The sequence below is a fragment of the Phyllostomus hastatus genome, unplaced genomic scaffold, assembly GCF_019186645.2.
Source record: "Phyllostomus hastatus isolate PE091 unplaced genomic scaffold, TTU_PhHast_1.1 phas_scaffold_93, whole genome shotgun sequence".
In the NCBI taxonomy this organism is placed as follows: Eukaryota; Metazoa; Chordata; class Mammalia; order Chiroptera; family Phyllostomidae; genus Phyllostomus; species Phyllostomus hastatus.
The window spans coordinates 5,540,105-5,612,193 of NW_025334042.1; the positions used below are offsets into that span (position 1 = coordinate 5,540,105).

The following is a 72,089-nucleotide window of genomic DNA, read 5'->3' on the forward strand; positions in this document are numbered from 1 at the left end:
GCTGGTTTCCAACACCTGCAATAGTGTGGGACCTACCAGACTCTCAAATGTGTGGGAATGAATGAGAAGGGATTCTGTTTCTAGTTCTACACACAAATTACAGAAGCTGAAAGGTCTTTATTTGTCTGCATATCAAAAACAGGAAACCTTGTTGTCTGTTGAGATGGTAATTGCACTGCCTTCCATGAAAATAAAAAATGAAGAACAATTTGCTAGCATAAAAGTTAAACACAAATACAAATTCATACTGCTTTGAATATTCTTTATTTTAAACATTGTGTCTTATTGGAAAAAACATTATTACCTAGGGAAAAACACAAAGAAAATCTTTAAAACAAAAGCTTCTGGAAAGAAGCAGACCTGTTTTAGACTCTTTGGAAACACAAAAGCACAGGGTTCAAGTGGTGATGACGGTGGTGGTGGTGTGTGCGTGCAGGTAGTTCCAATGTTCAGAAGGCAAATTCTGTGTTCAGTGTAGATGCTTCGTCATAGGCTGTGGTTTGTCCTAGAGCTGGGAGAGACCACAAGAACACCCGGTTCAGCCTTTACTGAGGCGGCCAGGGAGGAGTGGTGGTGGGCTCCACCTCCCAGTTTGGGGGGGAGCCACACTCAGAGAATGTAGCTTCCTAATCCAGGGTTCTCTCCATTAGGCCAGTTGTCTCCTCACCTCTGAACTGTTTGTAGTAATTTATCAAATGGTCTTTTTCTCCTTTTTAAAACTGATAATCTGGGCAATTAAAACATGAACCCAGATGAACCAGCACACTCACTGTTCCTTCTGCTTTGCCGTGCCATGCCTGCTGGCCCCTCCGTGGCCAGTCCCCTGCTCAGCCCTTTTCTCTCCGGCCACAGTAACTCAGGGCTCAGTGCTCTCCTTCTCTGACTCCGTGTCCCAAAAGCTCCCCTCTGATCTCCTCATGAACACCTCCCAAATGTATCTCCCAGTCTGATCTCATTATTGAATTTAGACTTGCAAATCCCATAGCTACCTAATTAACATCTCTACTCTGGTAGTTAATGGGCATCTCAAACAATGTGTCAAACACTGAATTTCCTTCTCTAGTCCACGCATATGAAGCTTGCCCCTAACCCAGATTCCCCATCTCAGTAAGCTGCAGTGATAGCTCAGGCCATAGGCCTAAGATCCAGACCCGATCTCTCTCCTTTCCTCTCCCCCAATTCCATGTGATAAACGGGTCCTGTTGTCACTTTTACTTTTGATCCACTGCTACATGTAATTGCACTAGTCATGATTCTTGGTTTATAACACACCACCAATGGTTTGTTCATGATTCTCTTATTTTGTTCATGTATTTACTTCTAATGACAAATGAACCCATCACCAAGGGATGAGAGAACATTAACTTGCTCATATATGTGTTCTGCCCAGTTCTGTCTCCTTACTCTTCCACACCCAGATCCTGAACTTCCTCAACTTTGCATTCACCTTGTTTTTCTAAAAAACAATTTTGCCTCACATATATATGTATGCCTAAACAATTGTTTTGTGCTTTATGAAAAAAGCATTGTCATATGTAGTCTTGAGTTTGCTTTTTCACTCATTCTGTTACTGTCCTTCATGTAGCCAATGTTCATTCATTTTGTCTGCCCTGTAACAGTCCATTGTTAGCGCTCAACACTCTACCCTCCCATTGAAGGGCTTTATAATAATGCGGGAACATTATTACATATGTGTTCTGGGGCACTTTGTGCAAGTACTTCTCTTGAGAGTCTATCTAAAAGTGGAGCTGCTGGACCACGGGTATATAAATGTTCAACTTTGAAATGAATGGTTTTTCAGAGTTTTGTTCCACATGCATTTCCAATTCTGTGGAGACCTGTTTTAGTCTTTTCCTCATTTTTTTGTTAGATTGTCTGTTTTCTTGCTTGTTGATTTCTAGAATTTCTGTATATGTTCTTGAAACTAATATGCTACTGGCCCTAGCTTTGCAAATATCTTCTCATAGTTTGTAGTTTGGCTTTAATATGTCTTTTGATGAACAAAACTTCTAAATTCACAACATACAATATAGCACAACTGTTATGATTAATGACCTTTTATGGTTTGTTTTGCTTCAAGTTTATTAAGTTATTCAAGTAAGCAGGATTAGAAAGATATTCACCTATATTTTTGAAATATAGTTCACCTACAATTTCAACTATAATTACTACATCAGAAATTCTAAAAGTTCAGGTCATTTAAACAGTTGTGTGTGTGTGTGTGTGTGTGTGTGTGTGAAAAGATCTTTGTATTTTCCCTTCCTTTGTCAGGCCCATTTAATAGATCAATCACTGATCTACCAGACCCACACATGCAGGTACATTTTGTGAAATTTACATGTACTTGTGGGTCATCTGCTTTGGGGCTATTCTGCTCCACTGGCCACTATGTCCATTGTCCACACTAATGTCACACACTCTTGAATATTTCAGCCTCATAAAAAGTCCTTCTGGTGGGGTAAGTTCTTCCCTTTTCTTCACAAGTGCCCTCGTCATTCTTCATCCTTGACTCTGTCACAAACATTTCAAATCAGCTTGTCAATTCCAGGAGAATGTTGGGATTTAGTTTGAAGATGCATTGAATCTATGTATCAGTTTGGGAGAAAACTGACATTTTTTGGATATTGTTTTTCTACGCAAACATAAAAACAACTTTAGTCCTCTTTAATGCCTTTTTGTCAAGTTTTACAGCTTTCTATGTACCAATCTGGCACATATTTGGTCAGATTTGTTGCTATGCATTTAAGAATTGTTTTTGCAATTGTTTGGTGTCTTTTAAAACATTCTGCTTTCTAACTGTGGCTGGTGTATATAGCTACAATTCACAATTATATAGTGATCCTATATTTAGCCACCTAACTCTGCAGTTGTGTCTAGTGTTTTGATGAAAGACTTCTTGGAGGTGGGGCAGTTTCCTGTGTAGACAATCACATTATCTGCAAATGAGTTTTACTTCCTCCTTCCCAATAATACCTTATTTTCCTCATCTTACTGCAATGACTAACATTTCTAGTACAATGTAGAATAAAAGTGAAAACAGCAATCATCCTTGTCTCACTTCTTTAAAGAGAATGCTTTTCATGTGTCCCCCATTAAAATGGTGTTTATTTCAGGATTTTTTAAGATAGCCTTTGCCAAGTTGAAAAGTACCCTTTCACTTACAAACAGCCAAAGGTTATCATTAATGGGTGTTTTTATTAAATTTTTTTTGCACCTACTGATCAATTGATTTTTCACTCTTATTCTGTAAATGTGTAAGATTTATAAATTTTCTAATATACCATCTTTGCCTTCCTCAGTTAAATACCACTTGGTCAGTGTAACTTGGTATGTTACATTGTTTACTTTGCATGCATAGTCATGACCATAATGGGCCTATAATTTTCCTTTCTTGATTGTCCATATGTGGTTTTACTACCATGTATATACTGGTTTTGTTGTATGAGACATATAATTTCTAGGAGAATATGTGAAACTAGAATAACCCATTCTGTTTGGTAAAACCATCTATCCCTAGAGTTTTCTTTATGGTTAGATTTCTATTTCCATACCTTTATATTAATACTATTTAACCCTGCTTACTTAGGCTTCTGATTTCTTATCAAAATATAACATTTTCTAGAAATTTCTCCATTCTGCCTAAACTTTAAAACCTATCAGCATGTTGTTCATAATATTTGCCTGTTTTAACACCTGCAGTTTATATAGTGCCTACCCTTTTCCCTGCCCGATGTGGGTTATTTGTGCAGTTTCTCTTTTCTCCATGATAAACCTGCCCCAAATTTTTGTGTACTTTGTTAATCTTTTCAAAGTTGTCTCACAGCTTCGTTGACCCTCTATTGCAATCATTTTCTCAGCTTCTGCTCATCTCCTTTATCTTGTTCTTTTATAACTTCTTCAACAGAACACTTAACTCATTTTTAAAATGTAAATAAAGATTTAAGACTATAAAGTTTCCCTTGAACCATTATTTACTCTGTACCCTATATTGTGATATTCACTATTAGTCAGCCCTTAGCATTTTAAAATTTATTTCTATTTCCAACATTTATTACTACTATCTTCTTAAGTCTCCTTGGTGAACTCACCATCTCTACCTCTAATAATACCTTTGTCTTGTGTACTTTGTCTGGTAATAGTATAACCACACAAGCTTTCTTTTGTTATTTTCCTGGTAACTAGTTTTTTCAATTACGGTATATATTCAACATATTTTAGTTCCAGGTGTATGGCATAGTGGGTACACATTTACATAATTTCGAAGCGATCCCCCAGAAGTCTAGTACCCACCTGACACACAGTTATCACAGTATTGTCAACGATATTCCCTGTGCTGCATTTTACTGTTTTGTCTCCCCGTGACTATTTTATAACTACCACTTTGTACTTCTTAATCCCTTCACCTTTTTATCCTCCTGATATTTTTCTATTCTTTTTAAACATTTTCATGTCATTATGCCTTGTCTATAAATATACCTTAACCCAATTTGACTATCTTCTCACTGGTGAGTTTATCTCACCATCTTAAAGTACTTTAAAAAATGTTTTTAAACAGCTCTGAGATATAATCCACATACCATAGAAATCCCCTTTTAAGGTGTACAATTCAGTGGTTAAATCATCTTTTTATTTCTGTGTCACACTATTTTTCTTTTCTGTCTTTTTCCTTCTGACAAGAACTTGATCTTCATGTTCTCTGGTCCCCTACTACTCCCATGTGTTGAAATTATAAAGTTATTGATATGCTTTACTTTCTTTAGTCCTACATTTATTCTTTTCAAAGTTATCAACAAACTTCCCCTAAGTATCTGATTACTCTTCTTCTCAAATCTCTTGTAGCATCTCCTGAATTCATTTATCTTTATATTTAAGTGCTTTCTCCAAAGGTGCTTTTAATTTCCACCTTTGTTGGAAAATCTTCTGAAGCTTTGAATGTCTGAGAACATTTTTATTGTGCCCTTCCATTAAAATAACTATTTACCAGGACATAAAATTCTAGGTTCAAAGTTCTTTTCGTGTTCAATTTCAGATTCTTGACCTGAGTATGGTAATCACTGTTTCTACCGTATCATTCTCAAATGTCCTTTTGTCAGTGGACTCCCATCCATCCTGGTAACCGAGTCTTGTATAGGTTAAGGCTGACTGAGCCTTTGAGACAGGACTGAACACAATGCCATCTTCAGAAAACCTGCTCTCTCATTCACTGCTGCTGTGAATATCAATTGGTTCATCTCTTCTGGAGGGCAACTGGGCAATAGAAATCAAAAGTTTTAAAATACACATACACCTTGTTTGACCCAACACTTTTACTGCTAGGCATCTACATGAAGGAAATAACCCAACAATGTTCAAAGTATATACATAAAGATACTCATCATCACAAAAGTATGATGTGAAAAAAAATTTAAACAACTTACTCTCCAAACAAAATTAAATTATATTAACATCCTGCCCTGCCTGGTGTGGCTCAGTTGGTTGGAGCACTGCCCTGTAAACCGAAAGGTCATGGGTCTGATTCACGGTCAGGACACAGGCCTAGGGTGCGCGTTTGGTCGTCAGTGGGGGCATATACAAGAGTCAAACAATTGATGTTTCCCTCTCAAATCCCTGCTTCTCTCCCTTTCTCCCTCCCTCACATCCCCTCTTTCTAGAATCAATAAGCATGTCATCAAGTGATAAAAAATTATCCCATAATCAAAACCTTAGAGTGATCAAGATGTGTAGAAAAATACTTAAATTTTTAAAGTAAGAAAGTCTGCTTTTAGTTTCAGAATTATGTATGAAACATCTGAAAGCTGAAAGGCTATTATTCTTTAAAAATATTAACAGTAGCTTTCTTCAGATGGAGACATTCATTTGTCATTTCTTCCTTGTCCTTTTCTATACTTAACAACATTTCTACCATGAAACACTTTGCTTTTATAACTAATTTTAATAAACAGTTTCTCCACATGATGTCAGTTTTACAATTTGGAACTTACGGATTGGTCCATATACCAATCTGTGGTCCATGTACGCTCTGCATGTACCATTCTTTCACCCACACTCCTTCGAAGCTCCTTGAGATACATCAAATTCCTTATTTATCTTTATATTCTTTCAATGCCTATTACAGTGCTCAACATATATAAAGTATGAATATATTACATCAGGATGTTCAAGAATGCATTTCTGGGATAAAATGTGACTATCCTCTATCTAACTAATTACCAAATAAAGGGATTCTTTAAATTATAAAGAACAGAATGATTAAAACAGTAACTTTCAGACTTTTAAACAGCAGAATTCTCCTTAAATAAAAGTTTTTTTTTAAATCCCAATATATAAAATGGACATTCTAGTGGAGAGACAGAGGCTGACCCTATCCACTCAGCTTTCTTCCTTGCCTCCCACAGGCTGCTGATGTAATACATTCAGCTGACCCCATGTGCTACGTCAGAGCTAGAAGAGAAAAGCAAAAACACATTCGATCTAATATTTATTTATTTAGCTTTTCTTTTTGCAACTATAAATTACAATCACTAGTACACCTGTAGTTTTTTCTAGTGTTCAACTAAAGAATAAGCAAAAACAGCATAGGTCAGTTTAAAAGAAATCACAGTACTTCTTGGTGTAAATTGCAAAAGAGGGAGGAAGTCTTGGGCCCAGACCTTGGAAATAAATATCAAGTAACCATAAAAATATTCAGCCATCTTCCAGGTTTTCAAGGAGGTTCGTGCATGGTCCCAGCCAGAGGGTCAGAGCTCCTCTTTGAAATATCCCAGCTTTGCCAGTGACATCTCTTTTCTCAGCTGCATAACTTCCCAAAACATGTGATCAACTGTACAAACAGGAAAGAGAGAAACATAAATTATAAAATACCATCTGAATTATTTTTACCATGTTTCAGTGATAATCTAAGATTACCTGGAAAGCCATTTGGCATTTCCTAATGACATACCCAAAGCCTAGACATTCTACTGCTATTTCACACACACTTTTTCATGTACTTGTGAGTATCCCAGTTTTAAATAAGCAGTAGTCACCATTCTGCCACAGTTATTTGTTAGATACATCAGTGACCACCACATTAGCCCAACAGAAGGGAGACGTTTCTGTGTCCTGAGTAAAGAGCAATGCTGCTGCCTTTGTAAGCAATTACACTCAACGCTCAATTATGCACAAGTTGTTATCTAGCTTCTACATCTTCTTGCTCTAGTTACTACATCTTGGCCATTGCACTTTTCATTAATAATTACAAAGAGTGAAAAGGAAAACAAGAGACAGTCCAGAGAACTCAGTAACATTTTTGTGCCTAATAGGGAAAGTTTTATATATAGTTCAAATTAGAAATAAAAACAAATGTAGAGGATGACCTGTAAATTTCCATTTCTCTACATTTGTAAGCCCCCTCTGTGAGTACAAAAGAGATGTCTCTACAGACTTCCAGTCAAGATGGCAGCGTAGGCAGACAAGGCATGCCTCTGCCCACAACCTCAACAAAATCACAACTAAAATATAGAACCACCATCACTCAGAGCCGTCAGAAATCAAGCTGAATGGGAGTCATCTGACAACTATGGAATTAAAGAAATCACATCCATCCAGACTAGTAGAAGAACTGCAGATGCAGAATAGGCCAGTCCCACATCCACGTGCGGCTGATAAAAATTCAGGAAGGATATCTCAGGAGAGAGGAGTCCCTACCCCATACCAGGACCCCCAGACCAGGGTTCCAGCACTAGGAAGATAAATCCCCACAACTTCTGGCTGCAAAAACCAGTGGGGATTGCGTCGGTAGAGGAAACTTCTGGAGCCCCAAGCAGTGCTTCTTAAAGAACCTACACACAGACTCACCTACTCAGACTTACTCCCTCTGGACTTCAGCACCAGGGTAGCAGCTTGAAAGGCACCAGTGGCATATAGGGAAGAACTGAAGTGTCTGGCATCAAGGCAAGGAGAGGCCATTGTCCCTTCTCTAAACCCTCCCCGCACAGAGACACAGAGCCTGTAGGATGGTGCCATATCTGGGTCTCCATCAACCTGGCTAACACTGTTTGACCCACCCTGGAGATCTCTAGAGACTCTGTCTCACCCAACTTATAGGCCCATCCAAGGTGATTTTCCATACCAACGGCTGGTCTTGGCTCATGCTGCACAACTTCTGAAATCCTATCAAACAAGCAACAGCTGGACTCAGTGAGCTCCAGGCCTGGCACTAGTGGCAGCCAGCCTAGATTCACAGCTTGCCTTTGCCTGGGCATCTCCAAACCCAGCACAAGCAGCAGCCATCTCAGACTGCTTTACGGCTCAGGCAGGGTGGCCCCGAAAAAACACAGGTCATGGCTGACCATAGTCTGCACCACCCGGTAAACCCCAGGGCCAGCATACCCAGTGGACTGTTACAGACCACATCAGAGCACCACCACCCTACTCCTGCACAGGTGATATTCCATGTAGGGTGGAGGCTGGTGGTCAGTAATCACAGCCAGTCCTTGCAGCTCACTGGCCTGGGTAAATCCCTCCCGTTGATCTGCCAACAGCAACCAAGGCTCAACTACAGGAGGAGGGTGTACTCAGCCCACACGAAGAGGACACCTTGAGTACACAGCTTAGGTGACAGGGGAGGCTGTGCCATTGGACCCTACAGGACACCTACTACATTAGGCCACACTACCAAGACATGGACTCAAAGCAGCTCTACCTAATACATAGAAACAAACATAGGCAGGCTGTCAAAACAAGAAGACAAAGAAACGTGGCTCAAATGAAATAGCAGGTCAAAACCCCATAAAAGAGCTAAGAAATGGAGATAAGCAATCTGTCAGATGCAGAGTTCAAAACACTGGTTACAGGGATGCTCAAGGAACTTAGTGAGGACCTCAACAGCATAAAAAAGACCCAGTGAGAAATGAACAATACACTAATTGAAATAAAGAACAATTTACAGGGAAGCAATGGTAGAGTGGGTGAAGCCAAGAATCAAATCAATGATTTGGAACATAAGGAACAAAAAACCAAACAAACAAAAACAAAAAAAACAACCAATCAGAATAGGAAGAAAAAGGAATCCCCCCCGCAAAAATGAAGATAATGTAAGCAGCCTGGTGGGACAACTTTAAGCACTCTAACATTCACTTCATAGGGGTGCCAGAAGAAGAAGAGAAAGAGCAAGAAATTGGAAATCTATTTCAGAAAATAATGAAAGAAAAATTCCCTAAATTGGTGAAGGACATAGACATGCAAGTCCAGGAAGCTCAGAGAGTCCCAAACGAGGTGGATGGAAAGAGGCCCACACCAAGACACATCATAATTAAAATGCCAAAGGTTAAAGATAAAGAGAGAAGCTTGAAAGCAGCGAGAGAAAAGGAGTTAGTTACTTAGAGGGGAGTTCTTATAAGACTGTCAGCTGATTTCTCAAAAGAAACTTTGCAGGCTAGCAGGGATTGGCAAGAAATATTCAAAGTGATGAAAAGCAGGGACCTACAGCCAAAACTGCTCACCCACCAAAGCTATAATTTAGAATCGAAGGGCAGATAAAGAGCTTCCCAGACAAGAAAAATCTAAAGGCCTTCATTATCACCAAGCCATTATTATATGAAATGTTGAAGGGATTTATTTAAGAAAATGAAGATGATCAAAACTATGAACAATAATGTGGCAAAAATACATTTGGAAAACCAAATGAATCTGAAAAACAAAATAAGCAAACAAGAACTGAGACAGAATCATGGATACAGAGAGCATCTTGATGGCTGCCAGATGTGAGAGGAATGTGTAGAATTGGGTGAGGGGATTAAGAAGTAGAAATAGGTAGTTACAGAATAGCCATGGGGATGTAAAGTACAGTACAGGAAATGAAGTAGTCAAATAACTTATAGGCATGACCCATGGACATGAACAACGGTGGGGAGATTGCCTGAGTGAAGGGTGGTAAAGGCGGGGGGAATCAGGACAACTCTAATAGCATAATCAGTAAAATATAATTTAAAACATTACAAAAAGAGATGGCTCTATATTTCAGACAATAAAATGTCTTCATCTGACATAGGATCAGATTTAGTTCTTGACCAGGAGAGATTTTGTCCAGGGGCTCACTGGAAATTTCTGGAGACATTTTTCATCCCTGGGATCTAGTGAGTGACGCCCAGGGATACTGTTAAACATCCTACAATGTAAAAGACAGTCCCCCACAAGAAGGTATATCCAGCTTAAAATGTTAAACAGTACAAAGGTTGAGAAACCTTGCTTTCAGTTTAGCTGCCCTGAATTCTTTTGGGCACAAGCACAGAGAATAAACAGAAAAAGTCACAGAGATTTTCTTATAAATAATATTTATTTACTACAAACCCACACAGTATATGATGTGCATCTAATACTGTCAAGTGAAAGAGTGATGGAAACCAGAGAACAAATTACTTTTATCATCAACACCTGACCATCAGTCATGACTCTTTCTATTTACATAAAGTAAATTATCTCTCAGCCTTCTTTCCCTACAAAAACATCATTCTAATAAGGAGAAAAAAATATGCGTGTCACTTTAACATAACAAAAATCATCTGTCCTCCAGCTTAAATCATATTATCCACCAACAGGATTCAAAAAGACTTCAATTTTATTAGAGTCATAGAAAGCATTGTGCAGTTTAAAGAAAGACTATGTTTATGCTACACAACTTCTGAAATTCAACATTAATTAGCAACAGGTTTCACCTTCATTCTTCTACCTGTGTTCACTCTACCGGAGCCCGAGAAATGTTAAACTAAGTTTTTATGGGCATGACTAACTTTTCCACAGAATTAAGATTCACTGCTTTATCTGACTGAAAGACACAAGGCTTCTATTAGTTTTTAAGTATAAGAATAAAAAAAAAGAACATTTTCAGTGTCTCAAAAAATGTATGAACAGGAAAACTCCCCACAACTTCAAACACAAAACCGGCACGGACCTGCCCCTGCCCAGCGTCTGTCACTTCTGTTCCGAAACAGCCACCTGCGCTCCAGCAGCACTGCCCTGGTGCACGCAGCCACACCTGCTTTGTGCCCGGGACCGAGACACTCGGCTACGGCAACACCCGCGTGAGGGTGGTTCTCCTGCACATGCCACCTGCGTGTGTCTGCTGATTTACAACACAGCAACCTTCACTCCACGCAGGATTATACCATGTCACGGCTGCTCACTGACTCTCACGTGAAGGTAGAAAATACAGAAAAGCATTGTTAGCTCCTGTGGTTTTCACCAAGTGGAATAAATCCGACCGTGTCTACAGCTTACTCATTTTTATCTCCTCAGGAGTAAATTCAACGAGCTCTGTTCTCACTGCACACTTATCATCTGGTTTATCGTATACCTCTTAAGAGTTAAAGCTGATTCTGCTTAAAACTCAGAATCACAGTAAAATGAGGCAAGTATGAAGATTAAACACAATGTTTTAAAAGAGATATTTGCTTCCAAATTCTGCACACATTTTATTAGAACTATAAAAGGGACTCGATATAACTAGACCAACAATAAAGTTTATTTAAGCATCACTGAACTTTTACGCAGATGTGTTATGAGGCACTGAGAACACTCACCATCCTGCTGTTTCACAAGTCCCTGCTGAATGTAGCGAATGTACGTAAAAAAGTTACACACAGATGTGATCTAGGGCGGAAGGAGAAAATGTCATCAGTAATTACATGTCTTATGTAACAATAAACTTTATTAAAATCCGTGATTAAGTTACTTACCCTGTATCTACAAAAAGGAGAAATATAATAATAATTGCTTGAGTCTCCTAATTTAATTCTGTGTTTACAGGACTTACTCTGGCCAGTGAGAGCACATTTTCTGCAAAATAATGATAAATTTCAGTTTTTTTAAATTAAAGGCATTTTTCTCTACCTTCTGTACAAGCTGAAGACAACCAGTATTTGAGACCCTGCTCTGTGCCAGGCCGCTGCTCTAGATGCTGGGCTACCATGATGGAAAAGACAGAGTCCCTCCCTTTTTGGGGTTACCAGTCTAACGTGAGCTTAACAGCATAACCTTAAATGTGGTTCTAGAAATAGAAACTAAGTGTTTTAAATACACATCCTGTCCTGGAGCAAATACACCCATGAGTGATCTGGTACAGGAAAGCTCCTCGGCTTTCCAGGACTTCGACTCCTTCCTGGGTCGGAGAAAGCCTAATGGTGATTATCGAGTCTCAAAACATGTTACCAACAGCTTTCAGGCTAGTAGTTTCCAGATAAGGTACTTTTTTGGTGTGGTCGGTTGGTTTACACGCATTTAATGTGGTACCTAGGCCTGAGAAATACAAAGGAATAAGCCACCTTACAAAAATACCAAATCTTAACAGTTATAGAAAGGGTAGACTACATTTCAATATACCATCCTTTCTATTTACATACTATAAAAATCTAAAATTTGGTATAAGGGCCTTCTGGTTGGAATTAGGCTATAAGCCTCTTGAGAACAGGGACTGGGCTGTATTCACCTTAAATGTCTGGCACCAAGCGTGTTCCTGGTTGTCGGTGCACAGAGACTACCTGTCACTCACTCTACCGCTCAGGACGAAGCTGGCTTGTGTACCAGGCTGGGCTTGCAGCAGCCCAGCTGCTACCCGGGGCAGTCAGGAGCCTGGCTGAATACAACTACCACTCCTGATCAATGCAAAATTACTGCAATTCTAAGTAAAATAAAGTGGCCAATAGCGTTTTATATGACATCACAAATTAAATAATTTAAAAAATTAAATGAACATTAAATTCCCACTAACAAGAAATGACACAATTATGCCTCCATATTAAGAAAACACAGAAAATGTGTATTTAACACAGGATAATTTTGGAGATGGCCATTCTAATCACAAAATAATTTTTGTCTTTTCAAAGAAATTTTGCTTCATTGTTTCTTTATTAGCGAATTCCTTTAATGATCTATAACAGTATTTTTCAAACACACTAAACTACTAGCTCAGGAAAGATAGATCAAGAAATTTAGAGAACAAGTGTTGGAAGTCTTTAGAATTTCCAAAAGTATAATTTTATACAAGAAAAAAATAGGACCATCAAACTGATAAAAATCCATTTATACACTATCCTTCTAGAAACAGATCATACCTGTTTGTCTACTATTTTGCCTAATTTTGAAAGGATCTGCTAAAGTGATTTTAAGTATCAATTTTTTAAATAAAAAGTATTGAAGTTCTCTCATTTTTAAAGCCATCTGAAAACTGTCACCACCAACGTATTTCAGGTGAGCTAGGAGCTGATGCTGAGTCCTCTGACCTCCGATCCCACTGTTCTGTCTGCACTCCACACCACCTCCGAGTCTGCCGTCAGCTCCAGCACTGGTACCGAGCTTTCAAACCCTTGCTTGCCATTTTTACTTGGGACGTCAAAATGTATAAATCCAGACCTATCATCTTCCCAAAAGCAGAGCCCCTCCCATTAATTTCCAAATGCCACATCATTCTCCTATTCAGTCATCATTAACTTCTTTGTCTATGACCAGGCCTCCACTCAAACCTAATGGTCCCCTAAGTTTTCTTCAGATCCGTCCCATCTTCCCTCCACACACACTTGCCACCCTCTGAACGCACCGCGCTTCCTTGTTTCTAGGCTTTTGGTCATATCTGCTCTTTTTCTATCCAAACCCCACCCATGCTTCAAAACCCCAGGTCAAATTTGGTCCCCACCACTGGACTATCATCCTCAAAATTCCTGTAGCACTCCGCCATTCCTTAGAGATTATCTTCCTAACCTAGTCCACGGCAGCCTTGCCAGAGCCATGCTTCATTCCACATTTCGAAAAAGAGGACGACATCATCCTAAAGTGTATTTTCCACACAATATGCACTTAAAACAAAAACTGGGTTTCTGGCCCTCTTCCCACAAACACAATATCCTTAAACTATGTAAACTGTTCCCTGACCCTAGTCTATATAATTATTTTACTAAGATACTATACAAATCCACTTTAACTGATACTCATTTGTCGTCATATATTTGCACATGTCTATGTGATACATTATGCAAGCACGAATTTAAAATTTTACGATTAAAAACTACTATATGCTATATTTAAAATAAGGTATAACACAAATCTTAAAAGCATGAACACTGCTGGCATTAATGATCAGGATAAAAATACATGCATGTCTGTGGAGTAGAATGTAAGAATGTGAACACCTTGCCCAACCTCAGAGGCCACTGTGCTACAGGTGCTTCACTAGAGTGTAGACAGGACACAACTCTAGGTGGGGTATGTGGCCCACACAGCACACATGTGACTAGGCCCCTCCACAAATGATTACCCAAATAACAACACTATCTGATCCTACTGAGAACATAATTTGCATTAGCAGGGAAGGGGAAAGGTCAGACAACTCCCACAACAGGCTTTATAACATAGACCTTTAGTGACTCTCACTCAGCCTTTTCCTCTTCTGTCTTCAAACTGACCCAGACAAGAGTCACTTGCTGCCCTCTACGAGCTATCTTGGGCTTTCCAGCCCCCTATATTAATCTAGTTCTAAACCACCAAGTAAGCAGCTTCCTCAACATCTTTCCTAGTCCCTTTTTAACCAGCTGTGCCAAAGGCTTTAGGTACTCTTGATTTCAATCTTTCTTCCTCCTAGATCTGGATGGGAAAGAGCCTGCCCCGCTACGAGAATGCGGAAGTCTTACCTCTGAAGTTCACAACTGCCAAACATCTCTCACACACGAAGACAGAACCGATCATTTCCCCAAGTGAGAATCCTTTATTATGACAGTATGAAAGGAGAAGGCTACTTAAGTCTTTCACTACCTAAGTTTTTTTGGTACCTGTCTTCATGCTTGATAAGACTTGGTCTAAATCACTGTCTTCCCAACTAATTTTGCTGGTGACCCCTGGGAACAGACATTTTACACAGAAACTGAGGACGCACAATTATACATATATGTGTAACAAACAAAAATTCTGCTTAGGACCCACTGAAGTGACTATGACCAACCAATGGGTCACCACACGTGGTTCAAAGGAAGAGTCTCTAACTCCTGGACTGCCTGGATCCCTAACATGCACGGACGTTTCTGTAATTAAAAGGGCTCCCTTTTGACTCTAATTTGAAACACTACGTCCCACACTGTCTGGAGATTTGTGCCTGAGTGGCCTAGGCTCCATACAGAAAACCAACAGAAATTTAATGACATTTAAAACTGGGAAAACTAATTACAACACATAAACATTTAAAAACTCAGTATCTTCCACAAGACGTGGTTCTGAAAACGTACTTGGGTCCTCCACATTCGACTGCAGAAGCTTTCACGAACCGAACAGGCTGCAATCCCACTGGCTCAATGCTTAGAGTATTGTTTTCCACAGCCTCCAAAACAGCTGAAGCCAACTTAAAAAAAAAGTATTAGACACTGTGCTGGTAGAAAAATACCAAATTTGTATTCTACAGTGAACCAATTTTTAACATTCTTTCCCCGAGCTCCACTGGCTTGGCCTTAGCCAATGGGGGAAAAAAGAAACCATGTAATCTTGATTTGAATTCTTTTACGATTCAAACATTGTTAAGAAAGGCAATTCAGTTACAGCTAAATAACTTTTCTCATTACCTGGAAGAGAATTAAAGGCATTAATTCCAATCTCAGTTCAAGCTTACCCACAATTAACATACACTGTTAGTGCAACTTCAAAATAAGTATTTTAATGCCTTATTTTGTTAAATATATGCAATATGTTTAATACTGGTCATTCATAACAACAATATATACTATTTATAGCTATGTATTTTCTGAACTTCCATTTATGTGTACAAAAGAATGAACAGAATTATTAAATATTAAATGCCCAGATGGAGATGGTAGTAACTAATAAACAACAGATGAAATGGGCAGACTACTTCGGTCTGGCAAAATTACTAATACTGAATGGCCTGCCGAAAATCAGGCACAGAGCTACAGTGAATAACATATTACGTATCAAAAGTGTTTTACTGCTCATCTTAACTTCTCCTTACAAGTAATGTTATCATTAAACCCTCTAAAGACTTAGCAAAAGACTTTTAGGCTTAACTATCTTAAACCCTGATTGACAGGATATTTACAGAAAAACCTTCCACATGTAAGAGCAAATGAAGATCATGACCTTTTTACGTATCTATTTAATTCACCTCCTTTAACAACCCTATGACATAGGCAAGGAAGACCTTTCCCCTCATTTTCAAGATGAGGAAACTAAATATAAGTTTTTATTACGTACAGATACACCCAACAACACCTTAGAGCGTAGTATGGCCCTTGCACGGCGCCCCGGACTGAGCATCAAGAACACACCCCGCCCTCAACACAGAGTGAAGCCTGCGCTCCAGCGCAGTGCGCACTGCTGTGTGATTGGCCCTGCGCTCACAAAAAAAAGATGTTCAGTCCCCGAATGCCAAGAAATGATGATCCTCGTATGGAACAGGGGAAATGGTAAACATGACATTTTACAATAACTTATTTATGTAAGAGATATTAAAATATATAACATGATTTAGTAAAAGGTATAGAAGCAACTCTAAAGCATTTTTATTAAAAAAGTTTTGTAGTTACCTCACTTTTTGAGAATGTTAAACATGGAAATATATCTTCCTGATAGATTTTGTCTAAGAAAGGACATGTTCTGTCCATTGTGGGATCATCCTTCCAAGATCTGAATTCATTATACAGAGATAAGTCAGCCTGACAAACCAAAACAAAACAAAAAAAAACACAAAAATAACTTTTTAAAAAGTATGAATATAAAATTATAAACATTACTGAAAAAGAAATACTCTTCATTTAAAATAATAAACTGAACCATTCTTAATTAGTTGTAATACCTGGTGACAATTTTTCTTTTAAAAAATTCAAACTTCCAAATGATTCATCAGCCCTGTTCAATGTACCCACCACGGTATCTAATGATGCAACCCTCATCCCTCCCCAAAGTTAACGTGGCGTGCCTCTTAAGACACATGTGCACACTGTTCTGAATATAAAAAATGATGACAAGTCTTTAGTGAAAGTAATAAAAAATTAATTTGGACCTAAGTTAAATAAAGTATTTGAAAAAACTGAGACTGACTAAATTGTAAAACCAAAAGTTTGGGGTAAAAATGACACTAATTGTTCTATTATTACCTGAAGGCATTTTCAAAGGAATTTCCAAAATGTTTATTGTATAAGCAGCAAAACTTGAAAGAAGCACACATATAAGCCTCCTAAATTGATTATCTTAAAATATAATACTGATTTAGATATCTTTTGGCACATGAACACCCAGTAACCACCAACTGAATTATCAACAGTAATCCAGGCTGGCACCAGCCTTCTTATTCGCTCTGCCAGTTGTCCCTCTCTTTCCCTCGTCCCTTTTAACTAATTTAAGTGTTCTTCCCTACAGATGTCCTAGCCGAGCTCAGTGCCACCTGTCAACATACAAGGCTGCACTGTACGTACACCCAGACACCCAGAGTAATGTCCCTCATCCGCCTTCAGCTCTGAGGCCCTCTTATTCAGAAGCCCTGGGTACATTCTCAATGAGGCATTGACCACAGCTACGGCCTCTAGGATAGCTTAATCAAGTGTGCAGGTATTCTACATGAAAGTAACAAAAGGCTGAGTGTATCCAACCTTTCCTACAGACTTGCTTACAGAGAGAAAGTAAGTTGTCCAAGGCTACAGAGCAAGAAGCTCGTCCAGTTCAAATGCACACCTAAGTGACTGGATCTCAAAGCCTTGCAGAAGACCCGTGGGTGTGCATGCACTCTCGCATGTTTTAAATGTTGCAAATGTTATGGCTGAATGCCTGCACCACATTTTCTACAGAAATACGAATGTGTTTCATTTTCTTTTGGGTTATTATATCTTTTATTAAAACACACGTCAAATTTATGTCTTTCTTTTGTCTAATAAAACTTTTTGACACATTTTCCACAAAATAGAATACAGTATATAGCTGCAAAGCTGAAAGTTATTAAAGTTAAGTGCTGCCTATTCATATTTTAGGGGATTTCATTAACTAAAAGTGAACCTTTAAAATGTTCCAGGAGAAAACATTACAACTTTGTTAGTGTAAACAATAGGAAAAAAGGTACATAATTACACACACTGAGAAACCATCATGAAAATACAAGCTGTATCAAGCCATTAAAAATGTTAAATTCAAAGAAATGAAAATGACTAAAAAAGTTTCTTAAATATTTAACAGAACCAATGTAAATTTTGTATTTTGTCACATTCAGATCTGACCAAGTATTGAACTTCTCTCTTGCAGCATCTTTTATGGTAACTAAACAAGATGTAATTCAATTAAAACAGTAATGACCTTGGTTATTCAGTTTACTAAAGTCCTGGCCTCCATGTAAAAATTTAACTGAATGAGCACAGATGGCCTCTTAAAGATTAATGGACTTGACTTCGGCAATGTAAAATAGAGCTTTTAAGAAAAAACAAGGGAGGGCTGCTCCACAAATTACTGATTAATCCCCTTGGAAATGCATTCTCATCACATGCAATGATTAAGTAAAAAATATTTTACAATTATATAATTTTTACTCAAAATAGCTCTATATTATCTGTTATCATTGTAGTTTTTAAAATAATAAGTCTTCCATTAATTCTATTTTTTGTTGCTTAATTATCTAAATTAGCTCTAAGACTCCCTGTACGCTGACTCCTTTAACTCTCCTCCTCCCAGAATTTAAGCAACACACTGTTCTTCAAGGAATCACCTTATGTTCACACATTTGCTACACTCCCACTTTGTCAGAGCACCCGAGCAGTAATGTTAACTAGCAGGATCAGTAAAGCCACCCGCTCTCCTTTACACAAAACACGACAATTTGCTCCCTAAATGAAATAGCGAGATCAAGAAACTTACCAAGTTTCCAGGAGATACTCCAGGGTCAGTCAGGTAGAGAACGGAACTGAAGAATCCCTGAAAGCAGCCAGCTCTAGATTAAGCCTCCCCCATCTTAATATTGCTAAAAATTTTGCTGGCAAAAATCATAACTGACACCTCAGTGATGAGAATAAATAAGTATCAACAGAGTCAGAGGGGACAGTCCTTGAGGAGTTACCTCTTTGCAGTCTTTTACAATTGGCTGCATCACATTGAGCTCCTGATGACTGCCACTCATAGCACTGCTTGTACTTTTATTTCTGGTATGCCCCTTTCTAAAAGGGGTCTTTCCTCCTGGCAGAGGCTCTTGCGTAGGTGAGGTTGGAGAGCTGGACAATACAAGCGTCTTCAGTGCAGCTACTTCAGCCTGAAGTACATCAATCTTGAGAAGCAATCAACACCGTCACATATACTATATACAGTACTGACCAATGCAGCTAAAGGTGAGCAATTTTGTCAAAACACTTTCAAAGATAAAATATAAGTCTGATTTGTATTTTCTGTGGACTAATAAAAGCAAAGTAAAACTAACTTTTCTGATATTTCCACACAGTGGATTCAGCTGCTATTCACAATGTCTAGTGAAATTTAAAAATTATCAAACTGACTAACATTTTATTTATGTGAATTTTCAAAATCTCCCCAATATAAGAGATGATCATTAGATATAGTTTATTTCTAATATAGTAAACTCTAACATTTCAGTAGCTTTTTTAGTGAAGAGAATAAATATTAACTTTAAAATGTGATTATACAATCCTTTTGATAATACATGTGATTCACATGCCTTCAAATCATCTGGTTCTAATGTAAATGGACACCATATGTTCACTATTAATTTTATCTACATAGTAGCTATTTTCTCCTTTATAGTTTCCAAATCTTCTAAAGTAAGCACCATGTGTGCAATCAGAACAAAACCCACTGTTATGGTATCTTTAAGACAGTAATCACTGGGCAACAGGAAGAAGGTCAACCTGGCAGCCGCCACGGCGGGGCTCCTGGCAGTCCGATGGCTGCAAAGGGCAGCCCGGCCTGTGGTGCTGCTGAGTGACTGACCGCCTCCCACTTTACCAGGACGTGATCCAGGGTCCTATCCCAAATGCCAGAAGAGTGAGCTGCCGCAGCCAGGGAGCACAATATGTGGGTGGGAGTCTACGAGCAGCACGTGCATGATGGATGGCATAGGGTAAGGTGACTACCCAGCTCTGCGACCACTCACAGCACCAGAGGGATCCACGGGATGACTGGGACCACCCAGACCTCAGGGTTGAGCTGGGGTGGACCGATTCACTGGGACCTAGATGGACATCAGGAACAGCGTAGACACATCCACCACACCTGTTTCTTGGAATCTCATGTGTAAGCACCTCCTCAGCTTTGCAGCCTTCATGCTATTCATGTCATAGGTTGGGGAGACAACCCCTCCTATGTGCCTGTGGGGCTGAGGCAGTATGCTCACAGTAATCTGCACCTGGGAGGAGGCGGCGATCCCACCCAAGAACCTGCACAGGTGCTTCACTAGGAAATCTGGGGAGACCTCATGGGCTTTGTGCCCCATAACTGGCTTCCTCATTCTCAGAGATATAACCTTAATCTAACCCCTGATAAAACTTAGTGCTGTGGTTAAAAAATATATAGTATTCACTAATTTCTTACTTTGTAAGAAAACAAAGTAATTGTTTGTATACAATTAAAAACCGTAAAAACTTACTTTTCCTTGTGCTTCTTTCAGCTGCTTTTCTGCTGTCGCCTGCTTGACATTCGCTTCTCGCACCATCTTATGAGCTTCCTAGAAAAGTTAACATCTCAAAGTTTGGAAACAAAATATTTAGCACTTATTTTCAAAAATCTCTTAATAAGTGACTAAAGCAAAGATATACTACCAAAATTTAGCCTGAAAATAAGTATTCAGTGTCAACTACTGAAACTCCTGTCAGCAGGGAGATGACCTATCAGAAATTAGGAGCAGGCACTTTTTAGCACCGACAACCACTGAGGAGCCTCACAGGTGCCGTCGCTCCGACCGCGGTTGCAGGGAGGACTGCAAATGTGATGGAGGAAAATGCATGCTGCGTATGTTAAACCCAGCTTCTGTGTGATTAGGTTTTTATAATTTGATCACTATATAGACGTGTATATATGTCCACTATATATACATATAAACACACTCGTCTTAGTCACAGCACAGACATACAGACAGGACAAGTAACAGTGAAACGTCACAGTACTGCAGTTTACAGAAATGACAGCTGAGAAATCTTGGCTTTCAATTTTTTAAAAAAGAAGAGTCACAAATGATATGAAGTAATGATTTTCTACAGAGTAATCTAAAAAGATAAATCAGTTTACCTTTCAACAGAGTCTTAATTTTTTAGTACCACAAATATGAAACTCCAGGTATTAATTCTCTTTTATTCATATGATATTTATTCATCAAACATTTATTTGCACCATCCCTGCGAGGTGCTGTGCCAGGTGCTCACAATATATTAGGAAAAAAGACAAGGTCCCTGCTCTTAAGGAGCATATATCCTGACTACATTCCAGTTATTAAAATATCTGAGCAAGAATTCTGGATTTTATTCTAAGTGCAGTATGAAGTCTTACAGTTTTCTAAGAAAGAGAGGGATATGACTGAACTTGTATTTTAATTTTTATTTACTGATTTTAGAGAGAGAAAGAGAGAAGGGGAGGGGGAGACAGAAAGGGGGGCAGGAGCGAGACACAGAGAGAGAGAAGCATTGATTTGTTGTTCCACTTATTTATGCATTCATTGGTTGATTCTTGTATGTGCCCTGACCAGGGATCAGATGATACTCTAACCAACTGAGCTACCCAGCCAGGGCTGAACTTGTATTTTTGAAAAATTGCTCTGCTGTACATAACAGCCCCTATAAAAGGATTAAAGATAGACTGGAACAGTACATAGGGTGCTCGAGGTAATCCCCTGGGATGTAATAATATATACTTGGGAACTTCAATTTGCAGTTTATGAGAAAGAAGAAAGGGAGGAAGCAGGGAAGGAAGGAAGGAAACTAGCTTCAGAGATATCTAATAAATATCTTGACAGTGCCACCCTCACTAGGTCTGTCAACTGTTCAGTGGCAAAGCGGGAGAGTGGAAGTCCTGCACCTCCGAGTTAGACCGCGGCACTCCCATTTGTTCACTTGCTTTTACGGTACTGCAGGGAGCTGCAGTTTATATTGGGTTGGCCAGAAAGTCCATCACATTTTTTCCTTAGTGGCTCTAATAGAGCTTAGTTGTCTTTAACTTCATTCAAACCAATTTTGTTAGATTGTATTGTGAGAGCTGTCACATCAGTGTGCATGCATTTAAAAAAAAAAAAAAATTGAGCAACCATTTTAATACTGAAGATGGAAGACAATAACACAACATTTTTGGCGTATTACGCCTCGTTATTTCACCAAAGATAAAACTGCAATTGAAATGCAAAAAAAGATTTGTGCAGTGTATGGAGATGGTACTGTGGCTGATCAAACATATCATAAGTGATTTGTGAAGTTTCTTGGTACTATTAACATTTTGGCTGAATAATTCTTTGCTGTGGGGTTGTCTTATGCACTGGAAGATGTTTAGCAGCACCTCTGGCCTCTACCCACTGGAAGTCAATAAATTGCAGGAGAGAGCTGACACACTCGAAAGATCCAAATCAATAAAGTTGCTGGTAAAAATGAAAATTGTGTTTCTTATTTTATGGAAAAAGGGTAATGGACATTTTGGCCAACTCAGTATGTGCCCATGAATGTGAATGTACAGATTATGTTAGTTTAAATAAAAGAAGCTTTACTAGCAGTGGTTTATGATGAGAGGAGATGCACTGTGAAAATCTTCCATGAACAATTATGCTGGTTATTTTGTACCAAAGCCCATAGGACTATCAAATTTAATAATGAAGTAAGAGTTTTTCCTGTGAAAATAACAAATGTTTCAGATTTGTTGAATTTTTCTAAAATAATAAATAGCTGTTGATAGAACTATTTGGCAGATATTTTCAAAATAATAAACATATCTAATCTGACTCTTCGAGATAAGTGACATTTTAACTATAAGTGCACAGTAATTCAAGCTATGGAGAGAATAATTGTTTAAATGTTTAGAAATAGACTCTGCTTTCATTAATAGTGAACTATGCAACTTGGACCAAACCTCTCATGGGGAACAATGAAAAGAGCTGGACAATTTTTTTTAAATGTTTGAGGGCATTAGAGAGCAAATGAAATAGTGAAGGACTGGGGAACCACATCCAACAGAAGATGTAAACTCAGAAGAGTGAGCTGGGATTTGGGGAGATTTCTCCCTTTGAAGGACACAGTGAAAAGATACAACACACATGTGACTGGAGTCCCGGAAGGAAAGAAAAGAGAGCTAGAAGGAGGGAAAAGCAGTCTCTAAATAGAGTACAGGATTTTACACAATGACAAAACACATCAAAAGTAGGTACAAAAAACTAAAATTTTTCTATCAATCTATCATTCTAAAATGGGAAATGACAAAAGAATCATTCATATCAGGAGTCAGCAAACTTTTCCTCTAAGAGCCAGATAGTAAGTAGTTTTGCTTGGGAGCCATCCTCTGTTGCCGCTACTCAACTGCGCTGCTGCAGTGTGAAAGCAGACAATAATAAACGAATGAGTGTGGCCATTTCCATACAAATGTATGGGCACTAAAATCTGAATTTCATATAGTTTTCATATGTCACAAAATATTCTTCCAATTCCCCCCAATTATTTTAAAATGTAGAAACCAATCAGCTCAAGGCTGTACAAAAGTAGGTACAGACTAGCTTTACCCTGAAGGAAGTAGTCACACGTTTATACTGACAAACTCTGAAAACAGAATTTTAACCTAATTCTGCCAAAAGCACGAGTTATTCCTAATCTTCTGATTAATTTGCACAATTTCTTGGTATTACAGAAGACAGAAATTCAATACAAAATTTTCTGAAAAAAACCTTCACATAACTGACAACACAGCTGAAAATTTAATATAATGGTTTAAAACAAGGGAAGACACACTTCTCCTATCTGGATCCATATACTTGTGAGGTATCAGCAGCATTAAATCTAACCGAGAAAAACAACACTTAGACCAGACCTTCATCAAGATAAATTGTTAAAACAAGATTTTCAAAAACAAGGTAACATAGTCAATCAAACTCTTCTCATTGAATATAGGGGGGTGCAAAAGTAAGTTTACGTTGTATGCAAAACTGAGTTGATTCTTGTATTATTATTTATGATTGTGTTACTTTCCACACGAACAACTGTAAACCCACTTTGCCCACCCCTATAAGTTAATGTGCACACACACAACATGTTTTAGTGAGAAAATATTGTATACAAGTAAATTTTAATTATTTTTATTATTCTCATTCTTTATAAAATTATTGCTTTACAATTTAAGTAACATTGTTATGAATGTTAGCATATGCGTATAATTTATAAGTAAGTATATAAGCTCTTAGAACAGTGCCTAGCCCATAAGGAATCCTCAATAAATATAAGGTACCTTCATCATAACTAAGGTACACGCTCAAATTCTTCTTTTACTGATCAGGTACATGAACAAAATGTTTGGCATATACTGATCTAGGTAAGAAATGATGGTGGCGTGAAAGATGGTGTTAGCAACATCAAAATGGAAAGGTGGATGGATTGCTTTACGTGCTTGAGGTACGACCGTTCTGAGACCAAATGTGTGATGGAGAGAGGCCTCGATGACGACTCTCTTCAACGATGGCTTGAGTGGACGGAATCGCCACTTACGACTTTCACAGTACTCAAGGCAAGAGCTGAGGTCACGAATTTGCATCCCAGCAGCACTCCTTGGCCTACTATGCCTCGTTTTCTTCACACATAAAATAATAATAATTTACACTCTATGCCTCATAGCATTATGGAGAGAAAACCACACATATCATAAAAATTTACTAAAACTGGCTGACAATTTTTAAAAATCTTAGGATCACCTATCTTTTTCCCCATGTTAAATGTAGACTACTTTGTAAAGCACTCTTTCAACTGACTTAATTTTATAGTATTATCTCAAAATCTAAGATACTAGGAGAAAATATATATATATATATATAACTTTAGAGTTCTTCCATTTGACACTTTAAGAATCAACTTTGCTATATACAAAGTATAATTATATTCAAGATTATTCATCATACATAAAACTGCTAATTTAAATTTACATGTTAAATATACCAAAACTGTGCAAATTGAGTTTATTTAGAATAAGCTTTAATTCTTAAACCTACACATGTATATACATACATATAAAATACAAGCAGAAAATCTTTTCAAAAGACAATGGTAAACTGAGATCATGAAGCCACAATTAAGACCAGAGAAAAACTTTTAGCACTTTTTCTCAAAATTCATAAATAATTGGTTTGAATACAACTTTCTTCATTACTAAAATCATGTTAAATCAATGTAATTTCTTTCCCAGAAAGTCCATGTCAATTCTATCATCCATTGTTAGCTTAGGGATAGCTAAGGGACGCCAAAGCTATATTTTCTAGATATATTTTCCATAATTACAGAAACTGCATTTCTGGTACTTCACATCCCACTATAGAGAGGGAAAGGGTTCTTTCTGTTTGTTTTCCTTCAATTTCATGGAACAGAATATACATGTAAGTACAGAAGGGTGGAGTTAAGCAGGGCTAAAATTAAGGGCATGCAGGTAAGAAATCAAAAATAGCATAAGCAGTATAACAAATCTATCTACTTTCTTATCGAATACCAACACACCATTCAGAATTTTCTTCTAGCCAGACAACACTGGAAGAAAGTCTTATGTTTCTGTGTGCCCCGTGTACATATAAAAACACAACAAGACACACAGTCAGCCCTGTTCCAGACCTTTGATTTCCCCATCTCCTCCACCTTAAATTTCTCTTCCTCTCATTTCTGATGGCTAACTAAACAAAATATAAATTAGTTTTAAAATGTTCATGAAAGAAAATGACCCCCAAAAGGACAGGGAGACGGCAAGGTGTGGAGCAGAAGGTGCACAGAAAGCTCACGTCTGTAGAGTTCCATGCAATGCTACTCATAATTATAAAAACTGTAGAACATGCATTTCATAGATTATTCTATCATTACACTGACTATGCAGTAACATAGAAAGAGGTTTATTTGGAAAAAACCCATAAAATACAGTAGGATTACAACTATGTGAGCAAATATGCATACCCAACACTAAAATACATAGATGCTGCATAAATACAAAAAAAGGGTAAGGAATTTCCCCCCTAAAATCTTGCATTACATCAAAAGTGTTAAGAACAAATTTCTAAGAAAAAAAATACTGGTGAGTGATAATAACATTAGTCATTCTAGTAACACACGGATGTTTTTGATAAGGAACATTTCTGGGGGCTAACCTAAAGGAGGTACTCCGTGGCAGCAATTCTTAACAGCAAGGAAGTACTATCCTCTACCCATCCCTCATGAATATTTATAAGTTGTCAAAATGATCAGGGAGTATTTTTAGCACTGGGGGGGCGGGGCAAAGCCAAGTGTAACAGTTAATTTTGTGTCAACCTGACTGTGTCTGGATATTTGGTCAAACATTACCCTGGGTGTTTCTGGATGAGATGGACATTTACATCAGCAGGCTGAGTACTGCAGACTGCCCTCCAGGACATGAGTGGACCTCATCCAGTCAGCTGAGGGCCTGAACAGGACAAAAGGCTGACACACACAGAGTTGAGAGAATTCTTTCTACCTTCAGACTCAAACTGAAACATCAGCTCTTCCTGGCTCTTGAGCCTGTCAGCCTTAGAATTAGGATCACACCATCAGCTCCCCTAGTTCTCAAATCTCTGGACTTGGACTGGAACTATACAGTCAGTTCTTCTGGGTCTCACCCTGTAAAACTTGGGACTTACCAGTCTCTGTACTCATATAAGCCAATTCCTTATATGTCTTTTTTTGTATACATGTGTCAATGTATATACACACATCCTATTACTTCTTTTTCTTGGAGAACCCTGACTAATACACCAAGCACACGAAATATCCTACAACATCAACAGTACTCCTACTGAGGAACACTGTTTGAGTTGGGCAAAAATGTTGGCCCCAGTGGGAGGCCGCAGCTTAAAAAGGGTACCTTCCAGTAAGAAGATGTACCTTCTTAACCTCCTCACATCATCCCATACCAGATAGACACCAAGGGTTTGACATCTTTATTGTAGAAGTTGCATAAAGTTACTCTAAAGCAGTCCCTGAATACTCTGTAAAAACCAAGATTAAAATCTACCTCCTTTCTTTCCATATATGCATTTTAAATAACCTGATACCAGTTGCCCAGTCTTCTTTCCTTTTCACAACATTTTAAGTTGCAGACTCTACACTTCTTAAGGATTTTATTTTTTTCTTAGAGGACTTATAAATATGCATAAATCTAGGCATATTTTTCTCCAGGTTCCCTCAAAAAACAATTCTATCAATATATAAAAATCAAGACTTTGATTTTTTAAGATGTAAATAGACCAACCTCAAATAGACTAGCTGTGAGTTCCTCCAGTTCCTGTCCAAGTTGATCCCGCACTTTGGAAAGCCTCTCACACTCTTCATCTTTTAACTTTAGTTCCTGTAAGAAATCGATCATTTTACTCTGGGTTTCCATAGTTTGAAGTTAGATTCAGCAGAGTATATAATATTTACTAATAAAATTACAAAATATTAATACTGTTCCCTTCTACAATAGTCACAATGAAATGTTTATTTAGCACTGGCTATGTGGAAGACAATTGGGCAAAACTAAAATTACAAATAATTCTAACTCACATATTAAATTTTCATGTTTCTTTCATAAAACATCCAAAGATTAAGCATGATTATATATTACAAGTAAAAATAAACAATTAAATAATTTCATTATTTTCTGCCTTAACTGAGGATATTTATTTCCATCAAGCAAGCAATTTCTTCAATTATGTTTATTCGTTACAATTCATATTCAGTTCAACAGGTTGTTTCCCATGTTTACTTACAAATTTTTTTACTTATAGATAATTTTATGTACCATATCTCAATTAGTTTAAAATTCCCATTAGGCTGCATCATTTTAACACCACAACCAGAGGCAAATGGTGCATATTTAAAACCTAGAAGAATGTTAACAAAAATCACATCTTACATTTATACATGACTCCCAACAGAACACAAAAAGATGTTTAAAAAAACTCCTATATTAAGATGTTATAGTGTCAGATGAGTAGGAGATTTAGTGGGATGATTACTTAGTAAATTATGTAATGTCTAATCACTAGGGTGTACACCAAAACTAGTATTTGTATTTCAACTCTAATTGAAAAATAAAAAATGATTTAAATTAAATTTTTTTACTTTTTTTATTGTTCAATTACAGTTGATCACATTTTTTCCCCATTGCTCTCCCTTGCCCTCCCTCCTCACACTCAATCCTCCCCGGCTCCCCACCCCCATTGTCTTTGTCCATGGGTCCTTTATACATGTTCCCTGACTTGACCCTTCCCCTTCTATCCCGTTATCTCCCTGCCACCTCTCCTCTGGTCACTATCTGCTCTTTATTTCCATGTCTCTGGTTCTATTTTGCTCACTTGTTTTGTTGATTAGGTTCCACTTACAGGTGAGATCATATGGTATTTGTCTTTCACTGCCTGGCTCATTTCACTTAGCATAGTGCTCTCCAGTTCTACCCACGCTGCCACAAAGAGTAGGAGTTCCTTCTTTCTTTCTGCTGCGGTACAGTATCCCACTGTATAAATGTACCACTTTTTTGATCCACTCATTTACTGGTGGACACTAAAAATATGGACCACTTCACAAATTTGTGTGTCACCCTTGCACAAGGGCCACACTCATCTTCTCTATATCATTCCAATTTTAGTAAATGTGCTGCTGAAGTGAGCACTAAATTTAAAATTTTTAAAAAAGATGTTACAAATGCAATTGTATATGTCACTCTAAATTAATCTTTCAAACTTAAAGATGAAGAAGTTCAAGCTCCTGATATATTGGTCATAATTACACTAATAATGGGTTAGTTGCTTTATAACTGGGGGCAGCATAGTTTTTTAATCTACCAAGGACAGCTCCTGAAAGCTAAATATACCAACTGTGGTATCAGAAGAACCCAATGACTACTACGTCTTCAATAAAAACAGGTACAAGAGAATCCCCTCAAATCTTAGACCATGAGAGAATGTGGCTCCACTACCAACACCACACAATCAGCAGGTGTGTGGAAGGGAAGCAACAGAAGTAATGGGACCACAGAAGTACCCTGCAAAATCTCACAACCCAAATAATCATTATAAATAACTCAAAAGAAGAGGATTCTACCATTGGTGGAAACCGCAAAAACAAAACTGAAAACAAATGAAAAAAGGGAAAGGTTTTCCTAGGCTCCACGTTGTAGGTTAAGTGGAAAAATCTGTCCCAAGGTGGTAAACAGTACCATAAAGCTCGAACCTTTCAGAAGGTTCTCAAAGCAAAGACACCCTTTCAGCACACAGCTCCATGCTAAGGAAAAAACTCTTATAATCTGAAACTATACTGAAGAACAGGATCAAGGGAGATAGAAGTTTCAGGTATTAAAGAAAAAAGGTGAGGGCAAAGTTCCTAAGGAAACAGATTACAGAAAATACTATAAAAAATAAGTAGCTTATGATGTAATGTCACAGAGCTCACAGAGACACTGGGCTAGAAGAGGAGAAAACCTTCTCGAATAAGGCTTAACTCTAAGAGACAGAAGCAGCTAAGCAGATACATTCACAACAATAGAAGAGAAAGCCGGTGAATATAAAACTAAGAAAGCTATCTTGGTTTACCTACTCCTCCACAAGACCCTCCTCCTAAGGAGGGAAATCCAATTTCACTGAAACATGGAAATCCAATTCACTGAAACATGGAAAACAAACAAAAATGTGTGAAGTTATCATAATAAAAAACTTAAACACAAAGCCAATCCACCCATAAGTGAAAGAAAATCAGACTGGTATTTTAACATCAACAGCAGTTAATGCTAGAAAACAATGCAGTAATGTTTTTAAGATACTCAAAGGAAAATAAAAGTGAGATGAGGATTTTAAATCCAGCCAAAGTGTCCTCCAAGTGTAAGGTCAGAGGCAAAGAGTTAGAAACCTATAAAACTTCAGAGAATCTCTTTCCCAGAGCATGCCTGAGTGATCGAGTAGAGAATGAGTTTCAGACAATCAAGAAAATACTGAAGAAGATTTAACATTAAAGACTGGGGATGAGAAATAAATGTATTTAATTACAGAACAACAGCTAAAAGATTCGGATATCAAGAGAATGAAAACACAAGCCACAGACTGGGAGGAAATACCTGCAAAAAAAATGCCTGATAAGGATGGTTATCCAAAAACATACAAAGAAGTCTTAAAACTCAAGAGTAAGAAAATGAACAATCTGATTGCAAAATGGGCACAAGACCTGAAGAGAGACCTTACCAAAAAAGATACACAGAGGGGAAATAAGCATATGAAGAGAGATGCCTCATGTCATCTGAAACCAGGGAAATGCAAATTGAAACAAGTACCACCATGTAATGGCCAAAAAACAGAACACAGACAACCCTAAATGTTGCCAAGGATGTGGAGCAATAGGGACTCCCATCAATTGCCGGCGGGAATGCAAAATGGTACAGCCACTTTGGAAGACAGTGCAGTTTTTTACAAAATTAAATGTATTCTTTATTTTTACTATATATTAAGACTATTTATTGCCACAGTGCTTAATATAGAAAAGGTTAGAATTAACCTAAATATCCATTAACAAGGGACTGGTTTAGTAAATTACCGTAACTCCATACAATGAAAAGGGCTCGATTTCAGGACTGGGGTTACGGTTCACGTGAATGCTGAGAGAGTAGTCAAGAAAGCTTAAGTAAAAAATTCAAGATGTGAATAGCACTTACGTATCTTTACATATTTTAATAGGTAATAATTAGTTTCATGCATACAGAAAGCCTTTATGGGCATACAAAAGAAACTCCCAACCATGGTTGTCTCTGGAAGGCAACTGGCTGGCTGACAGGCTGAAAGCAGTCCAACAAAAACTAAACATCTGTATTCTTGCCATACGATCCAGCTTCGCACTCCTTGATACCAAACCAAAGGAGCTGAAACTTATGTCTACAAAAAAATCTGCACCTGAATGTTTATATATTCATAATTGGCAAAACTGGGAAGCAAACAAAATGTAGATGAATGGCTAAAACATTCAGTAGGTGAATGAACGAACTGTGGTACATCCAGATAAAGGAATATTGCTCAGCACTAAAAGGAAATGAGCTAGCAAGCCATGAAAAAGCATGGGAAAAAATAAATCATAGGCCTATATAAAAAATCCAATCTGAAAATGTTACGTACTGGATGGTGCCTACTAATATGACAAACTGGAAAAGGTAAAACAATGGTTGACAGGGTTTAGAGGCTAGAGAGAATAAATAATTAGAGCACAGAGCATTTTTAGGGCAGTGAAACTATTCTGGATGATACTATAATGGTACGTACATGTCATCATACACTGGCTAAAACTCAGAGATATACATGCGACCCCAAGGGTGAACCCCAATGTAAACTCAGGGCTTTGGGGGATGATGACTGTGTGGATGCAGGTTCATCAACTGTAAACAAACATGCCACTGTGGTGCGGAGTGTCGACCGTGGAGGAGGCGGTGCATGTGTTGAGACAGGGCTTTTCTGGGGACTGTGTACTTCTCCCTCAATTTGTCTGAGAACCTAAAATGGCTCTAAAAAATAAATTTTATTTTTTTAAGTGAGGATAAAGATGACAGAATAGTTATATAAAATGTTACAGGCTTAGAGAATGTAAAAGTAACACACACAAAAATAGGAGAAAGATGAAACTAAATTCACGAATATCTTAAATAATAACTGTAAGTAAAGGGAAGCAAATCACTTTGAGGCTCACAAATCAATTAGTACAAACCTAAACATATTCAACACCATAGGGATTAACATTAAGATATTTAAACTACAATCTGATTATACAAGAAAAAGAAAAAAACTGTAACTAGGTAATTTTAGCATTGCTCATTGTAGGGAACAAAGACAGTAGCTAAAGAAGGGCTAAGAGATGCTTCTATCTTCAACTAAAGGTAACAGAATGGAAATTAAACCTTCCAAAATACCAAAAAGGAAAGGAGGAGGTCACAAAAAAACAGAGCACATGGTGAAAAGACAACAAGTATTTGAAAGTCATGTAACAGAAACAAGCCCAAATGTAACACATTTATCAATAAATGCAAGTGGGCATAACTCACCTATTAAAACAAAATTATTTTCAGATTGGCTAAAAAAGCGAAATCCATCTTTATGCTCTACACAAGAGACATACCTAAAACAACGTGATTCAGAAAGATTAAAAATAAAAGGAATATGCAGAAAAGTATACTAAAAATATATAGTACAAATAAAAATAAAATAGGGCTCTCTGTCAATCTTGATAGTAGGCAGACCAGGCAGAATACGGAGCATAATTATTAAAGACAAGAAAACTTCATAATGCAAAATAAAAAATTTAAGATATTCCCAAATATAAAAAACAACCTAAACAAATAGGAAGAATGATCTCTCATATTCTTGGATAGAAAGACATCATTAAAGATGCCAATTTTCCCAAATTAATTTATAAATCTATAAATGCATACATTTAATACCAGATTCTTTGGAACTCTAAAGTTTCACTAATTTGTAAATATATATGAAAACTAAGTCAATTCATTCAACATTTCCGGCTAGGCAGGCACTATGGTAATCCTTCAGGATACAAAACCAAGTAAGATACTACCCCTTGATAAGCTTCCATCTATTACATTAATACATGTCATTCATGAAGGTAAAATTCTTGAACTGCTCCCTACAGTCTACCAAAGTGGCCTAAACCTCACCCTAATACTAAAGAAGTTTTACATGTGCTAAATTTTCCTTTTCAGAGTTATTTCCTTTAATACATACAGTAAAACTAGAGTTAATTTGGTCTGATTCATTCTTGTGTCATTCCCCTAACTGATCCTAGCCAGCTGGGCTAACCCTTTTCCCATAAATGTCAGACTACCTTCTCTTTATGCTTCAAGTTCCAACTCAATGTACCTATACGAAGTCAAATTTGTAGCTCGTGGAAGTATTTTTTGGAGTTCAGTTTGTACTTTTATTATAATACAGTTTTCAAAATTCATTCCTTCAATGAACATTAATTTTGTGTTCACTGGATGTTAATTTTTCTGTTAGCATCAGGCATTTATCTAAGTGGTGGAGACTCACCAAAAAAGTGAGGCCCAGTCCATGATTCTCAGGAAGTCACAGCCGATTAAGGGTAGCAAATCTTTAAACAGATTCACAAGGCAATTTGGTAAGGACTATAGTAGTAACATGTACATACTAGGAAATGTACAGGATTGTGAAGAAAAGAATAAAACAGTATAGTTTTATAGTAGCTAAAGGTGGGGAGGAGTGGATGCCGTAAGAAGATAATGCCAGAGAGTTAGGGTTATGGCCAGCCCTGAAAAGTCATGGCTAAGAAATTGAGACTTGAAAGACAAGGAGAATTTATCTCAAAGGCAATGGGGAGTCACTAACAGATTTTAAGTAGAACAGTGACAATCAGATTTGCAATTCAAATGATAACTTGGAAGGTGTGTCTAGGTTAAAAAAGAAAAGACTGGAGACAAGGCAAACTGTTGATCAGTGAGATATTTTAGGCAAGAGATACAGCTTTAGAGTGGGAATACCAGAGGAAAGAAATTTGAGAGATATTTAAAGCACAGAGAGTCAGGACTCTTGATCAAGTGTATTTCATCAAATTTAACACATAATTTTTAAGATAAGCATTTCGTACATCAAGAAATAAAACTGTTGTCAATGAAACTATGATAAAATGCTTCTTTTTCATTTAGAATTTTCATTTTACACTTATAGGAAGACCTCTTTTAAACTGATGAAGACACAGACTTTTATCACATCATTCTTCTCTTTTGTACCTTTCTTTTCGTCATAGTAACATCATTTTGAAGACATTTAACCAAGTAATTAAGTCCAACAAATACAGCGCCCAACTCACATACCTCGACTGAATTAATCACACATGAACAGCTACAACCAAGTTCATGAGCAAGTACGCAGTGACGACTGTCATGACTGCTGCCCAGCTGAGAGCAATTTTACAACTCATACTGATTTCAGAGAACTTAAAATAGGAAAAAACGTACAACTCAGAGTCAGTGAAACATTACTACGTATACATGTCTTTTCTCTCCACCTACAGACACCTTAAGGACAGGGTCAAAAAAAATTTTATTTTTTCCCTCTCAGGGCCTCACATAGTGCCCTAAGTACTTTGGTTACTCAAGTAATATTTGTTTATAGCAAACACAGTAAATGTTTATACACATCCTTAGCCACAGTTAGTACAACTGTGCTCAAAGTGAATTTGGTACAGGTATGTGTTTTTGAGTGACTTTCTCTGGCTGCAAGCTATCCTGCTGGAGGTTATTATCCAAGTTATTTTATTCTCTTTTAGGAAAAAATAATTAAAAGATGAAAAGTAACTCTCTGTACCAGTAGGTCTCACACTTTAGGAAATACAAGAATCAACAGGAGAGTTTAGTGAAAATGCATATTCTCAAACCTCAACACAGTAATTTTGTTTCAGCAGAATTTGAGAAACTACATTTTAATAAAGATATACTAAAGGCAAACTTCTGGCTCAGAATTCCAACAAAAACTGTTCTGCAGCAATGACCTATGGAAGGCTACAGGTGAAAGACTACATCATCACCTCTGACACCCCCGTACCTGAAAGTTAATGGTCATGTGGGTGCTCCACCTGCACACAGTACGGATTTGTTGCTGGAAAGTGGCGGCCCAGCCAGGGACTTAGCCCACCACACATCTAAGTAGCAGCAAGTAACTGTTCACACCAAAGCAATGTGATTGACGGTTATGTGTATCACTTCTGAGTCAAGGCTTTTTAAAGACAGGCATGCCTTCTCCAAGTTTTCTTTTCCCTTCATTCCATTGGTTAAGTACAGATAAAAATAAAACTCTAAAAGACCGCAAAGATCCAAGACAGAAGAAACACAGACATGTAAATTATTTCATCCTCAAAGAACTCTCTATCAACCAGGAGCATCTGCTTTGGGGTGTTAAAAGAATAAAAATAAACTTCTATTAGGTTAAGTACTAAAATTTAGGTTGCTTACAAGCAGCTAGTATGTTTGTAACATATTATGCATGTGTCTATTTATACAACAATGTAACTACATATACATGTATATATTCATTTAATCAATAAAATGTATTCATTACGTAGTCAAGATATAATCATGAGCAAAAACACACGCAGTCCTTATCCTTATGAAACTCAAAATTAATGAAGGGTGTGTGTGTGTGCGTGTGTCTCTGTGCTGGGGTAGAATAAAGAAACAAACTTTCACTCCCAGTCAATACAGAAGAACAGGGATCACATTTACCACCACCCCACCTGACACAATGAAAAGCCTGGAAAAATATATGAAGCAAACATGTTTAAGGCAATGGATGTCAAGCAACAAAACAGCAATCTTCCAGATATGGCAGAAAATAAAAGGACCTCTGTGACTGGTCAAGGATTAAAATAGTTATTTAACTAAATTTCATATGTTTAAGAAGCCAGAGGGAAGACTACATGTTAAATACAGCCAAGAAGGATTAGCAGAGTAGATATTGCAAAAGAAAAACAGTGGCATAGCCATAGAAACTCTCCATAATGAAAGAAAAAAAAAATTTAAAAGAATGCATAGTTTCAGTTAGCTGTGAGACAACTTTAAGCAGTCCAATGTTCATGTAAAAGGAGTCTTGAAGGAGAGAAGTGAGAGCTTTTGAGGAAATAATAGCCAAAAGTTTCCAAATTCTATGAAAATTAACCTATGGATTCAAAAAGCCCAAGTCCCAAGCACAAGAAACCAAAGTAAATCATAATCAAATTGCTTACAGCCAGTGATAGAGAGGAATCTTACATTGCCTGCAGAGGAACAAAGGTAACAGCTGATTTTTGTGAGAAACAACGCAAGCTGGAAGATATCAGAGCAATATCTTTAAAGTACTAAAAGAAAAGACTATCGATCTAAAATTCCTTATAGAGTGAAAATACCTTTCTAAAAAGAGATGAAAAAAAGACCTATTCGGATATACAACAGCTAAATATAATTTATCACCTGCAAACACACAGAACAAAACTGTTAAAGGTTGCCCTTCAAGCAGGAACAAAATGATGTAAGATGGAAATCTAGCTCTACATGAAGGAGTGAAGAGCACTGGAAACCACAGCTACATGGGAAGACAAAAACAGGTTAGAAGTGAAAGGATGGAAAAATGGTAACTATCCAGCCTCTGGAGAATGGCTGTTGACTTAATTTTGATTCACAAATTGCCATAATTCAGGAGAGTAAGTATTAACATTGCACTACCTTGTACTCTTCATAATAAAATCTACCATTCATATGTGTTCACATGTCACTATTATTTCAATTACCTCAACAATACCCCTAAATACAGCAAATTAAAGATTTCAAAAGAAATCACCAACTTCAGGTAAGAAATTAGCAATCTGTTCCAATCAGTAAGTAACTACAATGTGTTTTCAAAGATGACTATATATGATCAACAGTCTATCTCTGTATAAACTGTGATCTCACTGGACTCCGTGTATTCAGACAGCAGAGTCTGAGCCAGACGTCAGAAGACAAATACAAGCACATCTCAGCACACCCCTTCTCTTGGGGAAAAGACATAAAAGGCTATTAATATTTCTTTCTGATAAGATACATTTAACTAAAATGTTTTAACATATCTGCATGGGTGTTTAACCATAAGCCATTCATTACAGCATTTACAAAGAAACATATTTCACTGCACCATATTATACCAGGTGCTGGGGATACAAAAATCAGTATTATGCTTTTGATAGACAAGCAGAGTAGGGATGGGGTGGAAATACATGTTTCTGAAATGTCATAATATGCTGGAAATTACACTTACAAATGTCTGTCCTACCTTCTGAAGTACTAAATGTAAATTTGTCCATTTCATCTAAGTTGTCAAATTCACACAGAATTGTTCTTATTTTTCCTGTACTGCATTTTTGACATGTGCAGGGTCTATACTGATATTCCATTTTATTCCTGCTATTGAATATAATCTTATGTCTTCTGTCACTTTTTGGACAATCTTGCTAGAGGTTTGTCAATTTCACTGATCTTTTTAAAAAACAAGCATTTTGTTTCATTCATTTTGTCTAGTTTTTTTATTGTCAATTTCACTGATTTTTTTTTTTTTGCTTTTTATTATTTCCTTCCTTCTGCTTACTCTGGTTTTGCTATTTTTCTCATTCTTAAAGTGAGAACTTAGATTGTTGATTGGAGACTTTTCCTTTTTTCTAATTATGAATATTTAATGCTATAAATTTCCCTCTGAAATTTAATTAGTCTCAGAAAAAGAATAATATATGGCTGCAAGTTTGAGAATACATAGCAGAAACTTCGAAGACAACCAAGTGGAAAGTAAGACAAATTACCAGAAAAAGAAAATTCTCCAAGGTAAGGCACAGAAAATATTCAAACCCAGCTACAAGGCAAAGGTTATATTACTAAAATAATTCCTTAAGACAAAATGACTCAGACTGAATGACTTCGAGTGAATGACCTTAAAGCCAATCACACATAAGAAGGGAAAAACTGATACATGGAACAAAACCCACCAACTGTGCATCCAGATAACATAAGGCAGGGAGCAGGCTGTGTAGGGGAGAGAAAAAGAGTTTCAGAATCTGATTTTCCAGTTAGGACTCTGAGATGAACTTCTCTATTTCTTCACCAGTTTCACAGACTCTTAAATGCTGCCCAACAGAAGCTGAAGCCGGCACATGTGCAGGGTAAGTGCAGAACCATAATGATTTCATTCGGGTTAACTCACTCCATGGAATAACATTAATTTCAAATATAATGTATGGAAGAATAAAATATCTTTTTGCTTACCCTCTGGGCTTTTGCAAGTTCTTCTTTTAATCTTTCATAGCCCTTTTCTCTGACTTCCAAAACAGACGGGCTTCGTAAACGGGACAGACTATCGGTACTCAACCCGAAAATATCATCACTGCTATCACAAGCATCTGTCACAGTAGCACCCTGCAGAAACTCCCTCTCGGCACTACAGTTGTCCTTTCTCGTAGTTAGTTTGGTTAACCCTGCTATTACTCCAGAGGTAGAACTAGGTGCTGGATCTGTAACATGGATGCTGTAAGGAGAGTTCAGCAAACATCAGCAAATGCTCAAATATAACTGGCATAAACACAGCTCTAGAAACACTCAGGTCATAAACACACAAGTCTATGCAATTTGACAGCCGCTATATTTAATGAATAGCACGTCTTCAGTCAAAGCTAACATGTTTTAAGTCCTTAATAGCCACAGGTGGCTAAAGGCTATCATATTAGCACAGAAATAGAACACGTCCATCATTACAGAAAGTTCTACTGCATAGTGCTGCTCTAGAAGAGGAGTCGGCAAACCCAACAGGCTAAGTCCAGCCTGCTGCCTATTTTTATAAGGCGCATAAGCCAAGAATTATTTATACATTTCCAAATGGTTGAGAAAAATCAAAATAATATTTTGTGGCATGAGAAAAATTTCATTTTTTATATGAAATTTAAAACTCAGTATCCACATATAAAGTATATTGAAGCTTATTCCTTTAGCACTGTGTATGACTGCTTCTGCACTTTAACAGCAGAGCTAAATAGTTGCAATAGAAACTGTACAGACCACGAAGACTAAAATATTTACTATCTGGCCCTTTATATAAAAAGTTTGCTGACCCCTGCTGTCGAGCATTAACATGTATTGTTGCTCATGGACAAGCCTACATAATTTAAATCTTCTAAAACATTAAAATTTAAAATAAGGTAACCGAACAAACTGTCCACTTGTTGAAAACAACAGCACACTGATGATCTCCTACCTGATACCAGATATTTCCGTACAATTTAAACGTCTGGGGGATGAATATACAGGTTGTGTAGGAAGGTCGGAGACATCTAAGGCATTAGCCTGGAGAGGGGCAGAGCACAAAGACGAAGGGAGAGGCCGGTAGATGACACCTGGTGAGGTGGTCTGCTCGTGGGCTACAGATGCATACACGCCAAGAAGGTCCGGAGAAGTAGGTGAAGCAAGGTTTACTTCATGGAAGCCTTCCAAGGGGTCATTAGCCATAGCAACAGCCTCATCATAAGATAACCTATCGTTAAAACAAAACGCAGGTAATTATTTTGAGACAGTGCCATTTAAAGTTAAATTATAATGTGGAACTATAAAACGTATTTAACAGTCTTTTATAAAGTATAAGCTTACAATAAGAGGTAGCAATGAGAAAAAATTACATTTAAGTGACCTCAGAGTATACATACAAGAGGCAAACAGTCAGATTTGGAATTAACTTGAGGGTGATACTAATACTGTTCAAGTGAGTCACAAATAACAATGAGGAATAAATGCAAGTTTGCTTGATACTTTTAATTCTGCTCTCATGTGGCACTGGTTAGATTTAGAAGAGGCAGTAGAATATATGTATTTAGGAGATAGACTCTACCTATCTGTTTTGTTCTGCTTCACGCCGATTATGTTTCTTTGGATGAGTCAGTGTTTTTTCTTTTGTTTTGTATTTTTGAAATAATTTCAAATTTGCATAAGAGCTACAGAGCTCTTACAAACCTTTCACAAAGATTATGAAACTATTAACATTTTGGAACCATTTAAGAATAGGTTTGAGACATATTGCCCAGTATCCCTTAATATCTCAGTGTACATATCCTAAGTACAAGGGCAATCTCTTCACAACCACAAAACCATCATCAAAATCAGGAAGTTAATGTTGATCAATATTACCACTTAAACAATGGGCTCCAATCAAATTTCACTGACTGTCCCAAAAATGTCCTTTATAGGCCTAGGACCCAAACCATGATAATGTATTACCCTCCTCTAAGCCTTAAATCTCTCCTCTGATGAGATGAGAACGGGGATAACAATACTTCCTTCCTTCTCCAAGTTGCTATAAGGATTAAGGGAGGCAAGCCACATAAGACACTTGGCAGTGTGCTATTTATCTGGCACGTAGTATGGCCTCAACAAACATTTGTTTTCATAGTCAGCCACTAATGATAACACGTATGCTTCAGTTTCTCCATTAGCAAAAAATATTCCCCATGACTACACAGTTATATCACAGAGTTCTCATGAAAACTAAAAATGTACCACTTCAATTTTCCACTTCAAGAATCTAAAAGAAGTCTTATAAATCCTTTATTGATTTCCCACTGTCTACAGAATAAGGTCCAAACTTATTAGCTTGAAAATGAAGGTCTTCGATTATCTGAAGCTAACCTCTTTCCAATTTTTTCCTTCCTGCAATAGTACCTGGATAATCATAATACCTTCTGAAAGCTTCCCCAAATTACCAACACAAGCACCAATGATGGCCTATGTCTCTTCATTAAATATTACAAAAACTCACTAAGCTGCAAATTTTTACTATCATACCCTCAATAAAAAGTGTTAAGAATAAGCCAAGTCCTGACCAGTGTGGCTCAGTCAGACATCATCCTGCAAACCAAAAGGTAGCTGGTTCGATTCTCGGTCAGAGCACATGCCTGGGTTGCAAGGTTCAGCCCCAGGTCAGGGCAAGTACAAGAGGCAACCAATGGATGTTTCTTTCTCACACTGATGTTTCTCTCCCTCTCTTTCTCCCTCCCTTCTCCTCACCCTAAAAAAAAAAAAGAAGAAATAATAAGCCAAGTAAAGAATAACAAACGCTGCTATAAAGTTGGAAAAAAGAGTTGACTAAATATTTACATATTATCTCAAAATTACAGATTACATGTGATAGACTTTCAAGAATATATACAGAGGCAATCAAAACTATAACTACTACATCTACAAATGCCAAATTTCAAATCTAATTATTGTTCTTTTCATTGTATCAAATAGTAATTTCAGTCCTCAAGAAAAAACTAGTCCTTATATTTTAATCCAAAATATTCACTATGCCAAATGAAAAATCATATTAACAAGTAGTTTATAGTGTTAAATACTCAATTATAATTTATTATTTTTTATCAGAGAGTATTTTTCATTCCTTACTCATAATACACACACACACAAACATATACCAAGCAGGCATCTATACTATACCCATTTACACTTGGGTATAGTTTACTAGTGAATTCACTTTAAGATAATAAATAAGGATTTTATTAAATTTTGAGGAATAAACTTAACCAAAGAGGTAAAATATCTGCATTCAGAAAACTACAGAACACTGAAGAAAGAAATTAGGGAAGATACAAATAAGTGGAAGCATGTACCATGTTCATGGACTGGAAGAATTAACATCATTAAAATGTCCATACTACCCAAAGCAATGTACAGATTCAACGTAATCTCTATTAAAATATCAATGATATACTTCACAGATTGAGAACAAATATTTCAAAAATTTATATGGAACCAAAAATGACCCCAAATAGCCTCAGCAATCTTGAGAAAAAAGAACAAGGTAGAGGAATCACAATGCTGATATCAAACTATATTACAAGGCCACTGTAATCAAAAGTCTGGTGCTGGCATAACAACAGACACACAGATCAATGGAACAGAATAGGGAGCCCAGAAATACTGTATTTTGCTGTATATAATGCACACCCATAACTGTGCATACATTATACACAGGATTATTATACCCATTATTATACCCATGGTATGTGATCATTATACCCACATATAATGTGAATCCTCATTTTTCCTTCAAAAATTTGAACAAAAAAGTACACATTATACATGGCAAAATACAGTAAACTCATGTCTTTTCAGTCAATTAGTATTTGACAAAGGGGGCAAGAATATAAAGTGAGGTAAAAATAGCCTCTTCAACAAATGGTGTTGGGAGATCTGGAGAGCTACATGCAAAAACAATGAAACTAGGACCACCAACTTACACTATACACCAAAATTAATTCAAAATGGATAAAAGAATTAAACATAAGCCATGACACCATGTAAGTCCTAGAGGAAAACATAGGCAGTAAAATTTCAGACATCCCACGCATCGATATTTTCACCAATATATCCTCTAGGGCAAGGGAAAAAAAGGAAAGTCTAAACAAATGGGACCTCATCAAATTAAAAAGCTTCTGCATAGCTAAAGAAAACATCATCAAAATGAAAAGTGAACCAACCATATGGAAAAACATATTTGCCACTTATACCTCAGAAAAGGGTTTGATCTCTAAAATATATAAAGAACTCATACAACTCAAAGACAAACAATCCAATTTTTAAAAAGGGGGAAAGGACCTGAACAGGCACTTCTCCAAGGGGGACACACAGAGGCCCACAGACACATGAAAGATGCTCAACATCACTAGTCATCAGAAAGATGCAAATTAAAACCACAATGAGATATCACCTCACACTGGTCAGAATGGCAGTCATAACCAAATCAACAAACAAGTGCTGGAGAGGATGTGGAGAAAAGGGAACCCTAGTGCACTATTGGTGGGAATGCAGACTGGTGCAGCCACTGTGGAAAACGGTATGGAATTTCCTCAGAAAACTAAAACTAGAACTGCCTTTTGACCCAGGGACTATATACCCTAAGAATTCTGAAACACCAAATCAAAAGAATCTATGCACCCAAATGTTCATAGCAGCGTTATTTACAACAGCCAAGTGCTTGAACAGCCTAAGTGTCCATCAGTAAATGAGCAGATCAAAGAACTATGGTACATTTACACAATGGAATACTATGCAGCAGAAAGAAAGGAGGAGCCCTTACCCTTCACGACAGCATAGATGGGACTGGAGAGGATTAGGCTAAGTGAAATAAACCAGGCAGTGAAAGACAAATACAATATAATCTCACCTATACGAGGAGCCCAATGAACAAAACAAATAAGCAAAATAGAACCAGAGGCATGGAAACAAGGAACAGACTGACAGCACCAGTGGGGGCAGGGATGGATAAGAGGGGATAGAAAGGAAGGTTCTAATCAACAAACAGGTATAAATGACCCATGGACATGGACAACAGGGTGGGGATTGACTGTGGGAGTGTGGTGGGGGGATAAGAGGGGTGGGGGGGGCAGGGGAGAGCAAAGAGGAAAAACTGGGACGACTGTAATGGAATAATAAAAAAAACTTTTGACATTTTATCGGCAACTATACTTTCTTCCTTCCCACATACTTCCAATTTATCTCTATACTTTGAAGGGTCCCTGAATCACAGAATGTGAAATCATTTCCATTTATGAAAATGTAAAATGGTACAAATCCTATGGAGGAAAATTTACTACCTAGCAATATGACATATTCATTAAATCTATGATCCAGCATGCCCACTTTCAGGGCTTTATCCCAAAGATAAACTGGCAAAATAGAAAAGATACATGCATAAAGCTAGCAGAACTAGCAAAAGGCTGATTGCAGTCTTATAACAGGAAGACTAATTGAATGAACTAATGTACATCCTTATAATGAAGCACTATGCATCTGTAAGAGTCAATTATCTACATACTGCTATGAAGTGATCTTGAGGACATACTGACAAAGTTAAAAAACAAAATAACTGTGAATACTAAGCTACCTTTTATCCAGGAAAGTAAAAAATATAAATTCACTTATTTATGTATCATACATATATATTTATATGCATACCGAGGTCTGTCCAGAAAAAGTCTAGTCACCGTTAATACACTGAGAACGGTTTGAACAACATCAATGTAACCTGGCAGCCAAGGAGAATGGACTGGAATGCACATACGTGAACAACGGTGACTTCACTGTATTAGTCACTGGACGTGGTAGACAACATTGAGTGAGCTTGTGTACTGTGTGGCTGTCACATTCAAAATGACTGAGCAAGTAGAGCAATGGATCTGCATCAAATTTTGCATTAAGCTTGAAACTATTCAGATGATTCAGAAGGCTGCAGCTATGGGCAACTGGTTATTGGCAGCTTCATCAGGACAATGTACCCACTTGTGCATCATGTCTTGTGCAGAGATTTTTGGCGAAACATCAAATCACCCAAATGACTTACCCCCAGAGCCAAGATTTGGTGCTCTGAGACTTTAGGCTTTTTCCAAAAGTAAAATCACCTTTGAAAAGGAAGAGATTTCAGATCATCAGTGAGATTCAGAAAAATACAATGGGGCAGCTGATGGTGATTGGGAGAACTGTGTGAGGTCCCATGGTACCTACTTTGAAGGGGATTGAGGCATCATTGTCCTATGTACAATGTTTCCTGTATCTTCTTCAGTAAATATCTCTATTTTTCATATTACACAGCTGGATACTTTCTGAACAGACCATTAGAAATGGAAAGACAAAAACTAATAAAAATCACTACTTACAGGAAGATGTAGAAAACAGGAAAAGGGGACAGGCATGAAAGCTTGACTTTTCCAAACTGACCTTGCCTTGTAGATTTAAATTGGAATTTAGAACCATGTAAATAATAAAATAAAATTAAATCTTAAAAGAGTATCCCTAAAAATAAAACTATTGAATCTAGCTGTGTATTGAAATGGTAGCCACACACAAAAAAAAGCTATAGCAAATAACTTCAAAACAGTAGTAAAACTGTAAATCTCTAATGCAATATACTCTAGGGACAAAAGGAAAAAAACTGTAAACTACTTTCAGTAATCCTATTATTTGTAATGATGATGTTGCTGTACTGAAACTATTACATATAATAAACAAATAAGTTATTATGTTAATGTAACTCAAAACTAAGACTTTCAGTTTATGAGAGGACACAAAAATCAAAGTTGTTAAAACTCTGAAATCCTAAATTGTAATCAGAAGTATCAGAAAAAAATTATATAAAAAACTGAATCCTAACTTTATTCACTAAAAAAGTATAGCAATAATAACCAGCTCAAGCGTAACTGTCCCTAGAATAATACCATTTCCTGGAAAGGAAAAAAAAAAAAAAAACACAACAAAGACTCCTTGGAGAAACGCCGGGGTCCAGGCCCAGGGCAGGAACGTACAGAAGGACCCGGGACAGCTTGTTGTACAAGGAAACAAGGAGGGAGGAAAGCTGTCAGAGACTGCTGAAGTGGTGCCACCAAGACTCCCACGGACCAATCATGGGGCAGTCTGAACATAAAAAGGGTAATATCTGTAAAGAACTGAAACAAAACATCTTTAAGTGTACGAGTTCATGATGATACTAAAAATAAAAACAAAACAAAATATCACTGGTCCCCTTTGATCAGAGCTGTGGAACCAATTTGTTATTTTGAAAACTGGTAAAATAAAAGAATCAAATATTTATTATCTCGACTTTCCTGTACATTATGGAACTAAACAGCTTATGAGACAGTTCTTTTGAAAAGAATTCCACTTAACAAATAAAACTTTACAAGCCCAATGAATAATGGTTCTAGGTAATAATTATCAAGAGCTACTAAAACCCTAAGGTAAAAATCTATCTGGGAAACTTTATAACTAATGGATCAGAATGACAGGAACTGAATGACACCTTTATCACAAAAAGGAAGAAAAGCAAACATTAGGAAGATCAGGTAGTGAAGAGGAAATGAGCACCTGCACTATCCACGAAGCACTGTTGCCCCATAAGGAATTAAAAAGGACCCCAGTCCAAACAGGCATCTGAGTCTTCATCAGTTATTAGGAAATACAGAAGAGAGGGGAACATATTAAATAAATCATAGGAATGAAAACAGCAAAATCTAGACTTTGGGAGACTCTGCTTGACAAACCACCTGGTTTTTTCAATAAATAAACTGGAAAAAAAGAAGTGAAGAGAATTTTAGATTTAAAAAAAGACTGAAGGGACATAACTAAATACAATGTGCAGACCATTTTTGAATTATCTGAATAAACTAAATGTAAAAACAAACACTGTAAGACAATCAAGGGAACCAAAACAGTGGATATTACTAATATTATAAATTACTGTTAATTTGAAGGATAAGGGTATTAGAGTTACATAAAAACTCCTTATCTTTTAGAGATACACACTGAAGTATTTATAGATGAAATAGGATTACTTGTGTTTGTTTCAAAATAATCCAGGGGGAGAGGAAGGAAATGTGGAGCTGAGCCACCCAACTACAAGTGCCAATCACACAGGACTACAGGGCTGCTTCTCCCAGAAAAGCAGCTAGTATCTACTGAGCACTTTAAATGTCAGTATAGTCCAGTACATTACAGCTGAGGAAACCACAGCTTAAGGTAGTCAGGATTAAAACCTATGTATGTAGGACTCCAGAATCCAACCTCCTTAACCACCATGGTATACTACCACCACTAGACTTGCTTTGACATTCATTCCATTGTTAGACTGTTGGAGGAAAAATGTTTCTCCTTATATGATGAATTCAAATCCATCCTCCCTGCAACATCCACCCTATTTCCCCTCTACATAACATAATATTTAGCTATTCTTTCAACAAGTGTCTACTGAGGGCCTACTACCTGCCAGGCTCTGGGGAAAGATGAGAAATATCTCTGCTTCCAAAAAATATCAATATAGTAGGAGGGACTGACAAGTAGAGAAAAGGATACATTGTGATTTAAGTCTTAGAAGATGCAAAGGTAGAAGAGACTACACAGGAAGGGTAAATACATCAGACAGAAAGGACTTCCAGAAAAACTAAAGCAGAAGACAAGACCCAAAGTACAGGTAGGTAATAATAATGAAGACAAAGCCCTTTCCAAACACACCTAAGATGTGAAAGCAAAGCATTTACAGAAAGCACAAACATGCCCGATGAAAAAGAGGCAGGTTTGAATCCTGCCTCTGACAAAGTACTGGGACAGTTTGGACCTAGGCTGGCTCATCTGGAAATCTGTGCCTCGGTTTTCTACCACGAGGGATACGAATGACAGCAAATCACACAGACAGCGCCTGGGGCAGCACCTCTAAGCAGTGCCTCTGCCCACCGTGTTTCATTTGAGGAGGGTGCATTTAAACACCAAATCACTTCTGAAAAAGAGACTATCTTAAGATTAAATTTAGCATTTTTTTTCCAAGTGTGAAATTTTCATAAAATGTAATTTAGCTGGTAAAGAGATAATAATCTCACTGGTCTGAAAATCTTTTACTCTTTAAAATACATGGAAGCTTTAAGATTTTACATTCAAAGTTCTTATATGAGTAAGATAAACTTATTTTTAAGCAGTACTCTTTGCATTAGTAAGTAATTCAAAAAAATCTACTTTCAATTGTAGATTAGCCCAATTCATAAACTAAACTTGTTAAGAATCACTACTAACATGTGACAAAGTTGATTCTATTAAATCTTACGGGTGAATTACTAATACAGCTTGGCTGGCTGGTTTATTATTCAGTTTCAAGAAATAAAACCGATTTCCAATCATAAAGGAAATCTGCTTAAAACAATTATTTCTGATTCCCAACATGCATTTCCTATTATATCTTCTTTCTATAAGTTGGTAATATCATAGAAAAAGCAGCAGCCAATATCTACCAAAAGTTAACTATGTGCCATATACTTTTGCTAAGAATTTCACATGTATTAACTCATTCAGTACCTACAAAAATCCTAATAACTTTTCATAAAAGTTATTTTTTTCTAATAAAAATTAGTTTTCTAATTATAAACACAAGGTATCCGTAGAACAACTCAAGAAATTAAGATGAACTACTGGTACAGTATTTTCAATTAAACATCTCAAGGACATGGGTAAAATAAATACATATAATAAATGAAATCAAGAAACTCAACTTAGTATGTCAGTAGCCCCCCAAATAAATAAAATCTTTTTTACCACAAAAACCACATCCCCTTAGAGTTTACTTGCAGGATAAAAAAAAATATGTTAAAGCTGTGATTTTAGTCTTTTATCAACTTAACATGTGAAAATTAAATAATTTTAATTCAGTATTTACTAAAACTCCTCAAAGCACTATACTTTGGGAAGTAAGGAATCTCCAACACAGAAGGTTATATCGCATCATAGCAGAGCAGAAATGACAGTACCTGAAAAAGGAAGAGAAGGTTCTAGTTTTGACCAAGCTCTAAGTTACATATGCAAGTTTAGGCAGGTCACTAAACTTCTCTGAGCCCAAATATTTTAGTGACATTACAGTAAGTATGCACTTTGTAGAATGTGGATACAATCGTCACTTCAGGATTAATTCCAAGCAACATTTTCCATTTTAAATGAAGCTTTTAATAATCTGTCACGTGTGCTTCTCCAGCCTGATTTTCTGTCTTTTCTTTCTGTTAGTTTTTTTAGTGCCAAAACCTCGTCCCCTGACTGTCCTACTTGACTCCATCTATTTAGCTAGAATTGGACCCAATGATCCTAATTGTGAAGTGTGAGTATACTTGTCTGTGGAAGGCAGCCTGGGTGGGGTGTGACTTCTCAATGGGAAAAATTAATCAGTATTTGCTACCTCACCAAAAGTCTTGTACTCTGGAATCAGGCTCAAATCCTATCTGAGCTAGTCACTAATAATGTGATACTAAAGCCTTAAGTCTAAATTTGTCACCTGAAAAATATGGTAAAACCCTGCACCTATCTCATAAGGTTGCCATGAGAATTAAGTCAGACAATACAGACAAAGGGCTTAGCACCATTATCTGCCACTTACCAACTTAAATTAGTTATTACTAATTATACTGTCTCAAGGTATTTTCTAAATCATACCTCCCAAATATTTTTGTCACTCTGTATCAGCGCAATCATCATCATCAAGGAGAACAAAAAGCAAGAGCTGTTTTGTTGGTTTAAATGTATTACTAAAAATTAAAAGTTTATCGCCCTGGCCGGGTGGCACAGCTAAATAGAGAGTCATGCAGCACAGGAAAAGGCTGTGGGTTCAGTCCTGCATCAGGGCACGCATGGGGCAACCAAGTAATGTGCCCCCGAGCCCTCCCCGCTTCCTCTCTCTCTACCATCAATAAAAACATATCCTCAGGTGAAGATTTAAAGAAATCAAACTCATAGTTTTTAATGTTCTTCCTCAACAAAGTGAGCATATACATTATACTGTCAAAAGAAATAAGTTTAAGGATTATATAATGTATTGTCTTCCTCTTTCAATTTACTGACAGACTGTTGGAGAATGGAGGGAAGGAAGTCCAGATGCTTCTTTTAATTCCCAAGTGACTTCTTAATTTAGCATAAATTATGAAAGAAAACAGCTTCTGTCATTAAAAATTAGATTGCTACTTCAATAGCATGTATAATGAATTAAAGTGTTACAACAAATTCCATCAATTAATTCATTTCCATAAAAACCTTCACCAACATTTAAAATATATATTTACCATATTTTGCATATTTTTTCATGTATAATTTTGCCCAAATTTTTTAGGTAAAATAAGGATGAGCATTATACATGGGTAGTACTAATTCCATATCTATGTTTTTAATTCCTTTATTTATGCTTATGCATTAAAGTATAACTCTAGAAAGCAATAACAATATCTGTATGCAAAATAATACCCTTGAATATGATCATTGATTTTGTTTCTAAATATAAATAAAGAAAAATGGAATTAAAAAGCCAAACCAGACCTGGCTGGTGTAGCTCAGTGGATTGAGCGCAGGCTGTGAACCAAAGCGTTGCAGGTTCGATTCCCTGTCAGGGTACATGCCTGGGTTGCAGGCCACAGCCCCCAGCAACCACACATTGATGTTTCTTTCTCTCTCTCTCTCTCTCTCTCTCTCTCTCTCTCTCTCTCTCTCTCTCTCTCTCTCTCTCTCTCCCCCCCTTCCCTCTCTAAAAATAAATAAATAAAATCTTAAAAAAAAAAAGCTAAACTGAAAGTTTTTTTTTCCCTGAAAGTTTGGGCCAAAAATGTGGGTGTGCATTACACACAGCAAAATATGGAATATATTAAGCACACTTATACATATTATATTAAGCACAGCAAAATATGGAATATATTAAGCACACTCATACATATTATAAGTGTATTTAATACATTTTATCAATTATATTTATTCTAACTGGAATGGAAGGATGATTGCCAGCTTCAACTCCTCAAGGCAAATCCTCAGTACTAAGTTCTAAGAACACAGGTCTGAAAACGGACTAAAGAGGTGGCAGTCTGCCTCTAAGTGACAACCCTGAGGGTTGTGGGGAAAAGAGGAGGGAGAAGAGAATGTTTCAAGGAAAAGCAAAATATAAGTTAGATTTTAAGTGCTAATAGAAGTCCAATAGATGAGCAAGGCAAGGAAATAGGATAGGACAGTCAGGAAATGAGAGTTTGACACTAACAAAGGAAGACAGAAAATCAGGCTGGAGAAGTACACATGTGACAGACCACTAAAAGCTTCATTTAACATGGAAAATGTTGCTTGGAATTTATCCTGAAGCGATGATCAGATCCACATTTTAGACGGTGCATATGTACTGTAATGTTACTAGAAAAATGACTCCCAAGGCAATAAGAACTTTAGAGAAGAGACTTTTATGCAATTGTTTAAGAGATTAGTTACTGAAACAGGGTAGACAAGCGATTATGAAGATCTGATCTAATGCCATGGTCATGCATTGCAAATAGATAAAATGGAGACATATACAGATGAAAAGCATTCTAACAGCTTGATTCACATATACATACACATGACATTACACACATATGCATTACATTACTATATGCTATATGTGTGACACACATACATATTATTCTAGTTACTCCTCACAGCATCCCCTTGAAATTGTCCTTATCTTTATTTTACAGATACAGAAACTGAGGCTCAAAGAGATTTATTAACTTCGATGCTCAGTCAATAAATAACAGAGCTAGGATTGAAAGGCTGGTGTGTGACTCCAACATCTGACTCCACCACATTTAAAAATCATGTAAAAGGTAAAACTGAAGAAGAAAAAGGGGTAAAACTGGGGAGAAAGGAGTAGGACTCAGAAAAAGGCTACATCAAGGCAGAGGATCTCCCACGACAGGCTCCCTGCAAGCAACCATAAATGAACGAGTCAAGCAAAAGAATACTGCTGAATCTCAGAGCCCTTGTCTTACTTTCAGAAAGACAAAAGGAAAGTTTTTCTAATACACTGCTACTGAGATGAGCATTTGTTATTGCTTTGTGTTCTTGCTACTCTTTTTTCCTATACTGTCTTTGGAACCATTATTTCTTCCTCTATTTTGCTACTATGCTGGGATTTTAAATATTTTTTCATCCCCTTATAGGAGGATTTAGGGGGGAAACTAGCATATAAAAAAAATAAACAAAAACTTGATTATACTAAGTGGCCTTATTTTTGTGTATTCAAAAAAAGGGTGGATAATTTGATACTCAGGAATCAGTGTGAATTTTTAAAGTATATTATAATACTTACAGATTTAATTATATAATTCCTGGAATTTGCTCAAAATAATACAGGATAGGGGAGAAGTAGATGAGGCAGAACTGACTGTGGTTGATGGTTACCAGGACTCAATGATGGGAACTCTGAGTTCATTACACTATAGAGAGAGTTTATTTTATTTAAAATCCTCCATAATTAGAAAGCTTTGAGATGTTTTTTCAAATACTACATAATGGAGGAAAAAACAAAACAAAGAAGTGTGTGTTTATAATGTATATATGAATATAAAAATCATTTTCTTATTAACTTTCATTATAATTTTTAAAGTTAGTTTTCCTAATTAACATTTGGATTATAACCAAAAAATTCATTTACATTTTGAGAAGCACACTGTTTACAAACATAGATTTAATTAATAACCCAAGAGAAAAATTAGTCAGTTGGTCAATGAAGTTACACAATCTTCCCACTCATTAATATAGACCACAATTATTTTCCACTTACTAATTCCACAATATGTACGACCCAACATAAGATGTTAGTTATTACAAATTCTGAAAATAAGGGTTTTCAGAAATGCTCAGTACTTCCTGGGTTACTAATATGGTATTTATAAATCCTTGTAACAAATATTTTTTAAATAGTTTTGCAAGTTTCTCTTTCTTAATAGTGGAAGCCTCCTTATTTTGTGTGTGCAAGAATATATGTCAGCTAAACATTCAACAGGCACTGAAGTATGTATTAAATGAACAACAGAGTACTTAAAGAGGGGATGAATAGCAAGGCAGTGAGGAGTAGATAGAGTGATTACAGCATCTTTCCTGGAAAAAAAAAGAGACATAAAACAGTATCTTGAGAGTATCAAGACTGGAGAAACTGAATGTTCCAAGTTTGGGAAAATATGAGCATTTAATTAAACAAGCTTCAGAAAACACTCCTTCTAGTTCAGATTTTGTCATTGACTAGCGAGTGGGTGAACTTGGACAAGTCATTTAATATCTGTGAGTTCAAACACAATTCTCTTCTTCCCAACAGGAAATTAATGCACATTTACCATATTTTGCCATGTATAATGCACACCCACATTCTGCACACATTATACATGGGATTATCATGCCCATTATTATACCCACGGTATGTAATCATTATACCTATGTATAATGTGCATTCTTATTTTCCCCCAAAATATTTAAGCAAAAAAGTATGTATTATACACAGCAAAATATGGTACAGATTGTTTTTCTGAACTTACTTTGGTTGTTCATTCATATTTTATCCCTATTTGTTAACCTATTTGTTAACCAAGCGCCCAAAACAAATACTCAATGCTATTACTCTTCTCTAGATACATCAAATTACAATCTACTTATTTAAGTGGTTCTCAGCTATCATCTGTATGCTCCTTTATGCTTCTCGCGCACTCTTACGTTCTTAAATAGAGCTTCTGGACACTAGACTGTCAGTTAGTTCATCTACTTATATGTGGAATTTCACCGACTATCATTATGCTTACATTTACAACCCTGTTGTCAACTATAAGCAACAAATCGCCCATAAATTTGAACTATTTCAATAATTTTCATTCTGTTTCCTCTGAGCTAAGTAATCTTGGCTTATGGCTATAGCTATTTAATTGTGTGTGGCTGATAGCCTAAGATAAATCAAGATTACTTTTTTACATTTTTCTAACAATGACTATATACAATCTAAGCTTATAAAACTACATCATTTAGTTTTAGTTGAAAGAAAAGCAGAGGGGAAAACAGAGATGGCAAGTTAATGCTCCCTGTTGTAAGCATCCCTCTCCCCCTTAACGTAATTTCCTCAGTTCTCACTCTGAACACTCACTTCCACTTCTATCGCTAGATCAACTTCAACTCATCCTAACATTCTTCTACTGACAGTCCATCACCAAATACAGCACAGCAACTACCAAACCTATTAAAAGGGTTAAAGAGACCTCCTTGTCATTAACATCACAAATACAATGTAAATATCAAAACTAATAAATATTAAAAGAGAGCCATGTACTTGGTGCTCTGGAAGCATAGAAGAAAAAAATAATGTATTCCCTGCCAAAAAGCTAAAGATATCAGAACAGAAAAGGAGAAAGTAGTTAGAAAGGAGTTTTTGAAGCTCACAGATTTTATTTTTAGGGTATCAAGTACATTGAAGCAATTAATTTAGTAACCAATTTACTAGCCTTAGAACTGCATCTTAACCAGAACTATATAGGACAAAGGCCTAAAGTGTACTCAGACTATCCTCAAAGCTTTCCCTCATTACTTCAACACACAAATAATCTCCACCCCACTATTCAACCTTCCTTCCTCCCCACTGTCCAACTATTACAGCACTTTGTCTTATTTTCCACTTAACATTACAACAGTATGTGTATGTGAAAAGTGCCTTCTAAATTTGGAGGCATGTATAAAAGATATGGAAATGACTCTATCGCCTCCATTCCACAATTCTTATGAATACTTTCCTTTAACCCCCACTGTGACTGGCAGAGCAGATCCTCAATGAGTATTTGATTTAAAACTCTCTGGTGGCACATGAATAATTACTTATTATACTAATATTAAGCTATAAAAGCTAAATTAAAAACAATTCTTCAATATTACAACCTACACATGACGAAGCAGTAGAGTGTGGTGGTTCAAGGTATGCACATAAAAGACAAATGGCCTGACTTTCAATCTAGTCCTGTCACTTAACTATTAGTTTTGTGACCCTAAGCAAGCTACATCGCTCAGGTCCTTAATCTTCCCAACTATAAAATGGAATAAAATTAGGGATTACCTAACTCTTAGGTCACTGTACTTGTAAGTTAGTACAGTGCAGGGGTGTCCAACCTTTTGGCGTCTCTGGGCAACACTGAAAGAATAGTTGTCTTGGGTCACCCATTAAATACACAAACACTGACAAAAACTGATGAGCAAAAACAAGGTCCGAGCATAATTATTGTGATATCTGCCACCACAGATAAGCAAAATGTCCTCACATACTAACCTTAATTAGTCTACAGCCATGCCACCCTGAACACGGCGGATCTCGTCTGATTTCGGAAGCTAAGCAGGGTCAGGCCTGGTTAGTACTTTGATGGGAGACATAATAACCCTAATTATGCAGTGGTCCTTTCGACAGTTTTTTAAAATCATCGAGCAGGTCCCAAGTTTGTGATCACTAATATAGCAAATGAATATATCTAAGTTATAAAACTTAGTAATAAAACTAAGTGATGTTTTAAGTAAATTTACGATTTTGTGTTGAACCGCATGCAGAGCCATCCTGGGCCACAGGCGATGCAGCCCACGGGCCGCGGGTTAGACACCGCTGGCACAGCGCTTAGACCAGAACTTCATACACGGTAAGCTCTAGACTCAACAGCAGCAGTAGCACTAGTATCACCTTTATCAGAAAACCTGAATGTTTTTTACCAGATATACAAATAATAACACCTTTCAACTCTGCACCTGTTTATAGTTAGTTACAAAACTCTTTCACTCTGTATATCTTTACAATGTTTGAAGAAAAAAAATTAAAAGGCTTTTCTTCTAACAGCAAGATATATGCTATTGTAGTACGACTGTATACAACTGCTAATTTTAATTCTGTAACTTCCACAAGGGCTTTCAGATTAGACCGTGAATGGAAGAAGCACAGTCACACTCAGTTTTTAATCCTGTTGCTGCCATTAGTCAGCTATTATGACCATCAACAAGTAAACACAGGCAAATTGTTTCACCTCGATAAGCCTCAATTTCCTAATTTCTAAAATGCGATACCATTACCTATACCCCAGGAATGCCCCAACGTACAAGGAGTCAAGGTACCTGAGGCAACAAGCACAATGCAGGGCACACTGTCAAGCTTACATTTTGGTTTCTGTCCCCCACACCCCCCACATCTCATACAGAGTACCTCATTTAACTCTCTTCCCACTCTCATAAAGTTCACATTAGGTTGAACCATGTGAAAAACAGTTGATTACTGGCAAATTCATATGGCTCAACCTAATACTATGTCACTTACAATCAGAGAAAATAAGCTCAGGGAGGTTAAATAATTCACTCAAGGTCATGTGTGCAGTAAGTAACAGAACTAAAACTTTAAAAAACAGATTTAATAACCTTTCATTTGGCCAGCTTACTAACTGGTTCAATGAGTCCTACTCAGGGTGAGAAAAAAGAAGGTATAGTAGCCACAACAACACATATCAATCTACTGTAACCTACAAGTTTTTGTTCTGCTATATTAAAAAATGGTGAAGACCTAGATTCTTAAGAACCTTTAATTTTTAAATTATTTGTGGAATATTTCTGTGTGTGTTGGTGGGGTAGGGAAAGTCAGAGGAAAAAATATCGAAGGAAGAATATGTATAACTACGTTAATTCATAAAGTACAACTGGATCTAATTAGAAACCCCAGTAATTACAAACCCCACATGCAGCTGAACAATGAATGTCCAATCCTGGTGAAAGGTTAGAAGTTTTCAATGCCACTAATGAGTTCTTTGCCAAACACATAAGGAAGAATTATATTAAATGTACCCACTTTGATTCAAATAGGTATGCACTAATACATAACTTCAGTGAAAAAAATTGACTTTTCTTCCAATAGCAATACACTATTGTAGTAAAATTGTACAGAACTGCTAAATTTATTTCTATAATTCCACAAAAGCTTTAGATCACTTAAACCATATTTGGGTTACAGTGTCCATCCAAACATGATTCACAGTACTAGTAAAAAACAAATATTAACAGAACAAGGCCCCATAACACTGGTTGAATATTTAACAACATAAAACGTTCACTATGATTGGTCTACAAATCTATTGTCTCTTTTCTCCTTGATATGTCATTCACCTTTCTTTTAAAAAAATGCATGAACAACAAAATAAGAATGAGGATAATAAATAGAAAATGGATCTTTCCACAGATTTACAATAGAACAGTTTTGTTTTAATCCTCTTATCGGCCTCTCCAATTATAGAAGCATTCCACCGCAGCAAAGAATATAGGGTTCTTTCCTCACACTGAAAGGAGCTGGAGAGGGAAACACAAGAGTGTGAAACAGGAAGTGTCGGAATATGCTACATTTCTTCCAAACTAAATTTCCCGTCTCTCCGGAATCAGTTTTAAGTCAGCGCTCTTAATTTACAAGACCTTACCCTTTAGCCATTACAGATATGTTTTTAATCCCATAGCAACTGGCACCTCTTCTCGTGCTGCAGGATCCCACCTAACATCACTTCTAGAATCCATTAAGCTCTCTTTTCCCCCGGCGGTCGGAGCGAGTCGTCATCCCTGGAAAGAGCAGTGTAATCACAATTACGTCTGTGCATCTGGTCTCAACTCCCCGGAACAAAAGTCAGGCTGAACCGGGCTGCCTCCTACAGCGCGACTCCCAGCGATTGCTTTTGCCCACCAGGTTTCGGCGAAACCTCCGAGAGTGACCTCTGCGGCTCGGTAAGGTGCCTGACACCTCGTTTACTAAGACCCCTGATCCGCGACTACAGTTTCACCTCGCTGCAGCTAGAGCGCTGCGCCGGGCTCCAGACTTACTCCAAACTCTCTCTAGACCCCCCTCCGCGACTCCGGGCCCCAGCTCCCAGCCGAGCGCGCCCCTCCGACAGGTAACCCGGCTCCGGGCTCCCAGCTTCGGGCGGTCGGGACCGCGCAGTTAATGAGTAACAAGCCCGTACCTGGGGAGGGGCGGGGAAAGCTGCGGGCGCCCGACGCCTACTAAAGAACCCGGGACGTCCAGATGCCCAAACACCCGCGCCGCCGCCGCTGCCCGGGGTGCCAGAGCCCGCGGAAGGAGGCAGGGAGCGCGCTCGCCGAGCAGGATCCCCGCGCGCCGCGCCCGCACCTGCACTGGCCACGGCAGCCCCTCCAGGCAGGCTCGCGGGAGGAGGGCGCGCGGGCGCCGATGAGGGGCGGTGCTCCGCGCCCCGGGCCTTTCTCGCGCGCGGCCGCACTCACCTGACGAACCCACGGTCGCCACTGCCCGTGCTCAGAGACGCTCGCAGAGCAGCACAGAGCGCGCCTCGAAGCACCGAGAGACTGAGGACGACCGCCGGCCGATGCCGCTACACTCAGCCGCGGCGGGGGAACTGCGCTGGGAGCCGCCGAGGGAGTGCGGGAGTGCGCCTGCGCCGGGAGCGGCCGGGCCCGCGGTGGGAAGGCGGTGCTGGAGGCGGGGCAGGGGCGGGGCCGGCGTGGGGCCTGAGGGACCCGCACGCTTCCGCGCCCCCTGGCTCCAAGCGGGGCTCCTCGCAGGTGCCTGGGCGGAGGCCCCAGGTGCCTCTGCGGGCGGTTTCCCTGGGAACCTGAGCGTCCTGGCTCTAAGCCGTGTTTCCCGGACTCGACCGGCAGTCTCGGGTTCACTTCGGGTGTGCTGGGCTCACCAGGAGTCGGAAAATGAACCTTCGATGTGAGTTGAGGACTGCTAGAACCAATCTGAGACTTGGCGTCCATATATACCTCTCAACGTGTGTCTATCTGTGTCGGAAGAGTGGGGGGATGGGAGGAGGGAGAGTCTAATAGAACCCAGATCCCATCCTTCCAGCATCTACTGGAGCGTTCGAGAATGTCGTTTCTGTGCCTGCCTTCTCATCTTTTGTGTGAGCTGTTATAAAATTTCCACTTCCCATCCCCCGTCAGGTCCTCCTAGTAGGGAAAGTGAAGATACAGACCCAAGCTCCCAAAATCTGATCAAAAAGAGGCAGTCACCATATGCGTCTGTATGTTTCATGGGATATACATGTGGACCAGGGTCATCATTCTGTATGTTGTTCTCATCTTTTAAAGGCAATAAAGAAGAGTAGATTAGGTGTATGTCCATAGGAATCAGAATTCCTGGGTTTGAATTTCCCACCTCTAGTTGTGTGACCTTGGGTGAGTTGATCTCTAAGAACCCCAATTTTCTCATCAGAAATGGGGATAGTTAAGAGTACCTACTCACTGAGTCATTGAGAGATTAAGTGGTTTAATACATGTAAAACACTTGGTGTACTGCAGGACACACCATGCCTAATGAATATTAGTTTTAATCATTAATAACATTATTACTATTTTTTAATTAATAACATTATTACTATTATCATCCACCTATATCCAAACAGAAACCTAGAAAGTCATTATTTATTCTTTTATACTACATGTCCAATATATCAAATCCTATCCATTCTAGCTTTCAAATAATTCTTAAATTTATCGCACCTCATGTTCACTGCCACTAAATATGACCTTCCTCATTAAAAGACTACTAACTCCCTTATACTATGTTGTCCATGTCATGTCAAGAATGAATGTCATTCATTCAAATATTTATTGTGCCCCATTATATGCGCTGCTGGACACAAAACCATTGCACACCATCCTACCACAAAAACATAGTCAGGGAGCCAAATATGTCAATAGCAGCGAAATGGAATCAATAAACTCAACATGCAGCAAACTACTTGGGTTCCCAGTCTTGCCACACTCTCTCAAGCATCTTGTTTTTGCATATGCTTCTCCTTTTTCTTGTTACAGCCTGACCTCCCACCTCTTCTTTACCGACCTCATTTCTGCTTCTCCTTCATTATTCAGCCCAGGCATCAGTTCTGTTGTCTGCTCTTCCCTGCGGCTTGCCACCCAGCCCTAACACACCCATGCCCCCATACGAGCTAGGTGCTCCTAACTGTGTTCCCATACCACCCTATCTCTTTGTAGCATTCATCACATAGAATGATAATTGTAGTTATGTCTATTTTCCTAATTACTATGAACTTCTTGAGAACAGGCACAAGGCATGACATGTAGTAGGACTGGCTCAATAAATGCAGAATGAATGAATGACATACATGGAGATGTACTTCCTTGGTATATAAATGTTGAGGACAGGCCCTATGACATACTCTACATAGCACCTAAGACATTATGCATCTGTAGGAAATAGTAAGCAACAGCCATATGCCTAAATCATATGTTGGTGTTTTACAAACCACCTACCATCTGTAAGGCTCTTTGGAATGTACTTAAAGGTGTTTTCTCTCACATACTTAACCTGTTAGCATAATTTGTGAATGTGAAGAGTGATATGAGTAGTTGCCTATAATCACACTTCAGTGTCCTTGCAGCAGAAACTAAGGTACATTACACAGTGTTAGACACTCAGAATCTCAGCTTGCAAAATTTATAAAGTGTCGTGAGCATCCAAAGTTAGATTGCCCAACCATAAATTAAAGAGATAGACACTTCAAAAACATGATGATGGATTTTGTAGTATGCTCAAGTTTGCCTTCTCATTTATTAAAAAGTAAGTTATATTATACAACTAATGTCAAGTATTACATGTAAAATAATAAATATATTTTTAAATATTAAGACTTTCCCATCTGTAGCTGAGGTCAGAAAACAGATGAGGTGAGTGTTAATATCTGGAAACTTAAAATTGAATAAGTCATTCTAAGGTTGTTACCCTTGGTTATAACTTTTATTGCTTGTTTACATCTGTTTTATTTTCAAAGCTCAGAAAATGTTGTATATTTACACGGTATTTTTTAGGTTCTAACAGACTTCACATAAATTATCTCATGGGTTCTTTACAAAAAACAATTTGACATGGGTAGAAAGGTAATTATCCTTCATCATTACAGATGGGGAGATCAGACCACCAGAGTTAGGGCTCTGGTCGTCAGGATGCAGGGTAACGTCTTACAAACAAATGAAGTTAAAACTCTTTAACAAGCCTACTGGGCATCATATTCCTCAGTATGGCAGACTAGAGACTAGTCGATTCTCCCACCAAAAGCAACTCAAAATGCCAGATAAAATATGTAAAACATCTTATCAAACATATCAATAAGCTGACAAGAGCATAAGAAATTCTCAAGGGCAAAAACTAGGTAAAAGCAGGAATCCAGACAGTAAATAACAATGCAAAAAAATTTTTTAAAGCTGGTTACAGGTTTTTAAAAAAGTACCAGAAGCAATCTGTCATTTTCTTGTCTAGCAAAATAGTTCTTGGGGGCCAGTGTTCCTGCTCACATTCCCATAAAAATTTGCCTTTGCAACTCCTGTACAAAAGGAGAGCTGTCTCTAAAGTGTCTTTTTATTAGCTCAGTTGTGGATAACACTGTAGTTCAGGCCCTTTTTCTGACATAGGAATAAACAACTGAAAAGATCTGAGGGCTAAGAGAAAGTGTTGATGGAGTAACTTAGACTCTAAAAAGTATGGTTTCCTTCAAAAGAGTCACTTTAACAAGTTACAGACATATAAGGATATGTTTTGAGGATTGGCTTCGAATACAGTTTATTTCACAGACACACTAGTTGCCATCCATTAAGCACGTTTATTTATTGCTTCTCTATGCCAAGCACGTAAGTAGTCTGCAGTGGGAGGGAAGGGCAGGAGAGATGAGACTTAATGAGAGGACCTCCCGGCTTCCACACAGTGTTTCAGTCCCAGGTTCCAGTGTAGTTCCAAGGCTTCCTTTATTCCTGCTCATAGATTCTGTGAGAAATCCATATATCTTTAAAATCATTCCCCCAGTTTGCATAGATTTTTGAATGGAAAAATCATATCTTTTGTGGAGAGATTGTTTTTTCTTAGCGGTTAAAACTCAAAATAACAGTAGCTTAAACAAAATAAAATTCACTCCTTTCATGTAAGTGTAGGAAGCCCAGGCTTGGTATGATGGCTCTCTGATCAACAGAGATGCAGGCCTCTTCTATCAGGTGTCTTCCCCATATGGTAAACATGTAGGTCCTACCTTATGGTCCATGGTGGCTGCTCAAGTTCCAGCCATCACATCCTTATTTCCAAGTAGTAGAAAGGAAACAGGGGCAGAAAAGAACACATACCTCTATTTTAGAACACTTGCAGAAGTTGTATACATCACAACACACCTTATTGGTCAGAAGTTAACTATAAGTGATGTTAAAACATGTAGTCGCTATAAAGTGGCCATGCGCCCAGCAGAAAATCGGTGGTTCTAATACTAAAAGAGAAAGGGAGAACGAATAACGAGACAACTAGCAGTCTTTGTCTTATCATGTGAGCTCCGATTTAGGATGATAGAAATGGTGATGGGGTAGAGTATACAAATAGAGCACAGGCATGGTAAGGAAAACATGTGATGTGCTCAGTGATGGTGAGCAATGCTGATTAGTTATCACATGGAACAAGTGCAGGTAGAGAAATAAGGTAGACAGATACGTGGGAGCCAGATTGCAGAAGATCATAAATGCCAGACTGAGGAATGTGGAATTTGGAAGTCAGAGCTCCTGAAAAATTTTTAAGCTGGACAGTGAAATGATGAAAACATTGCTTAAGGAAGAGTAATGTGGTATCATGCCCAGAATGTACTTGAGTGGGGAATGACTAGAGGCAAAGAAATTAGATAGGAAACTACTATGAGATAGGGAGTGCCTACACTGCAATAAAACAGGAAAGAAGAAACATTTCAAGGCATGAAATTTGTCTAATACAAGTGATTAGATCTCTCTCCCTCTAGCTCTGCCCTCTTTCTTCCCTCCCGCCCTCTCTCTTCATGTCCAGCATCCATTTTGTGTTTCTGGGATCAGCATAATACTTTATTTGGGGGAATCAACCCAGCAAGTTCCCCTCTCTTTGAACATACCTTTTTACCATGCTCAGTTCATGTGATTCAAGTAGAACTGAATTCCCCCCACTTCAGAGGTGAGCATGTGACCCAGGTATAGCCCATTCAAGAATGCTCCTGGTCTTATGATTATTTCACAACAAGCAAATAACTCAAGCAGGGCCAGCATTCTCAGCCATGCCATCCATGCCAGCCAATGGAAAACATGGCTGAGAATGAAACCAACAGGCAGAAGGCAGATCTGAGATAAGTATGAGTCCTGATGATATTATTTGACTTCCTGTATCAAGCTGTGACTGAAGTTGAATAACCTGAACTTTTTAGTTACAGGAGCCAGTGATTTTCTCTTTGTGTAAGCCAGTTTGTGTTGGGTTTCTGCTAGTTGGTACTGAATATGCAGAAATAAAGGCAAAGAAGGCATCAATGGCAATTCCAAGCTTTAAAAACAGTACCATCGACCATTGTCATAACATGGTATTAGTAGACTTGGCACTGATAAATTTCATCTGTTCCAAAAAATCAAATCTGCTTTCAAAGACAGGATGTTTGGTATAATTGGAAATGATCACAAATTATGCTATGAAAGCTCTGAAAATAATTATAGAGTCGTAAAACACTGGAGGTGGAGGAGACCTTTCAGTCACCTACCTCACCACCTATTTTCACAAATGAGAAAGCTGACGCCCAGAAAGGTGAAATGACTTATCCAAAGTCATAGAGCTGACGTGTTGTTCTTGAACCCAGATTTTTGGAATACTGGTCTATATATTTCCATTGTCTCATTCTGACACTTCAAGACAGGACGTGTAAAAAATGGTTTCAAATACAGCTCCCTATGAAGTGACTATTTTGAAAAAACAGCGTTCATTTGGAAAGCATGGGCGTGCCAGCAGTATTCACCACATTTTTGTGAGGAAGGATGGTCTCTGTGCACAGTGCTGCAATGACTCAGGCCACGGTACTTAAGGGAAACCCACAATGCTGCGTTGGCCACTGGTAACTGGGCCTAGACAGATGCTTGAGCCAAAAGCCTGCTGTGTGGTTGGTTTGGGTACAAGAAAGGTCAACCTTCTGAAGTGGCACAAAGCTGTCTACAATGGGGGCCCTCCATTTTGTCAACTGGAATCAACCCAGCAGGTTTCCCTCTCTTTGAAAATATGAATGCTAAGTGTATACAGAGAAGGTGGTCATTCAAGCTCAACTGGTAACCCAGATCAGCATAAACTATCCTTGATGAGACCTACTACTCATCTTCATTATAGAAATACTGGGACCCACATGTCCTGTAATATCTAACAATTCCTATATCTTTGCACTTACTGCTTTATGCATCCCTTACATGATAAATGCTGGGAATATGACAGAGCATAAGACAATGTCCCCGCCTAAATGTATGGCTCTGACGTTCTAGTGCAGGAGACAGTCAGCATAGGGATAGATACATAATGGTAGGAATGATGCACTCTATGAAGAAAAAGAAAACAGGACTAATAACTCAAGAAGTTGGTGACATGGCCACACATAGCTGTAAGGGAGGCTGGGAAATGTAACCTCTGGGTGGAAAGTCATCTGCCCTGGAAGAAGGGAGAGCTAGCTGCCTGCCACAGAGAAAGGCGGGGGGGAGAGGATAAGTTACATTATACTCTTCCTCACACATTCACAAATTAACACACAACCCACCCTATACGTAGTAGACTGACACTAAGAGAGAATTTGCCTGGTTATATAGACAACTTATATTTCTTCAGTCACTTTCAGGGAGTCTTGAGATTTTTAGCTATTAAACTTTGCCCTATTTTGATGTTGCCATTCAGTGTGCTAAAAGCCTCAAACAAATCACAGAATATTTCTGAGTTAGAATACAAAAATGTTTCTCCATGCTAAAAAAAAAAATCCCTGCCTCATTACCTTGTCTATTGCTACATATGCTGTCTCCGCCAGTCTTACTATTACCGGACATGGGCCTGGCCCTGTGTGGGTCTGCCTAGGGCCGGCTGGAGTGCGTGGGCTCTTGACTTCATGTAGAAGAGATTTCACAACACGAATCCAGGTGACTGTGAGGATGCATTTATTAAAGCTGAGGACAGTGAAACAAGGGAGGACTTAGCATAGAGGAAGCCACAGGAGGGTCTAGGCTGAGCTGCCTTGGCTCACTGGGAGGTCAGAGAAAAGGTGGCTCTGGGGACAGGTTCAGAGAATTAGCTTGAGACAAGCTGCCAGCTGCCCACTGCCTTAGACTTTAGGAGATGGTGGGGGTGGGGGAAGAAGAGGGGAAAGGGAATGGTGCAGGCTGCTCCCCAGAGGGAGAGCCCAAATGCTGGGTCCTTTGTCTTGAGGCTTTTTTCTCTCTTAGAGGTGGGCACCTTAGGGGAGGTCTCAGGGGAGGGTTTCAGTAGAATATTCGTCAGTTCTCCAGGTGCCCTTTCAGGGTCATCATCTCCTCTAATTGTCAGTGGTAGGGCAGGGGGTCTTTAATCACTGCAATTGGTTCTGGCGTGGCTCACCTGGTTTTGCTGCTTTTCTGTGCTTGAAAACACAACTGAGGCCTGGAGGTTATCTCCAGGGAGGAAAGTCCAGGGGAGGAGAGGTTACCCCGAGGGTGAGGTTCTTGTTTTCCCAGGTTTGTTCCTGCCAGGCCTTCCACCCTGGTGACCATCTGCACCTGGCCGTAAATTGCTGTCACTGTGTTCAGCTGTCTCAGTTTCCTTCTTCCGTTACCAAGGAATCTTCCTAGCTTCTTACTATCTGGTCTTGTTATGTATAAAAACAGTATCTAGTCTATTACATATACCAAGACATCTCACCCAAATACCCATGCCCTTGTAAATCAGTCAATATCACTGAGTAGCTACGTACAAGGTGCAGTTGCTGAGTTTCTAGTATGAGAATCACCTGAGATGATTGGGGCTAACTAGTAAAATTTTTAACAAACATTTAAGTAACTCTTATGATACTAAACTTTAAGAATCAACAATAAAGAATATAAGGAAAGTAAAGGAATGCAGAAAAGCCCCCAAATTGTGATCTAGATGGGATAACATAATAAATACATAAAATAGCAATTTTTAAGATATGGTCTGGAGAAACTTTCAGAATTAAAATGGTAACGTAAATATAGCACCCTCTACTCCTCCTCCTCTCAGAAATTACCTAGTATAATGAGTAACAAGAATGCAAAATTTATTTTCACTGAAAACAAAAGGCACCTAAAACCCTGAAGTAAGGTATATCCTGAAGTACAGTGAAGAGCAAGAAGACTCTGATAAAAGATGTTCTAGGCTACAGATCTTAGAAAACACTGACAAAGCACACTTCACACAATTAGGTGACTAACCTTACGGGCAAAACCAACAATTTTTCATTTGAAACAAGGCCTTGGATTGGCAGCAGTGCCTCTCCGTAACCTGATCAATTATAAAAGAGAAGGAGGCAACCTGACTTATTATAATACTTATTAGGAAAGAGAGGCTGAAAGAGGAATGTCGAGATGTGCCGTGTGTGCAGGAAGCACTCTGCTCTGGAGTGATGGGGAGAGTGCGGCTCTAACAGACTCTGTGATGTGGCCTGCCCTGCAACTGCCAACCTCTCGCAGAAGCAGAAGCTGAGCCCTGACGTGTGGCTCAGTGGGTTGGGGGTCGTCCCACAAACCAAAAGGTCGCTGGTTTGATTCCCTGCCAGGGCTGGTGCCTGGGTTGTAGGTCAGGTCCCCACGTGGGGTTGCGTGAGAGGCAACCTATTGATGTTTCTCTCCCTCTTTCTCCCTCCTTTCTCTCCTCTCTAAAAAATAAATAAGTACAATTTTTAAAAAATAAAAGAAGTAGAAGCTGAAGGAACTGATCCACACAACCTTTGTGTCGTGAGAATTCCTGTTAGGCTGGAGCACAGTCCAGGCCCCTCCTCAGCACCGACCCTCAGCAATATGGAAAAGCTCTCCTCCTTCAAAGATGGGTAGTCAGTCAGAAAGGAATGAGCATACAAAGGTAAGGAAAAAGGAAGAAGGGAATAGGAAAAAATGACAAATTAAGTTCTCATCAAAAAAATTGTTGCCGTTGCCCTAGCTGGCCTCTGCGGGTCAGTTGGTTGGAGCACCGTCCCATAACCAGGAGGTTGGGGGTTAGATTTCCAGTCAGGGCACATACCTAGGTTGCAGGTTCAATCCCTGGTTGGGGCATGTACTGGAGGCAACCAATTGACGTTTCTCACATTGATGTTTTACTCTCTTTCTTACTAACTCTCACTCTAAAATTAACATATTTTTAGAAGTGTTGCCATTAAGCAAAAGAAACTTATAACTACATTGATTGCCATAAACTTTAAAAGTAAAGGGTGCAACCCAGAAAAGTATTGTCACCACAACCAACCATGCTGGCACCCTGACCTTGGACTTCCAGCCTCCCCAACTGTGAGAAACAAATTTCTGTTGTTTATAAGCCACCCAGCCTATGGTGTTTTGTCATAGCAGCCAGAACGGACTAAGACAACTGGGTTATTTGTGGTTGCCCCAAACTGGAAGCACTCTGGTGTCTATCACCAGGAGAGTAAGTAGGTAAGAAGTGGCAGATGCGCATCACGGAGGATTGCGCACAGTTAGAAGTGACTGCCTGGAGGCCACAGAGCAACGTGGGTGGATCTTAAACATAGTGGTAAGTGAAAAAAAAGTAGGTGTGTGATCAATAAATATCATGTATATACATTTAAAACATGTATATGTTAAAAATACACATTTTACAAAAAAAAGATACATACTGTTGCCTATAAGAGAGGAGGGGGAGAGAATAAAAAGGGAAAATAAACAAATATAACTGGCCCGCCACCATGATGTAGCACGCACTGAGGAGCATGACTGACTAAACTTTCCTAACTCTCTTCATTTGACTTTTTTTTTAATGAAGCAAAGACACAAGAGGAGCTTAAACGTGAATTGAAAGAAGTGGGAGAAAAGAAATTAAACTATTTCAAAAATGAAGGCAGGTTGGGAAATAGCACAAAGGAAAATAAACCATTGTAAGGAAAAAACTAAAAAAATAGTTTTAAAAAGTCATGAAATACTTAAGCAAAGCAAGTAAAATGAAATAGAAATGGACAAACTGTTTAAAAGGCTGAGAGAAAATTATGTAAATGAGAGACAAAAGAAATCTAATATATACCTACTCAAGACAGAAGATCAAGAAAAGAATCTATAAATATTGGAACAAAAAAGCTTAAATATATATTTTAAGAGACAGAAATAAAAAAGGACCTAAATCTATAGCTAGAAAGGGCATATAATATCCCTCCACCTGAATGGCACAGAATATTCTAGTAAAGCTATGGGATTTTCAAATAATAAAAATCCCTTGGGTATCTAGACTAAAGTGATCAAGTCATCTGTAAGGAAAAAGATATCAAAATGTAACCCAAAGAAATTTATACCCAAGAATTTTATGCCACAGAAAGTTGTTCAAGTACAAATGGAGTAGACAGCATTTTTGATGTGCAAGCAACATGGTTTTCACGAACCTATTACAGGATCTTAGCTGAGGATGAACGTCAACCAACCAAGAAGTTTAGGGGGGGAAAAACAGTTTCATTGATTCCATTTATTTGTACAATTAAGTCTAAAACAAATGTAATAACTGTGGTCACGAAACAGAAAATGTTATGAAATGCCGGCAATATAGCAATGAAACAACCAATAGAAGTTGAGACAGAAAAAAAATAAGGTAAACATTGGAGAAAATTATATTATTAGGAAATTAGGGAGGGGAGGAACAGGAAATATACTGCTCACTGCTTTAAATAATTCTAAAAATAGTTATAAACTTATTAAGATATCCACTGAAACAAAAATACATGCCTTTCTAAAGAAAAACATGTATACATAAAAAATATCAAGGTCATATAGTAAAAGTATTAAATGAGCAATATAAACTAAAAGCATAACAAAAAATGATAGGTTGACTAAAAATATAACTTTCATTTTAATAAATGTAAAAAAATTAAACTTACCAATTAACTGGGGTTCTTTTTCAAATGGAATATCAAATCAAACCCCAAATGTATGCTATCAACGTAAGATAATAGAAACAAAGTGACAAAGGCATACCAAGCAAATGAAAATTTTTATTTCACACAAAGCATAATTTAGGGGGAAAAAAGCATTAAGTGAAACAAAGATAGGCACTTTGAACAATGAAGTGTGAAGTGCAAAATTAAGCTCTCACACTATGAATATCCATAGACCAAATAACATCATTTAAATTTATTAAGCAAAAACTACAAGAAATTCAATGAGAAATCAGCAGAATCCATGACCAATTAATTCACCTCTCACACAGAACAGATCACGTGGTTACAAATAATAAAATAAGCAAGGACAGAGAAGACCTTAATAACATAATTAATAAGGTGGATTGTACACATAAGTTTATATAGTTATAAATACATATAAATATATCAGAGAGAGAATAAGAACATACCTCCTTTCATATACTCATGGACTATTCACAAAAATTGACTATACATGAACACGGGCTTCAAATGAGCCTGGGAATTCTATGTCTCCCAGGTAGAGGGAATGCTTCCTCATTATCAGCCCCCTTTTACTACAGCTGGCTTTTCTTTTAGGTCGTTTACATGTTGAACTTCCAGATGTTAAAAACGTTTCAAAATCACTGTGACACACACACTTAAACAGCAATGTAAAAGTACTTATTTTAAGTTTAAGATGGAAGCCCATGTGCTAAGTGTATGAAATGAAACGCTGTAAAGCAGCAGTACCCCGCCCTGGCTGGTGTGGCTCAGTGGATTGAGTGCCAGCTGAGCAAACCAAAAGGTTACTGGTTAGATTCCTAGTCAGGGCACATGCGTGGGTTGCTGGCCAGGTCTCCAGTTGGAGGTGTGCAAGAGGCAACCATACATCGATGTTTCTCTCCCTCTCTTTCTCTCTCCCTTCCCTTCTCTCTCTAAAAATAAATAAATTAAAAATCTTTTTAAAAAAAGCAAAGCAGCAATATCCAGTCGATGACCTACTGACCATGATTAGAACACAGAAATGCTTCAAGGGCTCTCCCTGCCAGTAAGGAATTTGAGAAGTTTGTGTAAACACAGATGTTTACTATAGGTGGAGTACTGCAGTGAAAGAGGGGGAAATGCTTCAATACTAATTCAAAACAAAAGAGAGTCTGATGTTCCTTGCATGAGGCCAGTCTGTGATGTGAGCTGTGTGAGGAAGTGTCTTTCCCTGGTGCAAGAATGGAAGTTATTGGGGATGTCAACATTTTCTGTGCCTGTGTGCCTCCCCATCACCACATGCATAAAGACAAAGCAGTGTGTACAATTTGGCTTTATTTTAATGCAATCAGAAGTCGAGGTTATAGGAACTTAAGAGATTTTTTTGTTGTTCATATGCTTATTTTGTTTTTTGTTCAAGAGATGCTTTGAGGTCAAGGACTTTGGGGATGAAAAGGCTCTCAGGGGCCCAACTTACTCAACATGCAGGGACCCCAGAGATTGTGTTTTCTTGCTGGTCTGATGAAACATTGGAATATGCTGAGCTTGAAATCCCAGGGGAAAGGAACAGCTCTAGTTTCAGGAAGTGAAGACCTCAGGCTCAAACCAGGCATGTGAATGGAGCCCCTGGCAACTTTTCTGAGGTTGATGCAATTAAAGATTTTTGAGGAGATGCCGTACTGTTTTGGTAGACATGAAGTCCAAATTTCAGAAGACAGATTTAGATGAATATGAAACATATTTTTAATTCTCTGCAGCTGCTTTGGGTGTGCAAATCTCAAGGTCTGTTTGAGTTACCAAGTATCTCTCCTCTCCATGCAGCTTGGTTAAAGTGGAATTTAATGTCACAGACCTGAAAGAAATTATGCTATAAAAAAGACACCGTTAGAATTTGAGAAGTGGCATATGAATCACAAGACTGCCCTAAGTTTCTGTCTACATGTCTCTCTTTCATGAAACGGCTGAAATCCAGGCTGATTGCAACTGTCAACAAAAAATCTGGAGCAGAAATTAAGCTGTATGCCACTTGAATACAGTCCAGATGTCTCAAGAACTGCTCAAAAACATAACTGTATTTTCACTGACATAATCAAAATTAATCAACAAATTTTTGCTTTCAATAAGTACCTTTCAGGACCAGAAATATTCTGAGGTCATCCCCATGTGAAGTAAGTCTTGCCAAAGAAGCAGGCACTTCTGGCTACAAGGAATGGGCATCTGTCCCCAATTTAATGCCAGCAATGCCAGCTCAAGGCCCATATGATTCAGATAATTGTAGAATCTGACCCTGAGGCAAAGAACTGGAAGCAGTATGGGAATTATCTAAATATTGCTTAGTATGATATTTTATAAGGCATAAATTAACAGTACAAACTCTTAATTAGTCTGTCTCTTAGGATCTTGAAATTTCCAGCATATTGTAATAATGAGGCTTTGAGTAAGACCTAACCAAAAGATATGAGTCATCCCTAATTTTGGTAGTCTTTATGTTCATTTTTATTAATAGTTGACTAAATAATCTTGAAGAAACCTTTGTATATTACAAAGGTCCTAAAAATTCATAGTTTTGAATATCACCAGGAGAGAATTCAGGCCACATACATATGATTTTCTGATTATCCATAAAATGTAGAAATTACTATTCTAAAGAATTAGAGAAGGCTTCTAGTGTGAACATGACTAGTTATATTAGTATTTTCTCTTTCTTTAAAAATTATTTGAGAGCTACAAGGATAAAAACACAAACTACATCCCCAAAAATCCACAAACTTCTTTCTTCCTTCTTTCCTTTCTTTTTTCTCTTTCCTTTCTTTCTTTCTTTCTTTCTTTCTTTCTCTCTTTCTCTTCTTTGTTTCACAAACCTAGGATACAAGTGTACTTCTCAGATTTTAAAAAATGTATAAACGTTGCCAAAGCAGCTGAGAGGGAACAGAAATCATGTGGGAGAAAGCAGAGGGAGGACACAGATACAGAGCTCAACAGCAAGAAGGCCCAGCTAGACATTCAGAGCCAAAGTATAACTCCTGAAGGTGAGGAACACACTCCGAATTACAAAAGCTTTATCCTTTGTTTGCAAAAGTGGGGGTGGGGGGCGGGGGGATAAGCTGAGGCAAGAAAGCCATACTGGAAATAAAAGACCTTGTACCCAGTTTGGTTCAAAAAGACCGCACAAAGTGAGTGTGAACAAAGAATCACACAGATAACCTATATTTGCAAGAAGCAATCTGTTCATGTGGCAGCAGAGAAGAGACCCCGTACTTAGTGAAAAACCAGCTAAATGCAGTAATTCAAGGAAGATTTAGTGAGATTAACAGGAGGTTATGAAATCAGAGAGAGAAGAATTCAGAAGAGAAGCAGTAGAAAAAAAAATCACAGAAATGAATATAAAATTAGAAGGAAAGTAAGAAAGAAAATAAGAAAAGATCTTATCAGATTAATTCACCCAATACTATTCATTTTTGCTGTCATCTATTGCTTCTCTTGTTTTTCTTCTTTTTGCCTGTTATGTGTTAGTTTTTATTAATTATGATTAATTTCATCCAAAATTTTTTTATTTTTTTAAATTTACTTTTCAATTACAGTTGACATACAATATTATATTAATTTCAGGTATATGAGACAACAATTAGACATTAACGAACTTTACAAAGTGACCACCCTGATAAGACTAGTGCCCATCTAACACCACACACAGTTATTACAGCTTTGCTGTACTTTACATCTCCATGATTGTTCTTACAACTGGCAATTTGTACTTCTCATTCCCTTTCATCCTTTTCACCCATCCCCCCAGTGCCCCTCCTATCTGGCTGCTGTCAGTTTATTCTCTGAATCTATGAGTTTGCTTCTACTTTTTATTTTGTTTTTTAGATTTCACGTAGAAGTGAAATCATATGGTGTTTTTCCTTGTCTTATTTCACTTAGCATAATGCCCTCTAGGTCCATTGTGTCACAAATGGTAAGGTTTCATTCTTTTTTATGGCTGAGTAATATTCTATCATGTATACATGCCAATCACTGTTACCCATTTGTCTATTAATGGACACTTAGATTGCTTCCATATCTTAGCTACTATAAATAATGCTGCCATGTTTTCCAATGATATTAACTCTAGTCTAATAATCTCTCTCTCTAGTCTTAATTCTTAGT

General features: G+C 37.8%; 1 protein-coding gene and 1 non-coding gene across 2 annotated transcripts; both read right to left on the reverse strand.

Annotated features, from left to right (window-relative positions):
• Nucleotides 1–6,465: 6,465 nt before the first annotated feature.
• Nucleotides 6,466–57,472, reverse strand: LOC123812723 (RAB3A interacting protein). The gene is made up of 12 exons (XM_045829555.1): nucleotides 57,322–57,472; nucleotides 56,508–56,643; nucleotides 38,954–39,229; nucleotides 37,972–38,230; nucleotides 27,424–27,519; nucleotides 20,600–20,677; nucleotides 19,064–19,267; nucleotides 16,554–16,682; nucleotides 15,246–15,358; nucleotides 11,715–11,814; nucleotides 11,559–11,628; nucleotides 6,466–6,820 (listed from the first exon to the last, which is right to left on the reverse strand). Exons 2-12 carry the CDS (start codon nucleotides 56,516–56,518, stop codon nucleotides 6,738–6,740), a joined length of 1,419 nt encoding a protein of 472 aa, XP_045685511.1. The 5' UTR covers nucleotides 56,519–56,643; nucleotides 57,322–57,472; the 3' UTR covers nucleotides 6,466–6,737.
• Nucleotides 28,718–28,824, reverse strand: LOC123813192. The gene has a single exon (XR_006784685.1). It is a non-coding gene; the product is annotated as a U6 spliceosomal RNA (small nuclear RNA).
• Nucleotides 57,473–72,089: the final 14,617 nt, after the last annotated feature.

What these genes read in the sequence shown, in the direction of transcription:
- LOC123812723 (XM_045829555.1), bottom strand. An exon ending in TAACATTCTCAAAAAGTGAG is followed by an intron (nt 15,359 to 16,553) that starts GTAACTACAAAA and finishes TTTTTTTTTAAG; the next exon opens with TTGGCTTCAGCTGTTTTGGA. An exon ending in GTCGAATGTGGAGGACCCAA is followed by an intron (nt 11,815 to 15,245) that starts GTACGTTTTCAG and finishes ATTATTTTGCAG; the next exon opens with AAAATGTGCTCTCACTGGCC.